The sequence below is a fragment of the Lampetra fluviatilis genome, chromosome 36, assembly GCF_964198595.1.
Source record: "Lampetra fluviatilis chromosome 36, kcLamFluv1.1, whole genome shotgun sequence".
NCBI classification, from domain to species: domain Eukaryota; kingdom Metazoa; phylum Chordata; class Hyperoartia; order Petromyzontiformes; family Petromyzontidae; genus Lampetra; species Lampetra fluviatilis.
Genome location: NC_136310.1, coordinates 11,005,882 through 11,077,970, shown reverse-complemented (window position 1 = coordinate 11,077,970; position 72,089 = coordinate 11,005,882). Strand labels below are relative to the sequence as shown.

The following is a 72,089-nucleotide window of genomic DNA, read 5'->3' as shown; positions in this document are numbered from 1 at the left end:
CACGGGCAATGTTTAGTCTATTGTTAATGTTAAGTCTGCAGGCAATGTTAAGTTTATGGCAATGGTAAGTCTGCAGGCAATGTTAAGTTTATGGCAATGGTAAGTCTACGGGCAATGTTAAGTCTCTGGGTGATGTTAAGAGCATGGGGCAATGTTTAACGTCCCTTCGCAGTCCTTAAAGAGCCGCACGCAGCTGCAGAGCCGCGTGTTGCCGATCCGTGCACTATACAAGGCCGACCTCTTGTGGATTGGGACGGTCAGGGGCAGAGGTCGCAACCAGGTACCCCCTGACTCAGGGTGTGTGCGTGGGCACATCGCTACTGCAGGGGAGCGGGAGTGCAGCAGTTAGCGCGCTGCGCTGCGATTCCGGCCATCTGAGTTCGATTCCTGCTCGCGGCTACCAACACCAGTGACGATTATCTGAACCGGTCCTGGGCCTCCCCTAGGTCGACTCAACTGCAAATGAGTGCGTGGTGCGGTGTGTAAGGAGCCGTCCATAAATTACGTCACGCACCTGGGGGGGGGGGGGGGTCAGACATTTGTGACGATGTGTGACGAGGGGGGGGGGGGATTTGATAAATGTGACGTCACATCAAAATGCGCAACTTTAAATAAATATAGACAACACGTTCTACTTAGTTAAATATACTTTTTAATACATGTTTTATCCTACAACATCAGAGTACAGCGCCACATTAAATACGCACCACAATGACAATAGTTTAAAGCGATTTGAAGCATGTTTAATTTGGAGGGGGGGCAGAGCTTTGTGACGTCATATTTGAGGGGGGGGTCTTTTTGTGACGCCGTGTGACGAAGGGGGAGGGGGGGTCAAAAATCGTCCAAAATCACGTGACGTCATTTATGGACGGCTCCTAAAGAGTCAGCTGCAGTTCGATCAACCCAACCATATGCCTAGCCCTAACCCACTAAATAACCCATAAACCTATCCCGAACCAGCTCATGTGCCGGTGCTAAGCTGATCATTACAATGTAAGGTAGCAACAGGTGGCAGCAACTTGGGGAGCCCTTCACCCAGCAGTGGATAGACCATGACTAATAATTTTGATTAGCCCAAAAACCACAAACCGTATATGAGGACCGGTGTGTTCCGCTACATCGATGGTACTTTTAAAGCCTACTGGCTATCAACAAAGATTCGTTCATGAAGCCATCCAAATATACAGACACAGAGACAATTTAAACCGAGAGGAAGGTTACAGACTCAGCAATCATTGGAAAGATGTCATCAACCACTTTGGGTCTTGTCAATCAACCTCCACTGTCAGCAGTGTGGTGTGTGGAGCGGGGTGCAGGGATTTCCTGGCGGACCTATGCTGCATTGGCATTGCTGCTGCATTGGCATTGCTGCTGCATTGGCATTGCTGCTGCATTGGCATTGCTGCTGCATCGGCATTGCTGCTGCATCACCATTCCTGCTGCATCACCGTTCCTGCTGCATTGGCATTGCTGTTGCATCGGCATTGCTGCTGCATCACCATTGCTGCTGCATCACCATTCCTGCTGCATCGGCATTGCTGCTGCATCGGCATTGCTGCTGCATCACCATTGCTGCTGCATCACCATTCCTGCTGCATTGGCATTGCTGCTGCATTGGCATTGCTGCTGCATTGGAATTGCTGCTGCATTGGCATTGCTGCTGCATTGGCATTGTGGGGGACGCGGGCCCCCGGCTCCTGATCTCGGGAGGGCTGTGGGCTCCGGACTCCTCGCTCGTGTGAGAGCCGCCGCTACTCGCGGGGGAAGGGCTGCCGCACTCCGGCTCCTCTCCTCGCGCCGCAGCCCCTCGAGTTCGCGAGTCCTGCTTGTGGGGCACAGCTCGGGGCTGGCACACGGCTGCCTGGAATCAACCTTCTCAGCCACTCAAACGCAACGTCTCCGCTCACACAACCCCGCGCACCAATCACACGTGCTGAACGGGGGGTCAGGAGTCAGAGGGCAATGACGTCCTTCGTAGACGCGTTGCCGCCGAGGGCGGGCAATGGAGGTTGTTTAAAGGGCTGTGGGGCGGGTATTCGGAGTTGGTTTTAGAGCGTCACACCAATCGCACGCACGGGACGGGGAGTCGGGGGTCAGAGGGCATGGACGTCACTCGTACACGCGTAGCCGTGTGGGGGATTGTATTGGAGATGATACTGGTAGGAACGAAGTGAACCAGCCTACAATAGATTATATTGTCCGTCCGTCCGTCCGATGTCCGATTAGGTGTAGCAACATCGCCCCCTACTGCAAACACTTGGCAGGACCCTACAAAAACCTTTAGACTCAGTGAGGCTTTCCTGGCTAAACAAGTGTAACATTCCCTTATAATTCCCTGAGATAGTTTTTTAATTCCCTGAGATAGTTTTAATTAAAACATTTAAATAAAAAATTAACTCATTCCCTGAGATACTTTTTTAATAAAAACATTTACATAAAAAATTAACTCACAGCGGCCTAAAGCCTACAGCTAGGCCTAAAGCCTAGAACTAGGCCTCAAACTCTCCCTTCGTATCGTACCCCCGCGTGTGTGAAAGGGAGTTAATGTTTAACAATGTTACATTCCCTGATGTTTTTAAATAGAAACATTTAAATTTAAAGCTTTTACATTAATAATTAAAACATTTAAATTAAAAATTAACTCAGCGGCCTAAAGCCTACAGCTAGGCATAAAGCCTAGAAGTAGGCCTCAAACTCTCCCTTCGTATCGTCCGATTAGGTGTAGCAACATCGCCTTCTACTGCAAACACTTGGCAGGACCCTACAAAAACCTTTACACTCAGTGAGGCTTTCCTGGCTAAACAAGTGTAATAATACATTATGTTTATATTCTTTGGTTATTCGTTCCTACCAGCCCACCCCGCAGAGACCTGTTTTAAAGGGCTGTGGGGGCGGATATTCAGGATTGGTGTTAGCACAAGTGTTGCTGTGTACTGGGGAATTAAAGGAATGTTTACACTATGAGATCTCTTTTACCAGTGGCAAAATATAGTAGTAGGTTTTTACTCTTTTAAACTGGTACAAAACTGACACCTTTATTCAAAGCATTATGTTTGCAATAACCACAACACAAGTAGTCAAAAAAGCAAACAAAAAGAAGCAACTCTGATCATGATAATAATATGCACTGTCCTTGAAGTTGATTGGTCCACACCCGAGACGGCTTTCTTTAGAGCCTAGTCCCCATTGGTGTTGGACCAGATGAGTCGTACGCCTTCTGGTGTTATTAATGAGTAGCATTTAGTTACAAACACGAATAAGACCACGATGGGCAGGACCTGGACCGGTTCTTTAAATGAAATGGTGAATTGTCACATGAGGCGATGAGTCTGTAGAACATTTCAGCTCATAAGGCTTCGTAGATCCGAAGATATTAAAGCATCAAAAGATTCCAAAGCATATAAACAAGACTACACGGCAAGTTCAACCCTTCACTCCAGGGGCGGTTTCTTCATTAGGGCGATTGGGCGACGCACCACCAAAGTGTGAAAGGGACTTTTTCAATCACATTCACAATCTCATTCAACCACAGAGTTACGCTAGCCGTCACTGTGCCTCTGGATATAGTCCAATCAGCGTCATGTCACGTTCTGTGGAGATTTCACTCTGGCTGAGAATCGCCCAGAGTGTTCCCATAGACTTACATTCAAAGATGTTTTTTTTCGAACTGCAGGCACTGCAATGCATTCTCTATGGGTTCCGGGAGGGCTCGCACTAACGTGCTTACGTCATCATACGTATCCTTAACTTGTGCAGCGATTGGTGGGAACAAACATCGCTGTCGGACGGAAGCCTTGTATGTCCAAACTGTTACTTTTCAGGAAACGAAAGAAAACCAGTTTTATCCCCCAAATAATTTCCAAGCTCTTTTAATGCTTTTCATTGGTTAAATATTTGTAAAACACATTGACAGATGTAAAGGGTGACCAATAGCATTAATTTTTGAAAAAATATGGAGATATAAAATATGGATTCTGCCTAATACATTGTTGCTGTCGGGATGGAAACCTTGTATCTCCATATTTATATTATAATAAATAATTTATTTTATAACTAAAATAAATGTATTTATTTTGTCAGGTCTGCGACACAATCTTGGTCCACACCAAAGAAAGGTTCTCCTTTACCGACCACCTTGTAAGTGCCACGCTGCTACAAGGAGAGATGTTTCAACAGCATGGACATACATTCCCTGTTGAGGCTCTGAACATCACTGTCAGGGCATACCCTATGTTAAATAAGGCGAAGCTGAAGACTGAACTGTCTCTCATTTATGAGAGTCCAGAATTCAAGGGCTGATGTGGTGCACTGGCGCTGTATCAGGTTTTGCTGAAGTACAACCTCCAGGATACTTTTTCAGAGACTGTTGCTCTGTTGAACATCCTCATAACCACTCCCATGACAACTGCTCAGGCTGAGAGGTGTTTCTCAACCTTAAAGAGAATCAAGACATTCCTGAGAAATGTAATGGGACAGGAACGTCTGAATGCACTGGCTATGCTTTCCATGGAGAGGGAACTAGTCAGGAACATGCCTGCTTTCAATTAGAGAGTAATTGATCACTTTGCTACTTTGAAAGAGAGAAGAGAAAAATTTCAGTATAAGTGTAATGCGGGCGTAAGCGACCTTCCGGATGTGACGTCACGGGGGGTGGAGCCATGTGACGTGGGTGGAAGGTTCGGGTTCTTAAGTGGGTAAACCGGAAGGGGAAGTCAGTCGGAGTGTGAGCGGAAAAGAGTGAGGCCACGCGGGCGAGTGAGAGGAGGGGGGGCACCGACGGCCATCGGGAGCCAACCCCGAAGACAAGAGGAAGCTGCGGGGTGGTGTGCAGCTGCGGAGGAGACAGCCAGAAGGGCTGCGTGTTAGAGGCAGCGGTGTGGCTGCCAGGTGGAGCTGCGGAGAGAGAGAGAGAGAGACAGCACGAGGCTGTCAGAGCTGCAGAGGGAGAGAGGGAGACAGCACGAGGCTGTCAGAGCTGCGGAGAGAGAGAGGAGTTGCAGCGAGTACAGCCAAGGGGGGCTGTGTGAGAGAAACAGCAGCGGGGCTGCTGTTGTGGATCTGGCCGACATTGGAGTCAGCACCGTGGAGAAGCTACAGAGTAAAGACAGCCGTGTGGGTGTACAGCACGAACCGAATAAAGGACACTGAGCCAGACATCGTGGTCCAGTCGTTTATTACACTGGTGTCGGAAGTGCAACGGCATGTCGAAACAAGTGAGGAAGAAAGTTAATCCGGCGCCTGCATCGGCTTCTTCGTCCGACGACGACGAACTCCCTCCAACCACGGATCCTGTTGGGGTGGTGGAGGAGAGCCCGGCTGAGGCGACCACGGGAACGGGAGTGGAGGATGTTGGCGCGGTGGCGGGTCCGTCGACATCATCAGACGCGGATCAACGATGGCAAGCGATGGCGGTACAACTGGAGGCACTTAAGGACGTCCTGGCGCATCTGTGCCATCTCGTCGCGCCAGGGACGATGGAGGACGCAGTTGGTGCTCCGCGGGCCGCCACGTTGCCTGTCCTGCCGCCGCCATTGCCCACGCGGCAAGAGGCCGCCATTTTGCGCGCTCCGTGGCGCCAAACCGCCATCTTGCCCACGCCGCGGGCCGACGCCATTTTGAATTTGCCACCACAACCACCACCATTGGAAGACGGCGGGAAGAGGAGTCGGAATCGCCACCTTACAACGGTTAAAGAATTTTCCGTCGGTGGGGACTGGAGCGCGTTCGCCTGCCGCTTTTTGGCGGCGGTACGCACAGCAAGATGGACCGATGCGGAGGCTTTGGAGGTGTTGCCGACTCTCCTGGACGACGAATCTGTCCGATTCTTCCGTTCCATAACGACCGATAAGAAGGCAACTTTACGTGGTGTTTTTCAAGAAATGGCCGATGCTTATGAGCCACCAGATGATGCGCATCGGCGATTCGCTCAACGACAACGAGCACCAGAGGAGTCGCCCGTGGCGTTCAGGGGTGCGGTGCTGGAGCTGGCCATGGCAGCTTATCCTGAGACGCCACAGGACCTGCTCGAGCCTCTCATATTAGGGAAAATGTTGGAGCTGTCTCGGGATCTAGGGATCCCCATGCCTGTGTGTGGGCATGAGAAGCTAACTTCCCGGACGGCTGCTAAGTGTCTTGATGCGCAATTCAACCTCCGTCGCTGGAAACAAGTGACGGCGTGGACGGGGGGGCCCGTCAAAGAAGGGGATGCGCTGGGGTGGAACCCTGCGCAGGCTGTCTATGTTCCGGATGACCGGGGCCCTCAACAGCTGACGGCCGCCTCCGCTCCATGGACGGGACGCGGCGGGCCGAGACCGCGCGCGGCGCTACCAGAACGGGGCCGTCAGGTGGCAAGGCCTGCGCTTCGGCGCAACGAGGCCGAATGTTTCCGCTGCGGGCGTAGGGGCCACTACGCCAGAGACTGCTGGGCCCGCTTCCCGGGTCCGCCGCAGCAGGAGGCCTCGGCACCGGACAAGTCGCCTAAAGATCCTCCGAAACAGGCATGTCGGCACGCACCAGACACTCGGCAAGGCTTTACACCTCACCCATCACCGTCGTTGCGCCATCCTAACGTTGTGGTTAAAGCATGCCCTTCGACGGGGCCTTGTCGCTCGGTCACGCAGTGGCGCAAGTTGGCACGGAGAGTCGTCGCGGCCGCTACGGGCACGTCCACTGTACCGGGGTCTATACAAGGGGTGGACGTACGCATTTTGGTCGACTCCGGCGCGTCTGCGACTATTATTTCGGATGTCATTTTCCATCTGTTGGGCATCCCGCCGGGGGCTGTGCGTCCGGTTTATGGGTCGTGCGTCGCTGCAAACGGGGGTAGCATGGGTATCGTGGGTCAGGTGGATGCTAAGATATCTATTGGGGATGTGTCGGCCTCGGGTGTTGTGTTGATATCGAGATCTTTGGCGGTTCCTTGTTTGTTAGGCACCGATTTTTTGGCTAAGATGCCCATTTTGATCAAAATCAATGAGAATTGTATTGAACTGCCGGGGGGCCGTCAAATCTCGTTTCTGCCGTCGCCCTGGGGGCGACCTGCTTCGGCCGTACAAGTGCAGGCGCTGTCCGTCGCATCTGTGGACATCCCACCTGGTACACAGATGCTTATACCCTTGCGGTATCGGAAGCCCCTGCCTGATCGGCTAGGAGCAGTAGGGGTCTTGTTGTCACCGTCCGCCACGATAACAACCGGGTTGGCGTTAGTGGGGGCACAGACCATCGTCCGGCCGGATCAATTACCGTTTTTACAGGTGCTTAATGCGGGGGGAGAAAACGTCCGTGTCCCGGCCGGTACGGTTGTGGCACATGCCACTACGGTGTTTGCGACCCATGATTGTCCGCATAGCCGGGGAGTTGTTGCTGGGGTTTCCGAGCCAAGGAGTTCGGATGATCGTTGGGTTGCTGATTTATGTGACGGAAATTCTTCCCTGTCCATGGAGCAACGTGGTGCGCTGCGTAAATTGTTGTTGACATATTCCGATGTGTTCAGCTCCGATGATTTGGATTTGGGCCGCACTTCGTTGCTTTACCATCACATTGAGACGGGCGATGCTGCCCCTATTCGATTAAATTCGCATCGGATGAGTCCTGCGGAGCGAGAACACGTACGGGGGGCAGTGGAAGACATGTTGGCTGCGGACATTATATCGCCATCTAACAGCCCATGGGGCGCTCCGGTCGTCTTGGTTAAGAAGAAGGATGGCAAATTGCGATTCTGTGTTGATTTCCGCAAATTGAATAAGATATCGGTGGCAGATGCGTACCCCCTGCCGCGTATGGATGACTCCCTCGACGCATTGTCGGGGGCTAAGTTCTTTTCCACACTGGACCTCTCTTCGGGATTTTGGCAGTTTCCCCTTGACGAGTCCTCACGGGAGAAAACCGCATTCCGTACGCCGCAGGGGTTATTTCAATTCAACTGTCTCCCGATGGGATTGAATGCGGCCCCTGCTACATTTCAAAGATTGATGGAGCTCGTTTTGACGGGGTTGCAGTGGGAGACGTGTCTTATATATTTGGACGATATTATTGTCTTCAGCCGCACATTTGATGAGCATTTGACGCGGCTGGAGACAGTGTTCACGAGGATGCGTTCTGCCAAATTGAAATTCAAACCAAAGAAATGTCACCTACTGCAACGGTCCGTCCGCTATTTGGGGCACATTGTGAGTGCTGAGGGAGTGTCCACGGATCCGGAAAAGACGGCGTGCGTCCGGGATTGGCCGACTCCGGCCACCGTGGGGGATGTTCGGCGGTTTTTGGGATTTGCCTCGTATTACCGAAGATTTGTGCCGGGTTTTGCGACGATTGCGAGGCCCTTGCATCTCCTTACGGGTAAAGGACGGAAGTTCGTTTGGGGACAGCCGGAGGAGGCGGCCTTTCGGAGTCTGCGTGATCTATTGGCCACGGCCCCAACATTGGATTATCCCGATTTCGATCACCCATTCATTCTTGATACGGACGCGAGTGACACAGGTATTCGGGCGGTATTATCACAGTCTAAAGGGGGTGTAGAGCGTGTCGTGGCGTATGGTAGCCGAGTCTTGTCTCCTGCGGAAACCCGCTACTGTGTCACTCGCAGAGAACTATTGGCGGTTGTTTTTTTCCTACGGCAATTTCGACCATACCTCTACGGTCGTTCTTTTATTGTGCGTACGGATCATGCGGCCTTGCAATATGCCCTTAAAATTGACCAGCCATCCGGACAGTTGGCACGTTGGTTGGACACGCTACAGGAATTTTCCTTCCAAATTCAACATCGGAAGGGAGTGCGCCATGCGAACGCTGACGCACTTTCCAGATTACCGCGGCGCGCCCCTTGTAAATGTGAGTCGGGGACGCATAGGTGTTCGCCGATTCCAAACCCCCCTCAGCCGCTTACGTTGGCCGTCGAGAAGTCGGACGCTCCGATGGAACCGGGACCGGCTGACGGGGTTTTGAACCTGCCGCGGTCTGTCTGGATCCGGGAACAGATGATGGATGAGTCGTTGGTGTCCTTGCGGAAGCGGTCTGCTAGGGACAATGGGAGTCCGAGTACGGCTATGGGGCCGCAAACCGCTCTCCGAGATGGTCTGCTTATGTGGCGGGAGGGGTTCCAGGAACGTTGGCGCCTGGTGGTACCAACGTCCTTGCGATTCGAGTTGATTAGAACCCTCCATTGTGACACTCTCTTACATTTAGGGGTGCAGAAGACCTTGTTGACGTTGCAACGTCATTATTTTTGGCACGGCATGGCGACAGATGTCGTAGGGCACGTGCGCGCGTGCCCTGCGTGTGCACGACGTAAGCCGCCGAAACATCCTTACGTGCCGCCTCTCCAGTCGATTCAGGTGTCTCGAGTCAATGAATTGGTGGCACTGGACATATTGGGACCTTTTCCACCATCGGCGAGGGGTAATAAATATTTGCTGGTAGGGGTTGAGTACCTCTCCCGTTGGCCGATGGCCTGGCCGTTGCCCGATCAGTCGGCCGCGGCCATTACCGACGCCTTTTTGTTTGGGTATATTATGGATAAGGGGGCGCCTGAGAGACTCCTCACGGACCAGGGCAGGAATTTCTCTTCTAAATTATTGGCGGAAGTGTGCGCGGGCCTTGGGACTAAGAAAGTACGGACATCCCCATACCATCCGCAGACGGATGGTATGGTTGAACGGCTGAACAGGACATTGTCTGCCATGCTTTGCCATACCGTGAGTGAACAACAATCAGATTGGGATCTGCACATCCCCGGGGTGCTTTCGGCGTACAGGATGACGCCTCATGCGGCTACAGGATATTCGCCGTTTTACCTTATGTATGGTCGGGAAAACGTGCCGCCGGTGGATGTGCAATTGGGAACTGGGGTGAAAGGACCTCGTAAACCACTTCCTGAATACATTCAGGACACGGTTCGCCGAGTCACGGAGGCGCGGGAGAATGCCCGCGTGGCTACGGCCAAAGCCCAGGCCCGGAACGAGCGATATGCGCGACGGTCCGAGGGGGAGTGCCCTTGGAAGGTTGGGGACCTAGCCTGGCTTCATTGTCCACAGGTACGTCCGGGGACCTCGCCGAAATTGCATAAACCCTGGCATGGTCCCGTACGCCTCATTGCGGTTCCCAACCCACAGTCAGTACGCGTCCAGATTGGGTCTCGTCGCTGGGTTGTGCATACGTCGCGCTTGAAACCATATGTTGCTCCCTTACATGATGCGTCATCCCCCAATGTTGCCTTGCCGGGGTCTGTTGCTGCTGACTCTCCCCTGCCTGCGTCCATTGATCTTGCTAGAGCGCCTGTCGTACCTGTTCCAGACAGGCCGGCCGTGACATTGCGGGGGACGAGGGGCCCTGCTCGGAGGACGCCTGCCAGGTCTGCGGGACCTTCGAGCCCTGCAGCCCTTCCGACCCAGCTGCGGGCACGGTCACAGGACAAGCCCAAGACTAACTCTTTAGGGACACGGGACGTCGGTGGACTTCCAGCTGCGACAGGGGGATTACCCCCTGTCATTCCTCGACTTTCATCGCGTTCCCGTTCTGCGAGTGGGCCGCCGACCGTCCGGGACGGGCCGGCGACCCGCACACGTTCCAAATCGCTTACGTTTCGTTGATTGTTGCTGTGTTGTTATTTTTTTTTCCTCTTACAGTTGTATTTATTGCATGCTTTTTGTACGTTCGTTGATGTTAATTGCGTTGTTGTTGTTGTTCTTGCTGTTACATTTTATGCTTAGTGTCCTTTAGGGGGGGAAGCTCGGTTCGCCGCATTACGATTTGCTATTGGTCAGCCGAGGTCGGCTGGGATTTTTCTACGGGGGAGGGTGGTGTAATGCGGGCGTAAGCGACCTTCCGGATGTGACGTCACGGGGGGTGGAGCCATGTGACGTGGGTGGTAGGTTCGGGTTCTTAAGTGGGTAAACCGGAAGGGGAAGTCAGTCGGAGTGTGAGCGGAAAAGAGTGAGGCCACGCGGGCGAGTGAGAGGAGGGGGGGCACCGACGGCCATCGGGAGCCAACCCCAAAGACAAGAGGAAGCTGCGGGGTGGTGTGCAGCTGCGGAGGAGACAGCCAGAAGGGCTGCGTGTTAGAGGCAGCGGTGTGGCTGCCAGGTGGAGCTGCGGAGAGAGAGAGAGAGACAGCACGAGGCTGTCAGAGCTGCAGAGGGAAAGAGGGAGACAGCACGAGGCTGTCAGAGCTGCGGAGAGAGAGAGGAGTTGCAGCGAGTACAGCCAAGGGGGGCTGTGTGAGAGAAACAGCAGCGGGGCTGCTGTTGTGGATCGGGCCGACATTGGAGTCAGCACCGTGGAGAAGCTACAGAGTAAAGACAGCCGTGTGGGTGTACAGCACGAACCGAATAAAGGACACTGAGCCAGACATCGTGGTCCAGTCGTTTATTACATAAGTAAGCAGTGTATTAAGCGAGTAATGTGATGTAAGCAGTGTAATAATAGTGAGTATAAAAACAAACAAGGAGATGTATTGTAAGAGTCACTTTATTTTTCATTAATATTAAAGTAGTGAAGTTGCCTTTACATGCTTAAGCTGTTAATTTGTCCATTGCATTGGTGGACCTTATCCTTATCAATCATCCAAACATTTGCCCCCCCTGAGAGATGTTGCAGGAGCCGCCACTGCTTCACTCCCTCTCCTCGTCGCGTCCACTGCTCCTCCCATCCAGCTCGTGCCAGATTTGGGGTCACCGCCAAGCCTCTCCCGCCCCCCCCCCCGGTTGATGGCGAATACATTAATAATTAACAATTCTAATTTATAATGCGCATTCCATTCTCGGATCCCAATGAGCAATGCACGAACAGCAGGAAACAATAACCCAGGGGCAAACGACCAAACGAGATAGGGAAGGCCACTTTAGATGGGTTCTCAAAGGAGACTTGAATCCACCGCGTCGCGCTGCTGGGATATTCCCCGCTCAGTTTGGCGGCGTGACTGTCGTGCCTCGCACCAAGAAGGGCCTGGGTTCGAGTCCCACGACTCGGACGCTGTTCTGTCAGGCCTCTTTTATGTGTAGTGGTGATACGCGCTGGCAGTAGGGATCGTGTGGCAGCGCGTGGTGATTGGCTGTGTATTGGTGATGCGCGCTGGCAGTGAGGGATCGTGTGGCAGCGCGTGGTGATTGGCTATGTGGTGGTGACACGCGCTGGCAAAAGGGATCGTGTGGCAGCGCGTGGTGATTGGTCAACTAGAGTGGGTGCTCACATCGCGGTCCACATAGGCTCCGCCCCCTCTGGAGCGGAGGACTATGAAAGGCGATGCGCGTGGGCGCTCGGGGAGTTGGTAACCAGTGAAGACGGAAGACGGAGGAGGAAGAGATAGGGCCCTGAGACCCCTAGCCCCGCTGTCCTTGTAAGGGCCGGGACCTTGTGTGGCTCAGAGGCGGGACCTTGGGACCCGCGGCCAGACGTCCTTGTGAGGGCCGGGCTGCGGGGCCCAGTGGTCGTGATCCATACCCCGGCTGGGGTGGGTCTGTGAGTTCCCCTGGTAGCTACGGGGCTGGAGAGCCCGTGTGTGTGTGTAGCCAGGTGGAACGTGTAGCGTGAGCTGTAATTGACCACACGTGTTATTGTGGCTACGAATAGTGTTAATAAAGTGTGCTACCCGTCAAGTGGTCTCCCGCCGTAATTTACAATATTTCAACTGGCGTCAGAAGTGAAACAGTCTTCCAGCCATGGATACCAGGAAGACTCATCGGACTCACGAGCGTGACCGGGAGGAAAACCACGACGACTCGGGCCAGCAGGCATCGGGGGGGAGAAGAGGAGGTGATGCCGGCGCCACAGGACCCCTCATGGGTGCCCAACGAGCCGCTGGAGTCCGATGCCAGACTCCGCGACGCGCACTCCCGCCTGGCAGAGCTGCTACTCGCCGCGGCGTCCATCCTAGCGGAGATCACCACGTCTGGAGGAGGGAGAATGTCAACGGACATCGAAAGGGGTCGCGTTGCAGATTCCCGCCAAAATGTGCTTCACACGAATGACTTTGAAAATCCCACCATTTCTACCGAGCGGCTGTCTATTGGCGGGAATCGCGAGCAACACGTGGCAGGGGTCCTCCAATCTCTACCGCTCACGTCATCAGCGTGCGCTACGGGCCGCCATCAGCCACCCGTCATAGGGGCCGCCATTTCTCCTATCGACGGTGCGGCGCGGGAAAATCACGAGGCAGAGGACGACATTATTTTCCAGCAGCGTCTTCCCGCGTTGACGGCTTTCAAGGCGGAAGGGGGTGACTGGGGCGCATTCCAGCGAAGATTTCTCGGCCATCAAGAGATGTCGGCCTGGTCCAACGCTACAGCGCTACGGGCACTGCCTGCGATGCTGGACGACAACGCGCTCGCGGCCTTCAGGTCCGCCCCGAGATCGGCCCACTCCACGCTCAAGGCCGCGCTGGGCCTCATGGCCAAGGTGTACGGACCACCTTCGGCCTGCCGCCACCAATTTTACGAGCGACGGAAGGCAGACACGGAGACCGCGCTCGCCTACCGCACGGCGTTGTTGGCTCTCGCGGACGCCGCATTCCCTCGTATGGATGAGGAGGGGCAGGACGCCATGGTTTTGGAACAACTGCTGAAGTTGGCTCAGGACCTGGGGGTCCCCATCAACACAGCCGACGAGGTGGACATATGTTCGTTGCGTGTTGCGACGAGCATCCAGGCGCACGAGGTCCTCAAGCGGAAACAGGTGGTCGTCTGCGCTTCTGCCGCGGTCTCAGCTCCGGCCCCGGTGGACACCGAGCCCCAAGTCATTCGCCCACGGGAGGAGGCGTTCGCTGCAGCACGACCAGGGGATTGGAGGTCGGGGGGTCGTTCGCCTCTGCGATCGACCCGCAAGCTGGAGCAACCGAGACATCCGACATCCCTCGTCACGTGCTACAACTGCGGCCTTCGGGGCCACGTGGCATCCGGGTGCCGCGCTCCACGTCAGCGCACCACGGGACCTCGGCTGGACGACGACCAAGGCCCCAAGTCGTCCCAACTACCCCCGGCAAGTCGCGGCACTTCACATGCTCGGTCTACATACACGACACACATGGGCCGCCGCTTTGCGGCGGAGGAGGTGCGATTGCGGGCCGGGGATTCGGTTCGGAAAGGGGGGTTCGTACGGGGCCCGGGGGAAATTAAATGGTCCGAGTTGGGCCACAGAATAGTGGCTGCGTCGGCCGGCTCGTCTGTCGTTACGGGATTCATAGACGGTATCGAGGCCAGGGTGTTGGTGGACACGGGAGCGTCGGCGACTATCATTTCCGATCTCATTTATAACATTCTCCCCGTCCATTGTCGGCCTCTGCTCCCGGTGGACGTGCCATGTTACGCGACAAATGGGGGCTCGTTGGGCAATGTCGGTCAGATTCGGGCGAGCATTTGCATAGGGGATATTAAATTGGCGGGACCTGTTTTGGTCTCCTCTTCCCTAGCGGTTCCTTGTCTGTTGGGTACAGACTTTTTGGCTAAGATGCCCATTAAGATTCTAGTTGATCAAGGTTGTATTGAGCTGCCATCGGGTCGCCGTATTTCCTTTTTGTCTAACCCTACTGAACTGCGGACGGCTTGTGCGACGATCCAAGCGCTAGCGACCCGTACGGTGCACGTGCTCCCGGGTTCGCAGATGTTGGTACCCCTCCGGTTGCGGAAGCCATTGGGTGGGGAGACTGTGGGACAAGGCGTGCTTTTGGGTCCGTCGAATAGAGCTGTCGGGGGTCTGGATTTGGCGGTGGCTTAAACGTTGGTTCAGGCTGACGGGGACCCGTTCGTTATGGATTTGAACGCGGGTTCGCGGCCGGCCGTTATTCCGCAGGGCACCGTGCTTGCTCACGCGGCACGGGTCCCTGCGGAAGAGCGGCTTATTGCGCATGTTGATCCCGTCCCGGCGCAGAAAATTCAATCAGGAGCGGACCTGGAATGGTTGGACTCGCTGTGTGCGGGCTCCAGTGATTTGTCGAGGATGCAATTGGGTGCGCTGCGCGCTCTGCTGATCGAATTCTCCGATGTGTTCAGCAAGCACAAATATGATATTGGGTGCACGGACCTGTTGCGCCACCACATTTAAACAGGTGATGCGGCACCAGTCCGGCAGAATCCCTTCCGGCTGAGTCCTGCCGAGAAGGAACACGTTCAATCGGCCGTCAATGACATGCTGACTGCCGACATCATTTCGCCCTCATCCAGTCCATGGGGAGCACCTATCGTTCTGGTTAAGAAACAAGACGAGTCCTTGCGTTTTTGTGTAGATTTCCGTCGCCTTAATAAGATCTCCGTGGCTGACGCGTATCCGCTCCCCAGAATGGATGAGTCTCTGGATGCATTATCCGGGGCGCGGTATTTTTCTACACTTGACTTACTGTCGGGATTCTGGCAATTACCACTCGACGATGAGTCAAAACCTAAGACCGCATTCCGAACCCCAGGGGGCCTGTTCCAGTTTAATCGCTTGCCCATGGGACTCCATTCCGCTCCCGCGATGTTTCAGCGCCTTATGGAATTGGTTTTGTCGGGTCTGCAATGGGATACTTGCTTGATTTACCTTGACGATGTCATTGTTTTCAGTAGAACTTTCGAGGAACACCTCCAGCAATTAAGGGGGGTGTTCTTGCGGATGCGATCGGCTAAGTTGAAGTTTAAACCGGCTAAATGCCACCTGCTTCGGAAATCCGTAAGGTACTTGGGCCACGTTGTCGACTCTTCGGGGATCTCCACCGATCCCGCGAAGACGAACTGTGTTAGTTCATGGCCGACGCCCACGTCGGTTTCTGAGGTCCGCAGTTTCATTGGATTTGCTTCCTACTACCGCCGATTCGTTGAGCATTTCGCCACCATTGCCAAACCCTTGCATGCTCTGACAGCCAAAGGGGTCAGGTTTCGATGGGGGCCAGAGGAGGAGGCCGCGTTCTGCTCCCTTCGGGACGCCTTGGTGGGTGCCCCGCCCTTATGTTACCCTGATTTTACGAGACCCTTCTTGCTGGATACTGATGCTAGTAACACGGGCATTGGGGGGGTGCTCTCACAGGTCGTTGGGGGAATCGAACGGGTGGTCGCCTATGGTAGCAGGGTTTTATCGCCAGCGGAGCAGCGCTACTGTGTGACCCGTCGCAAGTTGCTGGCTATTGTTTTTTTTGTACAGCAATTTAGACCTTATCTCTATGGCCGTCATTTTACGGTCCGTACGGACTACGCGGCGCTTCAGTATGCATTGAGGGTCGCCCAACCCTCGGGCCAATTATCACGGTGGTTGGAGGTCCTCCAGGACTATCAATTTACGACCACTTACCGTAAGGGGTTGCCTAGGGGTAACACCAACGCGGATGCCCTGTCGCGGTTGCCGCCTCGTCCCGAATGTGCGTGCTTGATGGGGTCGGCGCGCTGTAAACCGCATGTTGCTGTACCCGAGGGTGAGTTGGTCGCGGCCGCGAATTCACCGTTGGTTGACATTCCCGCTACTCCTGCGGGCGGGGACTCGCTACTCTTACTGTCTCTCGTTGAGTGGGGCCGACTCCAGATGGCTGACAGCTCGCTGCTTGCGTTGCGTCGCAGGGCGGGGGGTCCCGAGGAAGGTCAGAAGCGAGCTGGAGCCTGGTTGCTTAAGCAGGGCCTGCTAATGAGATGGGACAATATGTCCCGGCGGCACGCACTCATCGTGCCTTCCGCTATGCGGGGCAAAGTTGTTCTGGCCGCACACGAATGCCTCTTGCATCTGGGAGTAAACAAAACGCTCGCTCTGCTCCAGCGTGACTATTATTGGCCGGGGATGGGGAGCGATGTGGTCAATATACTGAAGGGGTGTGTGGATTGCGCGAAACGGAAACCACCGCCCGTTGCGCCAAATCCACCGCTGCAGTCCATTCAGGTCTCGCGCACTAACGAGCTCGTTGCGCTGGATATCTTGGGGCCTTTTCCTGTCACGCCTAGGGGTAACAAGTACCTGCTGGTTGGTGTGGAATACTTTACTCGATGGCCTATGGCGTGGCCACTCGCCAACCAGTCGGCGGCGGCCGTGGCGGACGCCTTTGTCCAGGGCTACGTCTTGGACAAGGGGGCTCCCGAACGCTTGCTGACCGACCAGGGGAAGAATTTTTCGAGCAAATTGCTGCATGAGGTGTGCGACCTTTTGGGTACAAAAAAGGTGCGTACCTCCCCATACCACCCACAGACTGACGGGATGGTGGAGCGACTCCACAGAACTTTAACTTCCATGTTGTGCCAGCAGGTGTGCGAGGCACAGGTTGACTGGGACTTGCAGGTCCCAGGGGTCCTCGCCGCGTACAGGATGGCCCCCCATGCAGCTACGGGATTTTCCCCATTTTATCTGATGTACGGTCGGGAGGCCGATCCGCCCATGGAGACTCAGCTGGGGCTTTCCGTGCCACGGCCTAATTCCAAGTTGGCCGACCATATTAAATTTAACATTGCAAAACTGGCCGAGGCACGGGAGGCCGCACGGCTAAATTCAAGGTCTCGCCAAATCGCCAACGAGCGCTTGCGTGCACGGAAGATGTCCGTGCACGATTGGAAACCGGGCGATAGGGCCTGGCTGCACTGCCCTCATGCACCATTGGCTACGTCGCCTAAGTTATCGAGGCCATGGCGGGGACCCGTGGAGGTCGTGCGGGTTGCACGACCCCAGTGTGTTCAGATAAAATGGGGAAAGCGCCGTTGGTACGTTCACCCCTCCCGGCTGAAACCGTTCTCGCCACCATATGGCCTTCCTTTATGTCGTGAGGACCGAGCATGTGATGTGACCGACGACCCGGGGAGGGAAATGTCTCCGCCTGATCCTCACATGTTTTCGCCTGATCCGCTCCCAGGTGTCTCGGAACTGACGGCTGCCGACCACCGGAGACCGGATCCCCGCGGCACGGGCGGTTCTTCCAGGCCCGCTCCGTGCCTTCCGGGGCTGCCGGAGCCACCGGACGGTCGACAGCGTCCCGTCCCGTACGACGGACCGGCCAGGCGGACTCGTGCTAGATCGCGCCACTTTTCCTGACCCAATAAATGAGGTGGAGGTGCGGGACGAGTCGGCCGGATCGTCTCGTCACAGCGTTCCCCGTCCGTTCGACGACTCTATCGTTCCATTCAAGGGGCGAGCGGGAGGGGGATCGGGAGTCGAGGAGACACTGGACTCGTCGGTCTTTTCAAAATAACTTTTATTGTGTTACTCGTCGGTTTGTACATAGTTCGTTGTTGTTACTGGTTAACGTTCGGTGTTGTGTTGTGTTGTTGTGTTGTGTTGTTGTGTTGCATTGTGGTTAATGTTACGGGGCACACTTGGAGAGTGGGGTTTTTTTTGCAGCCGGGCCGGCTGCGAGCTATGTGGGAGGGGGTGATGTAGTGGTGATACGCGCTGGCAGTAGGGATCGTGTGGCAGCGCGTGGTGATTGGCTGTGTATTGGTGATGCGCGCTGGCAGTGAGGGATCGTGTGGCAGCGCGTGGTGATTGGCTATGTGGTGGTGACACGCGCTGGCAAAAGAGATCGTGTGGCAGCGCGTGGTGATTGGTCAACTAGAGTGGGTGCTCACATCGAGGTCCGCATAGGCTCCGCGGAGGACTATGAAAGGCGATGCGCGCGGGCGCTCGGGGAGTTGGTAACCAGTGAAGACGGAAGACGGAGGAGGAAGAGATAGGGCCCTGAGACCCCTAGCCCCGCTGTCCTTGTAAGGGCCGGGACCCTGTGTGGCTCAGAGGCGGGACCTCGGAACCCGCGGCCGGACGTCCTTGTGAGGGCCGGGCTGCGGGGCCCAATGGTCGTGATCCATACCCCGGCTGGGGTGGGTCTGTGAGTTCCCCTGGAAGCTACGGGGCTGGAGAGCCTGTGTGTGTGTAGCCAGGTGGAACGTGTAGCGTGAGCTGTAATTGACCACACGTGTTATTGTGGCTACGAAAAGTGTTAATAAAGTGTGCTACCCGTCAAGTGGTCTCCCGCCGTAATTTACAATATTACATATGTGCTATGAGGAAGGGCCATTGCTCAAAAAGTTGTCGAAATATATTTGTTTCCATTTAAGGCCACAAGTGTTCGTGACGAAAAAAAATGTCATCCTGTGATTGTGCACTACTCTCTAGGCAGCATCACCAGATGATTCGTTTTAAACTCGGTTCCCAATGTAGCCCTGTGTTTTATTGTGAGCACGCCACCCGGTTCCTCGCTGTGAACGACTGCCCTCTCGTTATCACCACTGCGTGATCTATGCCCATACAAAACCCATAATGATCATTTACAATCATCCACGCGTAATATTAACACTGGCACGGAATAACATGACATAGCAGACGAGGCTTTATTTGACTTTAATCCAAAGGGGAGTAGTAGGAGAGCTGAAAGGTTGATTCGTGAGTGTGTGTGTGGTATGCACAAGGTTTCACTCAGTGGTAAATGATTGTCTTCGAGTCCAGCGCGTGGGTGCCGTACGTGCGCATAACCTGTACAAGATGTGGGAAGGCAGTAATTAATTGCAGACTCTTAATCCATTACCGCTCTGAGACATTGCTGTTATGTTTCTGGCAAGGCTGAGCCAGAGCCCCAGGCATGGGCGGAGTTTGGGGGGGGGGGGCACGGGGGAGGGCAACACCCCCCCCCCAAACTGGACACCTGTATTAATTTATTTTAAGCATTTTACAATTAAGATTACAAATAAATTATATGCACCCGCCATTCCTAATGTGTGGGACAAAGTGTATAAACATGTGTAAACTCTAATGTATTAAACACTAGCTTTACTACCCGGCTTCGCCCGAGACTTGAATTTTTGTCTTGGATTAATACACGGCCTACGCGGAGGGTTGGGGGGGGGATGCGTGACGTCAGCGGGTGACGTCACAGATGTGACGTCACCGCTCACTTGCCGTGCAAAATATATCCATTATTGCCCCCCCCCCCCCCCCAAAAATCTAAAAGTCTATTTTTATACTTTTCGCATTGTGTACAGTCTGGAAGCTACCCACATGCCAAATTTCAAGTTTGTTGCATGTCGTGACGTATGCTAAACATTTCGAACACATTCACAAATTTCCCTTTTTTATATATATAGATGTATCAGTTGCATGTGTAGTGGCATAGCGCTGGCTGCTGGCGAAAAAGGGTAACTGCGGTGTATGGCAGTACCCACGTCAGCAGGCCACGATAGACACGAGAGGGGACATCAAGGGGAAAGGTCACAGAGGGGGGCCCATCTGTAAGCTTCGGGAACCCGCTAGTAGGTTCCAGAGAGGGGGCGTGGCCTGGGCGGAGCGAGGCCACGCTGAGATTGTAAGAGGGGCCCCTGTGGGGGACCTCGTGGCTCTTGCTGGAAGTGGGATCCCCGTCGTGCTGTTCAAGATCGTCGTCGTTTCCATCTCGTCATCGCCATCGTCGCTGTGGTCTTCACTCGATATTGCGCTGCTAGATGGTTGTTGGCTGTCTCGGTTCAGCGCCGTCAGTGTTAAGACGGTTAGTGGTTTGTATAGGCTAGCAACAGTAATAGTGTGTACCCGCGTCGGGTGTGTATTATTCCGATGGTGCTCGTTAAATAAAAGTGCCTCCAACACATTTAATATACATAGAGGACCGCAGAGCTTGGATGGGGCAAGTTGGTGGCGGCTCACCATCTGGCTGCTGCCTTCCAAATCTGCCAAATTAGAAAACGCCCTGCAAACGTCTCGATTAGAATTCACACAGCAGCAGCAATCATCGCCCCCTACGGGCAGAGTTAATGCCCCAGGCCACTCTTGTATGCGAGATTCATCGTGGTCACTTTAGTTCTCACCTGGGTAAACTACATACAGTAATCATGAAACGTGCAAAAATGCCTGCTTGTCTCCATGCGTGTGTGGCTCCTCGCACCTCTGGGTCGTTCTCTCTCTCGCGCTTCGGAGCGAGCGATTGTGCGGCAATCGACGTCTTACAAAGCTGACATTTAAATTATTCCCATCATCCAGCGTGGCACACCCCAATGCGCGAGCCATCTTACACGACCTTGGACTTGCGACACGATAACGACTCCAATAACTTGCCTCCGGCACACTTGTGCCCACAATTTCACTCCCCGCATTTTGCTTTTGACTCACGATCCATTTTCTCCCACTACGTGAACAATCACACTACAACCGGAGTTACGACAAACCTTAAGAGTGACTGCTGTGGTGGGATAGGGGAATGGGTGGGGGCGTGAGGGGGGGGGGGATGCCCAGGCACAGGCCCTCCTAGTACTCTCCCGTTGCACTCACGTCGGCGATCCAGTCGTTGAACGCCGACACTCGGGTGAACACGGTGGGCTTGCTGATGTAGTTGCAGCCAAAGCCCGACACGAAGCTGGTGATGCCGTGCACCTCCCACTGGCCCTCAGCGTTCATGCAGTTCAGAGGCCCCCCAGAGTCGCCCTGCTCGAGGGTTCAGGGGAACGGGGTCGCGACGGAGTCGGTGATTATCCGGCCGGGTGGCTCGGCCGCAGTGCGAGCGGCTCGCTCGTTGGAAGGTCGCGAGTTCAACTCCGGTCTGGCAGTCGATTTGGTTAATCAGCAAAACCGAAACGTTGAAATGACCAAGCAAAAATGTGGCAAATTTGCCCACACACGTGCGAAAGAACATAACTTTTGTTCACACGTGGGTGACGCTAGTTGTGGTGCCACAGTGGCTAGATATTAACGACCTCGCTTGGTATACAGGAGGTCGTGGGTTTGATCCCGACCCTGATGCCTGTATATTTGGAATTTGCATGTTCTCCCCGTGGTAGCGTGGATTTTCCTACACATCCTCCGGTTTTTTCCCTCCACATTTAAAAACATGCATTTGGAGTACAGGGGGTGCCCGATAAACGTTGTCTCGATATGCGTTGTTTCGCACTCACATCGCCGACTTTTTGAGGAACACAACGTCAAATTCCCCCGTATATAAAAGTCGCTTTTGACTCAGTTCAGCCAAGCCGAGTCGAAGACATTGCTCGTGGGTGCGTAGCGCGGTTAGCGCACTGCGCTATGAGCCCGGCGACCCGACTTGGATTCCCGCTCAAGGCCAACACCAGTGACGAATATCGTTTTCGATTATAATTTTCAACTCGGCTCAGCTGGACTCTGCTCTGGGGGTGTATAGAGGTAATGTAAAACTCAAGCATGTTCCACCATCTTATCAGTCCCATCGTATTCTCTCGCGTGCGTAGCTACAAGTGCTCATTGTCATCGGCGCGTACTTTGTCTTGAAATATTGTCGCAACCCTTCAACCCAACACATCCACTCCTCAAGGTAAGATCATAAAAATGATAGGTTGAGGTAAAATCTTTTTAAAATGCTGTTTAAGATTCCGTGCTTTTTTATACTAAAATGGTTTTCTGTTTGAGTCACCGTTTAAAAATGTCACAAATACGTTTTCTATTAAAAAAGAAAACTTTTAAAGTGTACTGCTTCGAAATGCTCATGAAAATGGTTTTCAATGAAGTGTTCGTTAAGTATTAATGCTGTTTAAAGGCTTTTGAACTAAAAATTGGTTATATGTGTACATTGTGTTGTACAGTATAGCACAAGTACAGTACATGTACTGTACTATTTTGTTTGCTAGGTATGAAACAACATTTCCCTAAGTCACGGTCCCTATTCTGACCTTATTCCATTCTTTTGGGAGAAATTGCCCCACTTTGCGTCGCAGAGGCAATGTTTACGCACTTACGGACCCTATCCCCCACCATTAACATGTATTCCTATGGGGGGAAATTCCCCGTTATACATTGTTTCGTTATAAGTCGCAACCTTCTGGTCCCTAGCCCTGACATATATATCGGAGATCCCCCTCTGTTTTGGCTGCTATAAGTGTCCACATGATAAGCCACTTCGTTGGGCTATCATGTGATAGGCAGGTCGCTTCTAAAAAAAGCTAAATAGGTCAGTGGGGCCTTACCTGGTACAATTACAAATGAGTTTAAGAACTAAAATAGTTGAGTTTAGTAATCCCCTGCGAAAGCGTCAGTAACAATATTTGACGCTGATAAACCAAATCGATTGGGGCAGGTTTAGCCTACGACGTGACAGCTTCATTTGATTGGCTCTGTCATTGGGTGCTAGAAACGGTTATACAGTAGTCACAACAATTGGCATCCTGTCTACGCGACGATCTGACCAAAAAAAAAAATTATGAATGGGTCTGAACGTTTGTCATTGTGCACTGTTATCCAGTCTATCGTGGACAACAACAACAACAATATCGTTGACAAATCCGATCTCCAACATCTCCCGCTGGTCAAACGGTTCCGGCTCTTCGGACCGGTGACCCCTTCCAGTGAAACCACGCTGGCGTATTCGCCTGCATGAGGTTTGTGCACTGGCAGCAGCGGCAGCGTCTCCATCGATGTTGTTTTGCGGGGTTCCGTCGTGAACCGCGTCGATCGCTCGGCGGGAGGGGACGCAGCGTGCTAACGATGCAGACCCTTCGGGAGACGAGAAGGCGCGGTGTATACGGTGTATAACATCGGCGGTGGCATCATCATCGCATTGGGCCGCAGAAGCCTACGTACGGCCTGTTCTCCTGTAACACCGCGCAGTTTTCATGACGCGAAATGAATGTGAATGTATTAGGGAACACATTATTTTGATCACGCGGTGTGCGAATTGGATGTAACGCGATTGAGTGAACGGAAGGAATAAGCGGTTGTGCGGCTGCCTCGGCGTAGCATCACACAGGACGGGATGCTGCTGGATGCTTACAGATGCTACCCACGCGTACGCATCTCACGTGTTATCGCGGACTGTGCTTTACCTCTATATTTTGTATATTATTATTTTTAATTCCATAACGTGGTGTTCTTCTGGAACACAACTCCCACAGCATTGCAGGAGACCAGAATCCATATGACAGCACGTCTATTGTGTGGGGAGGGCGGGAGGGGTGCTGATTGTCTTTGCGCCGTGCGTCTCCGTACGTTGCAGCCAGAGTCGTAGCCATCCCCGCCGGCGCAGACCATCGTTTCGCGGATGTTGAACCACCACCACTCGGGCTTGCTGCAGGTCTCGTAGTCCACCACGGGCAGGTTCGCCTGCTGCAGCGCGTCCGGGAGGTCCCCCCCGGCTACGGCGGACGCAGCAAAAGGGAGACAGAGAGAGAGGAGCGGGGAGAAGGGTGGACACAGGTGAGATGATGATGAGGATGGTGGTAGTGTGGCAGAGATAGGGAGACAGAGATAGGTAATGTGAAAGTGTAGTTGTGTTGGGGAAGTCAGCGGGTAAGTGAATGGTTAAGTGAGTGATTTGGTGGGTGAGTGAGTGGTTGGGAGATTGTGTAAGTGGGTTGGTGGCTGTTTTGATTGGGTGAACGATTTGGTGAGTGATCTGTCGGGTGAGTGATTATGTGTGTAAGCGGTTGGGTGAGCGAGCGTGTCTCCTCACTGACGAGACGGCCCCAGCCCGTGATGTAGCAGGGGTAGTCGTGGGGCAGCAGCAGCCCAGCAGGGGGCAGGCAGGACGGCTGGATTTTGTCGCTCGGGGTCACAGGCTGCGCCAGGCGAATCAGCGCGATGTCATTGCTGGCCACGAGATCATGAACAAAGGTCACAGACAAAGGTTACGGCCAGAAGTCACTGTCAAAGGTCAGAATGTCGGTTTGTGTTAATGTGTGCGCACACGAGTAGGTGACGAGTTCTCATGACTGGTAGGGTTTGTTGTTTTATTTTGTTCATGCCTCGGTTTATGAGATCCCGGATAGCTGCGTCAATGTACGGAGTCAAATTGGTGACTCTCCACGTGTTTAGTGAGTGAGCCAACATGTTGCTGTGTGAGTGAGTAAGCAAGTGATTGAGATTATAAGTGAATGTGTGTATAAGTGCGTGTTTATTATTTGTGAGCGACTAGGTGAGTAGTTAGGTGGGTGTTTCATAGAGTGGTTACATGAGTGGGTGAGTGAGCGAGTGATCATTATGAATGAGTGGGTGAGTGTGTGAGTGAGCGTGCAAGCGTATGAGTGAGCGTGTGGGCATGTGAGTGAGTGAGTGAGTGGGAGTGAGTGAGTGAGTGAGCGTGCGAGTGAGTGAGTGAGTGAGCGAGCGAGTGAGTGAGCGAGTGACTGAGCGTGTGAGTGAGTGTGCAAACGGGCGAGCCAGGCCGACTCACCCTCCGGCCACGTTGTTTCCGTTCCAACCGCTGTGGACGAGGATCGTGGACACGTCAGAGAAGAGAGATCCTTCGTCCTGCACGCTCAGCAGGTGCTTGCCCAGCCCGACGCGGTACGTGCGCGAGCTGTCACATCGGAGTCATACAGATACACACATCGGAGTCACACAGATACACACATCGGAGTCACACAGATACACACATCGGAGTCACACAGATACACACGAAGATAAATATATCTCTCCCCCAATAGCCATAACAGACTGTAGGGGCAAGTGTTGTCAGCGAGCACCAATGAAGGCCGGCACAGCACACGAGGGGGTGATTGGCGAGCACCACGCCCTTTGTCTCCCCAGCGGCGATGATTACACACCGCACCGGGTACGCATTTGAGGCTCAGTCGACCGAGGGGAGGCTCAGGACCGGTTCAGATAATCGTCACTGGTGTTGGCCGTGAGCGGGAATTGAACACAGGTCGCCGGGTTCATAGCGCAACGTAGCGCTAACCGCTACACTACCGCTCCCCACAGACACGCACACACACGAAGAGAGTCGTACACGGAGTCACGCGAGAGATACACACAGCAGAAAGAGACGTACACAGACACACTCGGAGGGATGTTGATGCTGGTGATGATGACGAGGTGGTGATGATGAAGTCGAACTCACGAGATGCAGTGGGCCGCCGTGAGCACCCACTGGGGGTCGATCAGGGTCCCGCCGCACGTGTGGTACCAGGACCCGCTAGACAGGTACTGCAGGGAGATCTACAGCAGCCACAACAGCCACAACCACCACATCAACCATAGCAACCACAACAACCACATCAACCACCACAACTATAATCTCATCAAAGTGTAATAAGTGGCTCCGACACGGTAAGAACTTTACGTTGTTTACTCTTTGGTTCTTTCGGTAAAGTCACGTAGGTATTTTATACCTACGTATGGATCCCTGCAGTCACGAAAACTTCAAATCTAGATTTTACATTGTTTATTAGCTTCGTTGTCTCTCTCTCTCACTACGGATGTTACGCCGCCCAGGCGGCTTCGCCGCCCCGTGCCACGTGGCGCTCACCCGCTCACTAACACGCCGCTGGCTGACGACGCGCTAGGGAGCGGTTGAGCGGCTGGAGGTCGAGCCGCCACGTGGCCGATGGAGATGGCGGGCCAGCAGCGACGGGGAGCTCCTCTTGATCTGCAACAACGACCCCGCACCGTGCTCCGGCCCCCGCTTATATTCGCTCCCCGGCGGCTAAGCCCCGCCTCTGGCCACGCCCCTCCTGGAACTTTCGGGAACGGTCCGGAGGCTTCCCGGGTGGATCCCCCCCCCCCACCACATTTGCTCCAGATATAAACCAAAACTGCATAACAAGTAACGCCCCATATAATACAGGAGATGGCGCTCTCATTACAAAAGTAAACCAACAAAACACAACCACAACCACATCAACCACCACAACAACCACCACCACAACAACCACATCAACCACATCAACCACATCAAACACCACAACAACCACCACAACCACATCAACCACCACAACCACATCAACCACCACAACAACCACATTCACATCAACCACAACATCCATATTCACATCACTCACTACCACATAAACCACAACAACCACATCAACCACAACAACCACAGCAACCACTTTCACATCACTCACGACCACATCAACCACAACCACTTTCACATCACTACCACAACTAGCACAACAACCACAACAACCACGTTCACATAAACCACAACCACACCAACAAAAGCACAGGCACATCAACAACGGTGGCCACAAAGCAACATGTACTACACACAAACACACATCCACTTGGACATATAAAACTCCACATGCACATGTACAGGGCGTGCTGGATGAAGACCACTCACTTGGACACAAAGACAAAGACCCCCCGTATAGCCTTTAACAGACTGGAACGGTACACGAGGGGGTGGGTGCATGGTCAGCACCACGGCCGGTCGCCTTTGTCTCCCCCAGTGGCGATGCTTACCGCAGCAGGTACACATTTGAGGCTGAGTCGACTTAGGGGAGGCCCAGGATCGGTGTTGGTGGCCGTGAGCGGGAGTCAAACTCTGTTTGCCGGGTTCGTAGCGCAGCGCGCCAACTGCTACACCACCGCTCCCCACATGTAAACACTAACAAACACACCCATCAACACGTTGTACTATGTCTAGTGACATCGAGGATGTCACTGTATGGTGCTGGCCTGGGAGAGCCGTGGCGTGCGATGCACCGTCATTGCGTACACCCCGTAGGTGAGTGTAGTACCAGCCCTAGCGGGGCTTGGTGAGCGCTGGCAAAGCATGGATACCACGCATGGCGTGCAGTGCGGGCTCCCACGAGGGGGAGCGTGAGAGTGTCAACCCAGAGACAGGGTTGCCCCGGGCCATGGCACTCTGGTTGACCCGGTAGGCACGTGATCCGAAGTGTCCACAAGAGGGCCCCAGGTGGGGGGGCTAGGGGGTGATCACGTGTCCGGGGAGAGCTCTCGAGAGGGATGGAGAGGGAGCTAGAACGCTCGAGAAGGCGGGCGGGGCCAAGGGCGAGCGGCCCCGACCCGGGAGGGTACAGGGTGGGTCCCTGAGAGGCACCGGGGTCGCTTCGTTCTACAAGCTGGAAGCTCTACGCCTACGTCCTACGTCTGAAGAGGCACCAACACGTGGCTGGGGACCCGAGTGAGGGTCCGACCCATCATAGCCGTAACTCCCGTGTATATTGTAGCTGGGTGGTCACCACCCCAGGCTGTGTCTGGTAAAGGGGCAGTTACCCCTTTGTATATACGTGTTGCGAATAAATGTGTTGCCTCTGAAGAATAACGTCTGCGACTCAGTTGGACTCACTACATATGTATGTATAGTGACAGGGTGGCATCTGTTGACCATGGGCGCTAACTACAGTTATGGGTGCGCTATACAACGGCCAATAATAAGGGGGTGTAACTGGGCAAAGGGTCAAGGCGGGGATCACTCGGGAAGTTCCTGGAACCAGCAGGAGAGTTCCAGACGTGGGGCGTGGCCAGCGGCGGGGCATGGCCACGCTGGGGGATAGAAAGGGAGAGGCAACGGGGGGTTCGGGGCTGTCGTGGGGGTTCGGGTCCTGGCTTCCGTCACTGTCTTCGCTGACATCTCTTAATCGTCGTTGCCGCTGCACAGCTGATCCGCTGTATGGTCCTCATCGTTGTCGTCGCTATATCGTCAGACAGCTATATAGTTGTACGTCGCCGATGTGGATGTATGGGTGGATCAGCTATACGTAGCCCAGTGTGTATGTTACTCAGTGACCCTGTCCGTAAAGTATCGAGAAATAAACAAGGAACCTTCTGTAAGTTGTGTCTCGGAAGTCGCCTCATTACATATTTAACTCACGGTGAATACGTCACCACATGTAAACATGCATGGCTCATGGAGCCAGGCCGAGGCACGCACCTGCCAGGGCCAGCTGTTGGGTCTCGCGTCCACCCCATTGACCACGCGGCTCTCGATGGGAGGATAACTGGGCACTCCGCAGCCCCGGGCGGTCGCTGTGCAGAGACACGAGGACGCCAGGGAGACACGGGGGAGACGTGAGGGGGGCAGAGGGAAGACAAGGGGAGACACAGGTGCAATGTAGGGGAGATGTGAGGACACGGGGAGAGACATGGAAACATGAGGAGACAAGGGGAGAGACTGGTGGACCATGGGGAGACACGGGGAGACACGAGGAGACACGGGGAGACAGGGGGAGACACGGGGAGACAGGGGGAGACACGGGGAGACAGGGGGAGACACGGGGAGACACGGAGAGACACGGGGAGACAGGGGGAGACACGGAGAGACAAGGAGAGACACGGGGAGACAGGGGAAGACACGGGGGAGACACGGGGAGACACGAGGAGACACGGGGAGACAGGGGGAGACAGGGGAGACACGGGGAGACACGGGGAGAGACACGGGGAGACACGGGGAGACAGGGGAGACAGAGAGACACGGGAGACACGGGGGAGACACGGGGGAGACAGTGGGAGACACGGAGAGACAGCGGGAGACACGGGGAGACAGGGGGAGACACGGGGAGACACGGGGAGAGACACGGGGAGACAGGGGGAGACAGGGGGAGACACGGGGGAGACACGGGGAGACAGGGAGAGACACGGGAAGACAAGGGGAGACACGAGGAGACAGGGGGAGACACGGGGAGACAGGGGGAGACACGGGGAGACACGGGGAGAGACAGGGGAGACACGGAGAGACACGGGGGAGACACGGGGAGACAGGGGGAGACACGGAGAGACAGGGGGAGACAGGGGGAGACACGGAGAGACACGGGGAGAGACACGGGGAGACAGGGGGAGACACGGGGAGACAGGGGGAGACATGGGGAGACACGGGGAGACAGGGGGAGACACGAGGAGACAGGGGGAGACACGGGGAGACACGGGGAGAGACACGCGGAGACACGGGGAGACAGGAGAGACACGGGGAGAGACACGGGGGAGACAGGGGGAGACAGGGGGAGACACGGGGGAGACACGGGAAGACAGGGGGAAACACGGGGAGACACGGGCAGACAGGGAGAGACACGGGAAGACAAGGGGAGACACGAGGAGACAGGGGGAGACACGGGGAGACAGGGGGAGACACGGGGAGACACGGGGAGACAGGGGGAGACACGGGGAGACAGGGGGAAACACGGGGAGACACGGGCAGACAGGGAGAGACACGGGAAGACAAGGGGAGACACGAGGAGACAGGGGGAGACACGGGGAGACAGGGGGAGACACGGGGAGACACGGGGAGAGACAGGGGAGACACGGAGAGACACGGGGGAGACACGGGGAGACAGGGGGAGACACGGAGAGACAGGGGGAGACAGGGGAGACACGGGGAGACACGGGGAGAGACACGGGGAGACAGGGGGAGACACGGGGAGACAGGGGGAGACATGGGGAGACACGGGGAGACAGGGGGAGACACGAGGAGACAGGGGGAGACACGGGGAGACAGGGGGAGACACGGGGAGACACGGGGAGAGACAGGGGAGACACGGAGAGACACGGGGGAGACACGGGGAGACAGGGGGAGACACGGAGAGACAGGGGGAGACAGGGGGAGACACGGGGAGACACGGGGAGAGACACGGGGAGACAGGGGGAGACACGGGGAGACAGGGGGAGACATGGGGAGACACGGGGAGACAGGGGGAGACACGAGGAGACACGGGGAGAGACACGCGGAGACACGGGGAGACAGGAGAGACACGGGGAGAGACACGGGGGAGACAGGGGGAGACAGGGGGAGACACGGGGGAGACACGGGGAGACAGGGGGAAACACGGGGAGACACGGGCAGACAGGGAGAGACACGGGAAGACAAGGGGAGACACGAGGAGACAGGGGGAGACACGGGGAGACAGGGGGAGACACGGGGAGACACGGGGAGAGACAGGGGGAGACAGGGGGAGACACGGGGAGACAGGGGGAAACACGGGGAGACACGGGCAGACAGGGAGAGACACGGGAAGACAAGGGGAGACACGAAGAGACAGGGGGAGACACGGGGAGACAGGGGGAGACACGGGGAGACACGGGGAGAGACAGGGGAGACACGGAGAGACACGGGGAGACACGGGGGAGACACGGGGAGACAGGGGGAAACACGGGGAGACACGGGCAGACAGGGAGAGACACGGGAAGACAAGGGGAGACACGAGGAGACAGGGGGAGACACGGGGAGACAGGGGGAGACACGGGGAGACACGGGGAGAGACAGGGGGAGACAGGGGGAGACACGGGGAGACAGGGGGAAACACGGGGAGACACGGGCAGACAGGGAGAGACACGGGAAGACAAGGGGAGACACGAAGAGACAGGGGAGACACGGGGAGACAGGGGGAGACACGGGGAGACACGGGGGAGACACGGGGAGACAGGGGGAGACACGGGGAGACGGTGGGAGACACGAGGGAGACAGGGGAGACAGGGGGAGACACGGGGAGACAGGAGGAGACACGGGGAGACACGGGGGAGACAGGGGGAGACACGGGGAGACAGGGGGAGACACGGGGAGACAGGGGGAGACACGGGGAGACACGGGGAGACGGGCGAGATAGGGGGGAGACACGGGGAGACAGGCGGAGACAGGGGGAGACACGAGGAGACACGGGGGAGACATGGGGAGACACGGGGAGACACGGGGGAGACAGGGGGAGACACTGGGAGACAGGGGGAAGACACGGGGAGACAGGGGGAGACAGGGGGAGACACGAGGAGACACGGGGGAGACAGGGAAAGACACGGGGAGGCACGGGGGAGACAGGGGGAGACACGGCGGAGACACGGTGAGACAGGGGGAGACACGGGGAGACAGGGAGAGACACGGGGAGACAGGGGGAGACACTGGGAGGGACAGGGAGACACGGGGAGACACCCTGTGAGACTGAGAGTTATGGAGGAATCATGGTAAAGGGTTGCTTGCTATTGATTATATATAATTATAACACGCCTTGCTATGATGATGATTGTGGTGGTGATGATGATACTACTGTCACTGATGATATTGTTAATGCTGCTGATAATCACGGTGATAATATTCCCGTTTCAGATGACGATGGCCCAAAATGTTTGTGATTATAATTATGACTCAATGATTCTAGATTTGAAGTTTTCGTGACTGCAAGAATCCATACTCTTTGGTTCTTTCGGTAAAGTCACGTAGATGAAAAATAAAAATAAATAAAAAGATGAAAATAACTCAATTAAATCACGACCTTTCGGAGGCAACACAAGCTTCCGTCATCAGGTGGAATAGCCACCAGTAATTTTGCTGTGGCTGTTCCACCTGATGACGGGAGCTTGTGTTGCCTCCGAAACGTGATTTAATTTAGTTATTTTCATTTTTTTTCATCTACGTGACTTTACCGAAAGAACCAAAGAGTTTGACTCAATGATGGCGGAGAATGAGCTTCCACAGGGGGTAATGATGATGGAGTTGTCCAGACATCCCAATATAGGACTACAGAACTTGGGCAATCGTTGATAGCACCGGTTTTGTCTGTGGTCTCCTGCACATCCTGATGAAATTATCACGTGGGTTAACAAAAATTAGACGTGTTAAAAATGATAACGTCGTGATTTTGTTTTATTTTTTTTATCTTTTTTTTTACCTACGTAACTTTACCGAAAGAACCAAGAGTATGGATCCTTGCAGTCACGAAAACTTCAAATCTAGAATGATAACTCATTATTATTGATGATGATGACGATGATGATGACACCCACCCTGCACGAGGAGGAACACGGAGGCGATCAGGGCGAGCATCTTGTCCGAGTCTCGTCCCAAGTCGGTGAGTTCCTCCCCCTTTATAGACCCTGCGAGTAAGAGGGTGGAGGAGAGAAGAGGTGGGGGTGACTCAACACCAGCCATCACCACCCCCCACCTCTCACCACCCCCACCCCTCGCCACCCCCACCCCTCACCACCGCTCACCCCTCACCACCCTCACGACCTCCAGCGATAAAGTGCTTAACTCACTTTTTCACGAACGTGATGGTGCCGATGGTGGTCTTGACGGTGGTGATGACGGTGGTGATGATGACGGTGTTGATGATGACGGTGTTGATGGCAATGATGGCGATGTTCAACGTCTCGTACGACTCCAGCTGCTGCGTTTCCCTGGAACTTGGGTCAACGTCAGGAGCTACAAACACGGATGGGAAGATAAGCCTCTGGCACACAACAGTTATTGCCCTGTAAAGGATGCAGTGTTGAGTTAGCGCTTGCAATGTGACCAATGTTGGCGCATCGCTCAACTTTCACTGGGTAAATCGCTCGCCGTCAGCTCTCAACGCATCGACAGACACACGTGCTCCACGAGTCGTGTTATCTCACGACCTTGATAAGCATCGTAATTATTACCGCAGAGTCATCAAGTACGGGCGCCACAGGAGGCTCCCAGCGTTGGGATGTGTTGGCCAACACCGCTTGTACGTTGCGCGTGAGGAAGCGGGCGAACGCGGAGACAGCCGAAGCAGAACAGGGGGAGATAATACAAACCGCACACTCAGGGCCGTATTATCCAAGAGGCACAGTAGGGCTTTACTTTTGTAATAAACGACTCTGTCAGGCTCTCTTGGTCTCCGTTGTCGTTTATTTAGGTTCTTCGTATCGCACCCCGCGGGTCCTCGGCCGGACCCGCGCCGCCTCCGCCGCGCGCCCCGCGCACGCTCCGTGTGGGCCGCACTCGCTGATGGCCGCTCCGCTCTCTCCGTGTGCCCCGCACACTCCGCTAGTCACTCACTAGCCACGTGTGCCCCGCACACTCTGTCTACCCCACGCACACTGCTGGCCAACGGTGTGCGTATGTCTCCAACCACGTGGCAGATGGCGCCGCTCCTCCCGCACTGCCCAGCGTGGCTTCCCCTATTCTCGCTCCGTTCCAACTCCCCGATCTCTTCCGGCTCTCTCCCTATATCCTTCCCATCACGTGACCCTGACTCCTCCTTCCCGTACTGCCCCCGTCTCCGCCCCTCGTTCACCTCGTCTCCCATTGGAGCCGTGGAGAGCAGTGGCTCCTCCCACACGCTCCGTGTGATTGGCGCAGGGGCCAGTAACCACCCCGTTTATGCTCGCATTACATGACCCCCCCCCCTGATGAAAAAGCCAGCCGTCCCCGGCTGCAGCAGAACAATAATAATGCGAGCAACAACATGACAATCAGGAAACACGACATAACGGAGATTAGAACAACAACAATTAGCGAAAGGGGAGGGACTTAGAACGAGTACAAGTCGCCGGCCCGTCCTGCACGGGGGACGGCCCCCGCACAGACCGTGATCTTGACAGGGTTTTAGGAGCGGCGGGACTGGAACCGCCCGCCGCTGGTGGAGGCCTGTCAATCCCAGCGTCTCGTTCCCCAGAGAGGCCCATCGTCGGGGCCTCCTGCAACCGCACCCACGGCGGGGTTGGAGGGGCAGCGGGGCCAAGTGTCCCCGTCACCGTGGTAGGCCCACCCGGTGCAGGAATCCCTGTGTCCGGCAGGATCACAGCCGGTCCGTCTACAGGAGGCACGACAGGCGCGCTTGCAGGTTGAACAGGTAAGGTCAGTGGCACGTCGGCCGCGACAGACACCGGCAAGGCAACATGCTTCCACCCGCGGGGCCACGTAGGGTTTCAATCGAGACGTATGAACGTACCAGCGCCGCGATCTGAACCGAACACGCGCGGACTGCGGACTAGGAACCTCAATAAGCACAACCGGCCCCTGCCACGGTTTGTGCAACTTAGGGGAGGTCCCCACCGGTACCTGTGGGCAGTGCAGCCAGGCCATGTCCCCCACTCGCCATGGGGACTCACCATGCGAGCGCCGTGCACAACGTTCGTTCCGGGCCTGGGTCTTGGCCGTAGCCAATCGGGCCACCTCGCGATGAACGGTGTCCCAAATATACTCAGGGAGAGGCTTAACAGGACCCTTCGCCCCCATGCCCAGTTGCACTTCCACCGGCGGCACATTCTCGCGGCCGTATATCAAAAAGAAAGGTGAGTACCCCGTCGACGCATGTGGCGTCATCCGGTATGCGGAGAGCACCCCAGGGATATGCAAATCCCAATCAGCCTGCTTTTCGCTAGCTGTATTACAGAGCATGGCCGACAGTGTCCGATTCAGCCGTTCCACCATCCCATCCATTTGCGGATGGTAGGGAGACGTCCGAACCGTCTTGGTCCCCAGTGCAGCGCACACCTCGCTCAACAGTTTGGAAGCCCTTGGTCCGTGAGCAACATCTCCGGTGCCCCTTTGTCCATTACGTATCCGAACAGGAACGCCTCCGTGATAGATGCCGCTGACTGGTCGGCCAAGGGCCAGGCCATCGGCCAGCGGGAAAGATATTCCACCCTGACCAACAAAAATTTATTCCCCGGGGCGGACGGTGGAAAGGGCCCCAAAATATCCAAGGCCACCAACTCGTTAATCCGTGACACCTGTATGGACTGCACTGGTGGAAGATATGGGTGTTTAGGCGGCTTCCGCTGGGCACAGTCAGAACATGCCCGAATGTGCCCAACAACATCAGTCGTCATGCCGTGCCAAAAATAATCCCGCTGTAACGTCAACAAAGTTTTCTGCACCCCGAGATGTAACAACTTCTCAGAGTGCAGAGTCCAAATCAACTCATATCGCAACGACGACGGTACAACAAGACGCCAGCGATCGTGCAAGCCTTCCCTCCACATCAACAGGCCATCACGGAGAGCAGCTCCCGGCGTCCCATTGGACAGCGGCCCTCCTCTCTCCTTCGCAGCCCGACCCCGCAAGGCCCCCAGTGACTCATCGAGCAATTGCTCGTGAACCCATACAGAACGCGGCAATTTCAAAACCCCATCAAGAGGTTCCGGACATGCGGGAGCCTCAGGCACCTCCACAGCAGACATAACAGGCCGCGGGGGCTGAACCCGCGTGCACCTATTCGTGCCCGAAGCACAGGTGCAAGGGGGACCCTGCGGCAATCTGGAGAGCGCGTCCGCATTTGCGTGACGCGATCCTTTACGATACTGAATCTCAAACGAAAACTCCTGCAAAGTTTCCAACCATCGAGCCAATTGGCCAGACGTTTGGTCAACCCTCAGGGAATATTGCAAAGCCGCATGGTCCGTGCGCACGATAAACTTATGGCCTTATAAATACGGGCGATATTGACGAAGAAAATGCACTATAGCCAAGAGTTCCCGACGAGTAACGCAATAACGGGTCTCTGCCGGAGATAGCACGTGGCTACCGTAAGCCACCACGCGTTCGACACCGCCCTTAGACTGGGACAGAACGGCCCCAATCCCGGTGTCACTAGCATCAGTATCGAGAATAAAAGGCTGAGTAATATCAGGATAGTCCAGCGTCGGTGCCGACGCCAAACGATCGCTTATGCCCTGAAACGCCGCCTCCTCCGTCGGCCCCCAGCTGAACCTCCGGCCCTTTGCCGTAAGGAGGTGCAACGGCCCAGCGATCGTGGCGAAGTTTGGAACGAACCTGCAGTAATAGGAAGCGAACCCAATGAACCGACGCACGTCCCCCACTGTGGACGGAGTCGGCCAGTTTCGGACGCACGCCGTCTTCTCCGGGTCCGTGGCCACCCCGTCCCAACTGACTATGTGGCCCAAATAGCGCATGGATCATTGCAACAGGTGACACTTTTTGGGCTTAAATTTCAAATTGGCGGAACGCATCCTAGCAAATACCGCGTCCAATTTCCGAAGATGTCCGTCAAACGTGTGGCTGAAGACGATAACATCATCCAAATATATCAAACACGTGTCCCACTGCAGACCTGTCAACACGAGCTCCATCAACCGCTGGAACGTCGCGGGGGCGGCGTTCAAGCCCATGGGAAGACAATTACACTGAAACAAGCCCTGCGGCGTACGGAAAGCCATCTTTTCCCTCGAGGACTCGTCCAGGGGAAGCTGCCAGAATCCCGACGAGAGATCAAGAGTAGAAACAAATTGCGCTCCAGACAAGGCATCAAGGGAATCATCCATACGCGGCAGGGGGTACGCGTCCGCAACCGACACCTTATTTAACCTGCAGAAATCGACACAAAATCGGAATTTCCCATCCTTTTTCTTCACAAGGACCACTGGAGTGCCCCACGGACTGTTTGACGGGGAAATAATGTTAGGGGCCAGCATATCCTCCACTGCGCCGCGTACATGATCCCGCTCCGCCGGACTCAACCGGTGTGGGTTCATCCGAATCAGAGCGGCATCCCCCGTATCAATATGGTGGGAGAGCAACGACGTGCATCCCAGATCGAAATCGTCCGAACTAAAGACTTCCGAATACTTCCCCAACAGCGCGCGAAGCGCGGACCGTTGGTCCGCAGTCAAGGACGCATTTTCCTGGCACAACTCGGCAATCCATCGATTATCCTGTGCCGTCGAGGTCGAGACCCCCCCTATGAGGTCCCGGTGGCCCCAATCGTCATGGGCCATGAAGGCAGTCATAGCATGTGCCAAAACCGTCCCGGCCGGCACAATGACATTTTCCCCGTTCCCATTCAACACTTGCAAAAAGGGAGGCTGACCCGGACGAACAATCATCTGTGCTGTGACCAGCGTCAAGCCACCCATAAACGCTTTGGACGGTGACAGCAACACGCCCGCTGCGCCCTCGATTCCCGGCACCGGCTTCCGATACCGCAGCGGAATAAGCATCTGCGAGCCAGGTGGAATGTCAACCGAAACCTCGGACAGCGCCTGCACCTGGCGGTCAGGAGCGGACTGGCCCCACGGTGACCGCAAGAGGGAAATTTTCTGGCTCCCCGGTAATTCAATACAATTCTGATCCACCCTTATCTGAATGGGCATTTCCGCCAGAAAATCGGTCCCCAATAAGCATGGCACCACGAGGGACCTGGAGATCAACACTGTCCCTGAAGCCGAAACACCCCCAACCGATATATTCGCGTCCACCTGACCCACTATGCCCATACTCCCTCCGTTCGCCGCTATGCACGAGTCGTAAACCGGTTGTACCCGCCCCGGTGGAAAGGACAGGAGATGGAATATCACGTCGGAGATAATGGTCGCGGACACACCCGAGTCCACCAAAATGCGCACATCGACCCGTTGGATCGAGCCCGGCACAGTCGACGACCCAGTAGCGGCCGCAACCACCCTCTGCGCCAATTTCCGCCACTGCGTCAGCGAGCAACGCGGATCTCTCAGCGCCCCCCTGTTAGGAATGTCTCCCGGACCCCATAGTGACGGTGATGCATGAGATGACAGGCCTTGCCGGGTGTCTGATGCGTACCGACTTGCAAATGTCCCCGACGGCCGCAGCGAAAGCACAACGAGTCGGCTCGTCGTCCGGCTCCCCCTCTGTCTCGCCGATCCCGCAGCGGTGGGCCCGAGCGCAACTCCGCTCCCTTTCGAGTAGCCCACTGTGCCAAAGCTACCGCCAGCTCCTCAGGCCCCCTCTCGTCCCATACGTAGACGGCTTTGGACGGATCCCACCCGGCGGTACCACCTTCGATGTTGGGGCTCCCCGTCCAGGCCGTGACCTGCTTCCACCGGCGTAGGTTGAATTGCGCGTCCAGGCACTTGGCTGCCATCCGGGAGGTCAGCTGGTCATGGCTGCACACCGGCATGGGGATGCCCAAATCCCTGGACAGCTCCAACATCTTGCCCAATATTAAAGGCAAGTCGGGCTCCGTGTCCGGATATGCGGCCATAGCCAGCTCTAACACAGCGCCCCGGAAAGCCACTGGCGATTCTTCTGGTGCCCATTGGCGCTGCACGAATCTGCGATGTGCATCGTCTGGGGGCTCGTAAGTCTCCGCCATTTCCTCGACCACTCCTTTCAGCGTCGTCTTCCTCGCAGCCTTGATGGAGCGGAAGAATCTCACAGACTCGTCGTCCAGGAGCGTCGGCAGGACCTCCAAGGCTTCCGCATCCGTCCACTTGGCGGATCAGACCACCACCTCAAAACGGCAGGCAAATGCACTCCAAACGCCGCCAATTGAGAACTCCTTAACCGTCGTCAGACGATGGCTGCGGGACTCCGAGTCGCCGTCTTCCGCCGCAGGTGTTCTACGCGGTGGCGACAAGATGGCGTCTCCATGCGGCGGGGGCAAGATGGCGGCTTCCCGCGGTGGAGGCGACAAGATGTCGGCTTCCCGCCGTTCGTCCCCGACCACACCCAAGATGGCGGCGTCTTGCCGCGTGTCGGAGAGGGCGGGAAGCGTCGCACAGGCCCCAATGGCGGACGTCTCGGCCTCACTCGAAGGCTCCCCACTTGGGCTATCCGGCATCATTGCTGGCGCCACCAGGGTGAGTAATTGCAGCAGAACGACCCGCAGCGAATCAAGCTGGACTGCCACGTGTCGCCAGCCGTCTGGCCGACCCGACGACATCTTGTACTCCTGGCGTGTCGCTCGCCGCCACTTCGCCCACGCCTTCCATGGTCGGGACTGCTACCGCCGGAGGAAGATCCTCTTCGTCTTCTGAAGATGGTGCTGGTATATTCTTTTTCTTGAGATGTTTAGACATCACGTTCCACTTCTGACACCAATGTAATAAACGACTCTGTCAGGCTCTCTTAGTCTCCATTGTCGTTTATTTAGGTTCTTCGTATCGCACCCCGCGGGTCCTCGACCGGACCCGCGCCGCCTCCGCCGCGCACCCCGCGCACGCTCCGTGTGGGCCGCACTCGCTGGTGGCCGCTCCGCTCTCTCCGTGTGCCCCACACACGCCGCCAGCCACACCGCTCGCTCCGTGTGTCCCGCACACTCCGCTAGTCACTCACTAGCCACGTGTGCCCTGCACACTCTGCTAGCCCCTCACACACACACCGCTAGCTCCATCTACCCCACGCACACCGCTGGCCAACGGTGTGCGTAGGTCTCCGACCACGTGGCAGATGGCGCCGCTCCTCCCGCACTGCCCAGTGTGGCTTCCCCTATTCTCGCTCCGTTCCAACTCCCCGATCTCTTCCGGCTCTCTCCCTATATCCTTCCCATCACGTGACCCTGACTCCTCCTTCCTGTACTGCCCCCATCTCCGCCCCTCGTTCACCTCGTCTCCCATTGGAGCCGAGGTGAGCAGTGGCTCCTCCCACACGCTCCGTATGATTGGCGCAGGGGCCAGTAACCACCCCGTTTATGCTCGCATTACACTTTTATTAGGCCCTAGACACAGTAGGCACGAAAGCCATGGGTGGCAAGGCGAGGTTTAAAACAATTAGGTTTGATAAGGTTTACATTTTTAAAACCTCAAAATCCCGAAGGGCCAGTTAGGGTGAGGTTTTGCAGGAAGACTGCGGAAGGCCGGTGACCGGAAATCAAACATATTGGCATTACCTCAGTTACTAGTGTCATCAAAGAACCCAATTTGCACCACGAGCAGGATCATGGATCAGGACCTGAATGAGGATTTACTCGATTGCGAAGAATGTAATAGTGATGTCGTAATTGTGATGGAGAATGATGGAGTGGCCGATGCGGAGAAGGATGAAGTGGCCGACGAGGCGTCGGCAAATGCAGGGAAGGCCAGAGGACACTCGATGGGCCAGTTTTGGCACTACTTCGCCGAAGATCCGGAATCGCACAAGTTGAAGAGTGCCGTCTGCAAACATTGTCGCACCAGATTCAACCATCACAAGACGAGTGAGCAGGCGATGAGGCACCTGAATGCATGTGCCGCTTTTCGGAGGGCAATGAATGGCACCGAGAGAGATGATCGTCCTGAGTGGTATGCGTCGAACAAGAAGCGGGCGAAGCCATCGAAGGCAAGCGGCAGCTCAATTCCATCTACATCGAATGCTTCGTTGATGAAGCAAGGATCGATCAAAGATCACCTAATACCCAAGCTCGATGAAGGAGAAGTTCGAGCAGGCCATAGCAATGCATTACTTTGTCTCGGGCACGTCGTTCCAGCGGGTCGAGGAGGAGAACCTGGTAATCGCTGTGGAGGCCCTTTGCCCAGATGCACTGCTGCCGAACAGGAAGAGGCTGGCCGGACAATTGCTCGACAGGGTGTACAACGACATGAATAAGAAGGTTGACACCGTCCGGGACAATGAGACCATTGCCTGACATCTGATGTGTGGTCAAACATCAAGAATGATCCGAATGTGAACTAAATGGTCACATTGCCGTCCACGACGTTGTTTCTCGAGTCGGTATCCACTAGAGAGAAGGGTCACAACGCTGACTGGATCGCCTCGGATCTTCAACGTGTGATGGCGTCCCATCCGAAGACTACATTCGCTGGCGCGGTCACCGACAACACATCAACCAACAAGAATGCGTGGGTACAGCTCGTCGCATGGTCTACATTTGCTTGTCAAGGACATATTCTCTGCCACGAAAACGAGGAAAGCCGGCCAATCAGAACACACATACCCGATCGACTATCAATTTGAGTACCTGCTTGAGTTCATCGTGGGGTGCAAGGACACGGTCAAATTATTTCACAACAGTTATGTTCTCGAGGCACACCTGCAGGCTGAACATAAGATCCTTGGCTTTTGAGCATTGGTCTGGCCGGCTCCTACACGTTCGTAATGATCAAAGGCTGTTGCGAGATGCTGTTGTCATTGGAGAGGATTCTGCATTCCATTGTCACAGCTCGCGACTTCATCAAGGGGACGGCAGCTCAGAAATCCGAGCGCATGCGAATCAAGACCATTATTACGAGCGACGACTTCGTCTCTCTGTTGCAGAAGTCCTTTGCCATTCTCACGCCCATCGACCCATTGTCAAATATCAATCCGATTCCATACTAGTCTCTGAAGTCTTGCCGAAAGTTCACGCCCTCCCTGCTGAGTTTGCCAAGCTGCACAAAAACGGCCATGAGAGCACTGAAGAGATCAACTACCTGATCAAGTTGTCAGCAAGTCGCTTTCAGTTCATGTATGGAAAGGCCCATGGACTGGTGTATCTGTTATATCCCCGCTTCATTGGAGAGGGCTTGAGCCCGACGATGAGATGGCGATTGATGACGAGAGGCGAGAGGCGCTCTTTATGCAGCTCATCGAGTACGTCATTTCGGCGCCGCAGGAGAAGGATGCCGGCGGGTTTAGATTCATTGTGCTGCTCAAGGGATGTAAGACACCTTTGCAGTATTGGCAGTCTGACGGCGTGGCCTCGCCCGATCTTCAGAAGATCGACGTCAAGCTGTTCACAATGGCGACATCCTCTGCAGCCTCGGAGTGCAACTTCTCAACTATGGGCTTCATACACAGCAAGCTCAGGAACAGCTTGGCGCCCAGTTCGGTGGAGAAGTTGGTCTACCTCAAGAGCAACTACGCGGCATTCGCCAAATGCAGTTATATGTCCGTTTTCTCCACCTCTGACGAAAACTAAAGGGCCAATGAAAACTTTATTACCACGTTTTGTTTGTTTGATAAAAAAATGTAACCAAGATATCTTCTTGAATAAATATATTTATATGGCTGCTCATTGAATGTATTTGCTGTGGTAACAGGTCGTTGACTGGTAAGTGAGGCATATTACACTCTAAAATAACAGTCAAACAAATCGTTGAGCTTAAACAAAAGTAAAACAATATGGCGGTTGCCACGAGGTCGTCTTGCCAGAACATTGAATTTGTTATCGATGAAAATAATTAGCATCCTTTTAAAGCTGCGTCATCCGATACAAATGTAGAGGAGTAATATGGGGACGTGATGTCATGCGTGCTGTGCGGTGCGATGACGTCACGTGACGTGACGTCACGCGCGCTGGGCAGTGCGATGGCGTCATGTCTCCTCGTAGTACTTAAGGGGGACCCCGTGACGAAAGCGGGGTCGTTGTGGGAGCCCAGGATGGAGAGAGGTTAAAGAGACAGCCAGGGGTAGAGTTCACGGAGCCTGGAGAGAAGCCGGCTGGAGTTGTGGAAGGTGCTGCTCTCCCCGGTCAGTCGGTGTTGGTTGATCCCCCGATCCGACTTGAGGGAGAGAGCCCAAGAGCTAGCCGAGCTAGGGACAGACACAGCCGAGGGTCAGTGAAGGACCCAGTGTAGGGCACCTTCCTCTGGTGAAGTTGTCTCAATCCTTTTTAATAAACCAGCGCAAGCCCTTACATGAAGACCTGCCTCCGCGTCGTCATTTGCACCTTAACACAATAATTATCAGAGTACATAATAGTTGAAGAAAATTTCACTTATCATATTTTTAGACTTACCTTGTTGTTTCTTGAATAATTTTAAATTAAATTTGCTTATTTGCGGCACACAGCACGCTCCCGTCGAATGAGGGCATGGACTAAATAATTAATGTATCGGTAACGACGTCTGTCCAGCGGCTGAACAAAGTACAGCGCAGCGGCGGTAGTGACATGGGGCAGTAGCAGTACCAAATCTAAAAAGTTATCATTGAAGGCCTACGAAATAGAAGTGCCTAGGGCCTACAAGAACCGTCATCCGGCCCTGCACAGTTACACTGCAGAACAAGAGGAAATCATACATTATGATGTCTTATTACACACAAAGTGCTTGCCACAAATGAACCACAATACCTTGCTGATTTCGTCAAGGAGCATAAACCATCACGCAAACTCCAGTCATCCTCACAGCAGCGCCTTTTGGCTAACCATGAAACAAAGATGATCACTCACATTGCGCACTTTCAGATGCGCTTCTGCGGCCGTCTGGAACGCTCTTCTTACCCGATACTAGGAAGCCACTCGAGCTATGCACTCTTAAATCATCTAGATTGACAAACTCATTTCTTTAGAACTGCTTTTTTCGTTTAGTTTATTGTCCTTACCCCGCACCTCCCATAAACATGGTTGGCTACATCTGGTACGAAATAAGTTCAACATACGTACATTTGGTGTTTGAACATCTTAACACATCCTATATTCTTGATACTGCCAAAAAAGAGTCCTATAGGTATCACTCACACTAACTCTGCAGAATAGGGAGAGAACATACAAAAATCCACTCACTCATACACTCATTCTTCCAACAAATACGAAGATCCCCCGTATAGCCTTAACATACTGTTGGGGCAAGTGCTGTCAGCGAGCACCACAGCCTGACTGCCTTCGTCTCCCGAGTGGCGATGTTTACACACCGCACCAGGTAGTCATTTGAGTCTCAGTCGACTTCGGAGAGGCCCAGCACTCTTTCAGATAAACGTTACTGGTGTTGGCCGTGAGCGGGAATCAAACTTGTGCCACCGAGTTTGTAGCGTAGCGCGCTTATCCACTGCGTCACTGGCTCCCCATGAGCGGTGGCGGTGTACTCTCACTCTCACACAATTCGGACATCACCGTACCACCCCCAAACGGATGGTATGGTTGAGCATCTGAACCGGACGCTCACAGCTATGCTCAGCCACCAGGTCAGTGAATCTCAGCAGGACTGGGACTTACGCATTCCGGGCTTCTTAGCTGCGTACCGTATGGCCCTTCACGCGTCCACAGGCTATTCGCCTTTCTTACTCATGTATGGCAGGGACCACGACCCCCCTATCGACGTTAAGCCGCGTCCAAAATTTCCGACTCCGTCCGCTTTAATATTCAAAAGCTGACCGAGGCACGGGAAGCTTTGAGGGTGAACTCTGATTCGCGCCAATTGGCCAATGAACGTCTGCAGGGCCTGCGTACTTCGCAACATGTGTGGAGGGCCGGAGACAAGGCATGGCTCCACTGCCCACAGGTTCTGGTGGGGACGTCACACAAATTGTTCAAGCCCTGGAGAGGGCCGGTCGTTGTGGTCCGCATTGTCCATCCGCAGTGCGTTCAGATTCGCTGGGGTCGCCGCTGCTGGTTCGTGCACCCGTCGCGCCTCAAGCCATTCGATGCCCCGCACGACCCTGTCTCGCCTCCACAAATCCAGGGCCGAGTGTGTGATGTGTCTGACGAGCCGGGTTATGTGCCTGCTGATGATAATCTTCAGCAGAAGCCTATGCCTTCTCCAGACGCCGCACAACTGATGCCGCGCCTAACGCCGCCGGCCTCTGCTCCCCCGGCTCTGGCCACAGGGAGCTCCTCTGCTCTGCCGGATGCTCCATATGCGGAACCTGCTGCTCCACCACACTTGCCTACCCCCCCCGCCTCCACCGGGGGTCCGGCGACAAGGACTCGGTCCAAAGCCCCTCGATTCCGGATTCTCTTGACCCCCCCCCCCGCCAACCACATACACTCGCCGCACACCGCTCATTGAGTACCGCACACTGTTGGCCATTTCCTTTTTGCCTTTATTAAATTGTTCGTTATGGTACACAATGCGGGGGGGGGGGTGATGGGCTTCGCGCATTGCTTGTTTTGTGTTATTATGTATTTTGTGTAAATTTGTACAGGTGGGCTGGTGTATTTATGTCGGGCACTTACTTTTTGTTGCGTTTATTGTTGTTCTTGTTAGGGAGGCACACACATAGGTATAGGGTGGTGCCTACACCACCCTATACCTATAGTAATACAGTATATAATTTAATGTTGGGTTTGTCTATGGCAGTATATAGTACGGTGTAGACCCGTGTGATGTAAGAGAATAAAGTTTAGCTGGAAGCATATTATATTTTTTGCGACATAGAATTGTAATGTATTACTTACTGTTAGTAGCTCAGCTTATTGGAGAGTATATTTAGTATACTGATGATACTATGTAGTTTATACTTTAGTTGTTTACGTGGTGATTTAGTTACTGCAGCTACAGACTATTAACATTCCTTCCCTTTATTAATGCTTCCCCCTATCCCCTCCCTTTGATGCTGATAATCCTGCATAATGCACAGGCAAAACATAACTTTAAACCCCTCGCCAAACCTACGCATTTCACAAGTAGTACTAATCGCATATCTGCATTTCCCATAAATATGCTGAAATTCCTCTTGATATGCAAATTATTTTGTCAATGCGCTCTTCCTCCTCCCAGCTTAAATAGACGGTCCAAGCCTGGGGTGTGTCATTCAGACTCTGTCGTCTCGACAGACCTGTTCTTCACCTGAGGACGGCTGCTTGCGTTGTGGCCGAAACGTCGTGAGAATTATTTTATTATGTTTTATTTTATTATTTCCATTCTACGTGACTTTACCGAAAGAACCAAGAAGATGAATCCCTGCAGTCACGACAACTTTAAATCGAAAAAGACCCTATAGACATTAGTCCCGAATGTATAGGGCACGCCAGTGAGGAGGATATACCTCCCTAGTGTAGTGGGTGGAAGGGGCCGTACCCCTCTGTGTTCTGTATCGCTATTGGGAAATAAACGTGTTGCCTCCAAGAGAGAAGTCTCGCTCTAGTTTGTACCCACTACACAGGAAAACCAATTATCTGTGAGTGTATCTCGCCGGTTTGCGGATTAACCACGCTTGTGTGGCACCCTCGGAAGACACATGTACCATGTGACCGGAAGCACGTGGCCTGTCAAAGACAAGGATCAACCCCGCCCCCTATTTAGCCTCAACAGACAGTCGGGGCAAGTGCTGTTAGCGAATAGCACCTGTGAAGCCCGGCACAGCACACGAGGTCAAGTACAGTACACGAGGTGGGTAACTTTCTGACCCTGTGCCCATACTGGATACCAGTGAAAAAGAGCTTCATAGCTAGTCGGGTTTCTCTGGTCTAAGTAAACATTCTGGGTGAGTTTTTGCCTTTGTCTCCAGTAATAATGATACATCATCACGCTTAAGAACCGCAACCACAAATACATGTTCGTTTAGTTATTTAGCTGCTCCTCACTCGTCGAGGGTGGGGGGGCAGTGATGCTTCTCGTTATAGCCTCTCGCTGCCAGATGTGTGTACAGCCACCATCTCGTGGTCCCCCCTGTTCATCACCGAGTCTATACATGCGACCGAACGTCCGGCGGAATAACTGGTCAGTGAGCAGATGCCTGCCCCATAGCTGCAGTGTGCTGGTCCCACCGGCGTGTGGACATGTCCCGAAGCTCAGCAACAGCTCCCTTGGCTCTGAGGTTAAAGTAGCAGCTGGGTAGCCGGCTCAAGGGTACCGAACATCGAGTCTCCCAGCTACATACCCAGGCCTGCCGGCAAGAGACCAGGGGAACATAACTGGCAAGAATTCCCCATGAGTAACACTACCAAGTACGTCGTTATACCGCATCACTCGTCGCGCAGGTTAACATGCAGCTCGCAGCCTGGCTTTCACTGGCCAGCTGTGACAAGTGTGCTATGGTGGACATGACCAAAAACCTCAAACTATGCAAACGATTTCACATCAGCACCTGGATCATCATCACCCTCGGGCAGCCAGGTGCAATTCATAAACTCGTTACAAGAACTTGAGAGAGTACGAATCAGTATCATGGGCCTCTATGCGTGGTGCTGGTGAAACCACTGGAGGAAACTACACCATCCTGTGGTCGGAGCCTCCTGGTGGCTCTCCGAAGCACTCGACAACATCAAAGGCCACTTCTATCAGTCTCTGGAACAGTCACTAAACCTCACAAAACGAAGGGACCTCATTATATGCCTCGGAGATTTGAATGCAATCTTTGGCACTTTTAGAGAAGGCCTCCAAACTGTGATCGGCCCACATGGCAGCGGCACCCCTAATGACAACTTTAAAAGGCTACTACATATTTGCACGGGAAATGGGCTTAGAATTTGTGGCTCCTGGTTCCAGCGCTATGCCATTTACAGACCTACCTGGTTTTCAAACGACGACCACACAGAAAAAGATATTGACTCATTAACTCCAGATGGAAAGCTCTGCAAAATTGTAGAGTTTACCGGAGTTTAGAGTCGACACAGATCATCGCCAGTTATCGCAACCATCTGTATCAGACTCAAACGATTCCCCAGCAAAAAATCTCCCCAATACAAGAAAAACTCTCAGACCTGGCGTTCGAACAGCAATTCACGGTCGATATTAACAACCGATTTTCCCCCTTATCCAACGAAAAGCTGACAGATTGGAACCATTTTCAAGAGTCTGTCAACGACGTGGCCAATACCTGCCTTGGAACTCATAACAATATAAAAAAAAGAGTGGATCAGTGACGAGACACGGAGCCTAATTGACAAGAAACAACAAAGCACGATTAACAGGGTCTGCCCAAGACTACAAGGACCTGAGAAGGTAATGCAAGAACCAGACTCAGGGTGACCATCAGAGGTGGGCAGAGGAGAAAGCTGCAGCAGCGGAGCAAGAACTTGCTAAGGGTCAGCTCAAGGATGCCTTTGCAAACTTTAGGCAGCTCCGGGAAACTCATTTCGCAGTTTCCTGCCAGATCATGGACTGCAGCGGCCTCTTGGTCAGTGATAGGAGGCAGAAACTATCACACTGGAAATAATTCTACTCTCAGCTGCTGAATCACCCAGAGCTTCCCCCTCGGAAGAACTTTTGCAGGCCACTGCAGCAACAGCAACGAAGATCACAAAATCTGAGCCATCTTAGGAAGAAGAAGTGATGGCTACTCTCAGAAAAATGAAAAATAGCAGGGCACCTGGAATTTGCAACCTCTCGGCAGAAATGTTGAAGTCCGGAGGCCCAGTTGTCATCAAATGGCCAATAAGGATCTTCCAGCACTCATCGAGGACATGCTCGGGACCAGCAGAATGGAAGAAAGGCATCATCCTGCCTTTTTACAAGGGTACACTGAGTAGACGTTAGTGGAAGAACTATCGTGCCATCACTCGACTCTCCTGCCCTGCCACAATTTTCCCAACAAGAATAAAAAATAAACTTTTATAAGTGCCTATGTAGACCTCAAGGCTGCTTTCGACTCAATCGATCGCAAAGCTTTTTGGCATTGGGTTACCACAGAAGATCGTGAATCTGATGAAGAAGCTCTACACAGATATAATTAGTTGCATTCGCGTAGACGAAGAGTTGTCCGAGTGGTTCAGCACCCAAAGTGGAGGAAGGCAAGGCAAACATTGCCCCGAACCTTCTACTTGTCCCACTGCACGGTCCACAAAGGCCTGCTGGGAGTAACCCTCGGCAATTAGGTGTTCACCGACCTGGACTATGCAGACGACGTTGCCTTGCTAACTGAAATACTTGAAGTTTTACTCCGAGCCCTAGAGATCATGCATAGTGAAGCCTTCCCATTTGGCCTGGAAATAAATTGGGCTAAAACAAAAATACAGACCACTGATGAGCAGCGGCTGCACTATGCAACACACTGGAAGCAGCGATGTATAAATTAAAAGCGAATCTCAATGGCACACGAGATGCATGAAATAGCTCGACAGACACATCTGGTGCTCCAGTATTACAACAGCAACAAAGATTCGCCTATACTACTGTTAGCTGGATGCCTCCGACCAGTGGTGCCGATGACGGCTACTCCGCATCCACTTCAGTGAACACATGGTCAATGCCGTGGTGCGCCTTAGCACGGGATGCCCGGCAACGCATGAAACAGAGCCAGAAGACTTGAGGCTTTTAGGACGCGTTGCCCGGGCAGACGCATCGACAGATCACGCCGGAGCCCTGCGCGCGATCGTCGAGGGACCACCGCGGTATCGAAGACCACGGCTGACATGGACACGCACGATCGAGGCCGATCTTCGACACCACGGCCTTGGCTTGCACTCAGCGTGGCGGCAAGCGCAAGATACGATTGCCTGGTGGTAGCCAGTGGGGACTGGTACGCCCCGAGGGGCACGCACATGATGATGATCACTCGTCGAGGGTCGGCGACTCTGAGCCACCATGACCGCAGACCCGTCGGCATTGAAACCGAGTACATCACTGTACTGGTTTTTTTCCCCATTCTACACAGGTAACTAGCACATGGCGTACACGTTCATAGTATAATTTATATTTGATGAGCTCAGATAATCGAGTTTTAAATGGTAAATAAAAGACGCGATCCACAGGAGTGCGATTGTGGCCATGCAACCCGAGAACCACTGGTCTATGGGCAATGTTAGTCTATGGGCAGTGTTAGTCTATGGGCAATGTTAGTCTATGGGCAATGTCAGTCTATGCGCAATGTTAGTCTATGTGCAATGTTAGTCTATGTGCAATGTTAGTCTATGGTGCAATGTTAGTCTATGGGCAATGTTAGTCTATGGGCAATGTTAGTCTATGGGCAATGTTAGTCTATGTGCAATGTTAGTGTATGGATAATGTTAGTCTATGGGCAATGTGAGTCTATGGTGCAATGTTAGTCTATGGGCAATGTTAGTCTATGGGCAATGTTAGTCTATGGGCAATGTTAGTCTATGGTGTAATGTTAGTCTATGGGCAATGTTAGTCTATGGGCAATGTTAGTCTATGGTGCAATGTTAGTCTATGGGCAATGTTAGTCTATGGGCAATGTTAGTCTATGGGCAATGTTAGTCTATGGGCAATGTTAGTTTATGGTGCAATGTTAGTATATAGGCAATGTTAGTCTATAGTGCAATGTTAGTCTATGGGCAATGTGAGTCTATGGTGCAATGTTAGTCTATGGGCAATGTTAGTCTATGGGCAATGTTAGTCTATGGGCAATGTTAGTCTATGGTGCAATGTTAGTCTATGGGCAATGTTAGTCTATGGGCAATGTTAGTCTACGTGCAATGTTAGTCTATGTGCATTGTTAGTCTACGTGCAATGTTAGTCTATGTGCAATGTTAGTCTATGTGCAATGTTAGTCTATGGATAATGTTAGTCTATGGGCAATGTGAGTCTATGTGCAATGTTAGTCTATGGATAATGTTAGTCTATGTGCAATGTTAGTCTATAGATAATGTTAGTCTATGGGCAATGTGAGTCTATGTGCAATGTGAATCTATGGGCAATGTGAGTCTATGGGCAATATGAGTCTATGGATAATGTTAGTCTATGGGTAATGTGAGTCTATGGGTAATGTGAGTCTATGGGTAATGTAAGTCTATGGGCAATGTTAGTCTTTAGGCAATGTAAGTCTATGGGCAATTTTAGGCGACATCCAGAGTTGTGGAGAAATCCTCCCTCCTGTTTCAGTCTTAAATAGACTGGGGGTAAATGTGAGCCCGGTGGGGGGGGGGGGGTTAATGTATTCATCTAAATTAAAATTGATATAGATTTGCGGTTGGGTTATTCACAGTTAAGCAACATGTATGTACATTATGGATATACATTATTCATGTATGTACAGTACGTTATGTATGCACATGATACGTGTACATTCTGTTGGGTTTTTATGGCTTTTGAGTTCACTGTTTTTGGTTCCACAGGAGAAAATGGATTGCGTTTCGCCCACCTACGATTGGCACAGCTGGCTGCTGTACGGCACATGCATCACACTTTAACGAAAACGAAAGCCAGCAAGGACACACACAGAGAGGGGCAAAGCGCGACTCCGCTTTCTTGGCTCAACTTTTAATCGATCCGCTACCGACGCGACGTTGTCACGACGTTCGCTCACGAGCAACCCTGGCTAGAATTTCTCAGCTCCTTGACGGCAGCCGACTCCCCCGGACACCTCCTGGTGTCGGATCGACGGCAGCAGGCAGGAGGGACGGAGGAAATGATGAGCGAGTTGCTTCGGAATCGTCGTCATGAACATTGGCCGCGATAACCTCCTGACCCCCCCGCGATGCCTCAGTGGAACATGATCACCTGCGAGTCGTCGGCACGCACCGTGTACGTGTCCATCACCTGGGAGGGTGCGGCGGTGAAGGGGGGTGGGGGGGGGCACGGTAATAATTATTAATCACAGTTACGTGCGTAATTACTGAGTGCGCGAGGCGTCGACGCGGTGGCTCTTAACAGCGGCGCGTGGGGCGAAGGAAGGCGCCGATGTGTTTCACACCAGGCACGCTGCCTGCAGTGGTTTTGCAGGAGGGGAGGGGAGCGATGTTGCTGCTGCTGCGCATGATCCCAATCAAGTAATCTGCAATGTTTAAAATTTCAAATTTAGATCGAGGCACCGAGCAGAGGACGGGACTTGTTACGTACGACGTCGCGGGATCTTCAGTGACGTCCATTGCTGTAAGTGGAGCAGTCGGTGCGGAATCGTGTTTGTAATCACAAGGGCGGTCTGCCAGATTTGTACGTATGTACGTACGATCTTCTTTCCCACCGTACGTAGCCAACCATAGCTAATCAAATGGGCGATTTGAACCACTCTACCGAATGAGATGCTACTGCACACGTTTTCTCGGTTGTCATCACCCAGTGGCGTGATTTGCCACTTGAGGTTCCCGGTTCGAATCCTGGAAGCTGCCCCGGATAATGCTGGGTATTATCTCAAAATAATTAATCGTCTTTTTTATCATTAAATATCCACTGACCACAATTCAAAACGACCAACGTCACAGCGCAAATTTGGCGAAATTGGAAAATGGCATCGTAGTTCACTCAATTGGGATTAGACAAAGAAAAAAATATCCCCCGTATGATCTTAATAGACTGTACTCATTTGAGGCTGAGTCCACCTAGGGGAGGCCCAGGACGGATTCGGATAATCGTCACTGATGTTGGCCGTGAGCATATGCACAACAACAACAACCCATTATCGCTGTTACGCTGCGATTAAGTTCAGCTATGCAGAGAATGTGATCGGATAGAACTGATGGGGGAGGGGGGGGCGCCGGTGGGCAGGTGGGGGAGAGAAGCAGGAGGATCGCTCACGTCGGCGATCCAGTCGACGAAGGCGGACACGCGGGTGAACACGGTGGGCTTGTAGATGGAGTTGCAGCCCAGGCCCGAGCCAAAGCTCACGATGCCATGGACGGCCCACGAGCCGTCTTCACTCACGCAGTTCAGGGGGCCCCCAGAGTCGCCCTGCGGTGGGTCGGGGGGTGGGGAGCAGTGGGGAGAATGGGGGAGGGGTGGGTGGGTGGGTGTGGTGCAGAGTCAAAGTGTAAATGCGGTTTTCTCCGGGTGCTCTTTAACAAAAAAACTTGCTAACATCTTTGACATTGAGAGAGGACTGCAGAGCTCGGGCACTTGCTGGTAGCACCGCTTCACCGCCTGCCTTTTCCAGCTCGTTTGTGGTTCTTCGGCGATTGCGACACACGAGGGGGTGGATGGGCCAACACCAAACCCGGCCGCTTTTGTCTCCCCAGTGGCGATGTTTTACACACCGCACCAGGTACCCATTTGAGGCTGAGTCGATCTAGGGGAGGCCCAGTATAGGTTCAGACAATCGTCACCGTTGTTGGCCGTGAGCGGGAATCTAACCCGGGTCGCCGGGTTCGTAGCGCAGTGTGGTGACCGCTGCGCCACCGCTCCCCACAAATACACACACACACGCACACACACGCACGCACGCACACACGCGCACACACACGCGCACACACACACAGGCACACTCGCACACACGCACACACACGCGCACACACACGCACACACACGCACACACGCACACACGCACACACACGCGCGCACACACAGGCACACACACGCGAGCGCACACACGCACACGCGCGCACACACAGGCACACGCACACACACGCACACACGCGCACACACGCGCACACACGCACACACACGCGAGCGCACACACGCACACACGCACACACACACGCACATACACACGCACACACACGCGCACACACACACACGCGCACACGCACACACGCACACGCGCGCGCACACACGCACGCACACGCGCGCACACGCACGCACACGCACACACACGCACCCACGCACACACACACACGCACACACACACACGCACACACACACGCGTGCACACGCACACACATACACACACACACGCGCACACGCGTTCAAGTGACAGCGCCGTGCGTCCCCGTACGTTGCAGCCAGAGTCGTAGCCATCCCCACCGGCGCAGATCATCGTTTCGCGGATGTTGAACCACCACCACGAGGGCTTGCTGCAGGTCTCGTAGTCCACCACGGGCAGGTTCGCCTGCTGCAGCGCGTCCGGGAGGTCCCCCCCGGCTACAGCGGACGCAGCGAGAGGGAGACAGAGAGAGGAGCGGGGAGAAGGGTGGACACAGGTGAGATGATGATGGTGGTGATGGTGTGGCAGAGCTAGGGAGACGGAGACGGTGTTAAAGTGTGGCTGTGTTGGGGAAGTGGGTGGGTGGGCGAGTGAATGGCTAAGTGAGTGATTTGGTGAGTGAACGTGTGGCTGGGTGAGTGAATGGCTAACTGAGTGATTCGGTGGGTATGTGGCTGGTTGAGTGAATGGTTAAGCGCGAGATTTGGTGGGTGAGTGTGTGAGCGAGTTAAGTGAGTGACCCCGTGGGTGAGTGAGTGGTTGGGTGATTGTGTGAGTGGGTGGCTGCTTTGATTTAGTGAACGATTTGGCGAGCGATCGGTTGGGTGAGCGAGCGCGTCTCCTCACTGACGAGACGTCCCCAGCCCGTGATGTAGCAGGGGTAGTCGTGGGGCAGCACCAGGCCCGCGGGGGGCAGGCAGGCCGCCTGGATCTTGTCACTCAGGGCCACGGGCTGTGCCAGACGGATCAGCGCGATGTCATTCCTGCGTGCGAGACGCAGTCGTCGACCATGCTCAATTCACTGCTGGACGAAGGCCTCCCCCAAGACATCGCCCCCTCCCACAGCCTGCGCACGAGGTCATGTTGCGCCTTCCCAAGGTTGCGTTCTCGGACCGTCTGACACGAGGCTGAATGTTCGATGAATTTATATGATAATTATGCATCCACTTGATCAGCCAGGAAAGCGTCACCTAAGCCCCGACGAGACTCCTTTACAGGCGTCAGGGAGTGAGCGAGTGAGAAGAAGAACAAATGAATAAGTAAACGAGCGAGAGAGTGCGTGAGCGATCGAGTGAGTGAGCGAGTGAGTGAGACAGCGAGTCAGTGCGTGAGCGATCGAGTTAGTGAGCGAGCGAGTTAGTGAGCGAGTTAGCGAGCGAGTTAGTGAGCGATCGATTTAGTGAGCGAGTTAGTGAGCGAGTGAGACAGCGAGTCAGTGCGTGAGCGATCGAGTTAGTGAGCGATCGAGTTAGTGAGCGAGCGAGTTAGTGAGCGAGCGAGTGAGACAGCGAGTCAGTGCGTGAGCGATCGAGTTAGTGAGCGATCGAGTTAGTGAGCGAGTTAGTGAGCGATCGAGTTCGTGAGCGAGCGAGTTAGTGAGCGAGCGAGTTAGTGAGCGATCGAGTTAGTGAGCGAGTGAGTGAGCGATCGAGTTAGTGAGCGAGTTAGCGAGCGAGTTAGTGAGCGATCGAGTTAGTGAGCGAGTGAGTGAGACAGCGAGTCAGTTAAATGAGCGAGCGTGTTAGTGAGCGATCGAGTTAGTGAGCGAGCGAGTTAGTGAGCGAGCGAGTTAGGGAGCGAGTTAGTGAGCGAGCGAGTGAGACAGCGAGTCAGTGCGTGAGCGATCGAGTTAGTGAGCGATCGAGTTAGTGAGCGAGCGAGATAGTGAGCGATAGAGTTCGTGAGCGAGCGAGTTAGTGAGCGAGCGAGTTAGTGAGCGAGCGAGTTAGCGAGCGAGCGAGTTCGTGAGCGATCGAGTTAGTGAGCGAGTGAGTGAGACAGCGTGTCAGTGAGTGAGCGAGTGTGTTAGTGAGCGATCGAGTTAGTGAGCGATCGAGTTAGTGAGCGAGCGATATAGTGAGCGATCGAGTTCGTGAGCGAGTGAGTGAGACAGCGAGTCAGTGAGCGATCGAGTTAGTGAGCGAACGAGTGAGTGAGACAGCGAGTCAGTGAGTGAGCGAGCGAGTTAGTGAGCGATCGAGTTAGTGAGCGAGCGAGTTAGTGAGCGATCGAGTTCGCAAGCGAGCGAGTTAGTGAGCGATCGAGTTCGTGAGCGAGTGAGTGAGACAGCGAGTCAGTGAGCGATCGAGTTAGTGAGCGAACGAGTGAGTGAGACAGCGAGTCAGTGAGTGAGCGAGCGAGTTAGTGAGTGAGCGAGTTAGTGAGCGATCGAGTTCGCAAGCGAGCGAGTTAGTGAGCGATCGAGTTCGTGAGCGAGTGAGTGAGACAGCGAGTCAGTGAGTGAGCGAGCGAGTTAGTGAGCGATCGAGTGAGTGAGCTAGCGAGTTAGTGAGCGATCGAGTGAGTGAGCGATCGAGTGAGTGAGCGAGTGAAATAGCGAGTGAGCGAGCAAGCGAGTCTGGCGACTCACCCGCCCTGCACGTTGTTCCCGTTCCAGCCGCTGTGCACGAGGATGGCCGCCACCTCCACCTGCACCTCGCCGCCCTCGGCCACGCTCAGCAGGTGCTTGCCCAGCGCCACGCGGTACGTGCGCGAGCTGCCGTACACGCGACACACAGACAAAGGTCACCCGGGTAGCCTTAGGGGCCGTCCATAAATGACGTCACGCGATTTTGGACGATTTTTTTACCCCCCCCCCCTCGTCACACGACGTCACAAAAAGTCAGACCCCCCCTCAAATATGACGTCACAAAGCTCTGCCCCCCCCCCCCAAAATAAAACATGCTTCAAATCGCTTTAAACTATTGCCATTGTAGTGCGTATTTAATGTGGCGCTGTACTCTGATGTTGTAGGAAAAAACATTGATTTAAAAAGTATATTTAATTAAGTAGAATGTGTTTATATTTATTTAAAGTTGCACATTTTGATGTGACATCACATTTCTCAACCCCCCCCCCCTCCTCGTCACACATCGTCACAAATGTCTGACCCCCCCCCCCAAGGTGAGTGACGTCATTTATGGACGACCACTTAACGGACTGTCGGGACGAGTACTCGCTAACAGCGCTTATGAGGAGGTGGCCAGCACCGCGCCCGACCGCCTTTGTCTTTCCGGCGGCGATGTTTACTCATTTGAGGTCGAGTCGACCTAGGGGAGGCCCGGGACAGGTTCAGTTCGTCACCGGTGTTGGCCGTGAGCGGGAATCGAACTCTGGCGGCCGGGTTCGTAGCGCGGCGCGCTAACCACCACTAAGTAGCGGTGACGTCATCACGGCGCTTGTGCCAGGCTAGGTGCACGTTAAGGCCACGCTGGACGACCGCTGTCACACGCATACGCAGAGGCAAAGACCACCCGGGTAGCCTTCAACAGATACGTTGGGGCAAGTGCTGTCAGCGAGTGGCACCTCCAATGCAGACCGTGGCACGGCACACCGATGACGAGGGGGTAGGGTGGCCAGTGCCACGCCTGCCCGGCCGCCTTTGTCTCCCCGGTGGCGATGATTACACCCCGCACCAGCTACTCATTTTGAAGACTGCATCAACGCAGACGCTGCTCTTGTTGGTGAGATAATGGTCACCCTGATGTTGATGAGCTGAGATGTAAATGATGCTGCTGATGTTGATGAGCTGAGATGTAAATGATGCTGCTGATGTTGATGAGATAAGATGTAAATGCTGCTGCTCATGATGATGAGATGCTGCTGCTGCTAGAGATGTTGGTGGTGGTGATGAGGATGATGATGATGAGGTGGTGATGATTATGATGAGGTGGTGATGATGATGATGATGAGGTGGTGGTGGTGATGATGATGTGGTGATGATGATGATGATGTGGTGATGATGATGATGTGGTGGTGGTGATGATGATGATGTGGTGGTGATGATGATGATGTGGTGGTGGTGATGATGAGGTGGTGGTGATGATGAAGATGTGGTGGTGGTGATCATGATGATGATGTGGTGGTGATGATGATGATGAGGTGGTGGTGGTGGTGATGATGAGGTGGTGGTGATGATGATGTGGTGGTGATGATGATGATGAGGTGGTGGTGGTGGTGATGATGATGTGGTGATGATGATGATGAGGTGGTGGTGGTGGTGATGATGATGATGAGGTGGTGGTGGTGATGATGATGAGGTGGTGATGATGAGGTTGTGATGAGGTACAACTCACGAGATGCAGTGGGCCGCCGTGAGCACCCACTGGGGGTCGATCAGGGTCCCGCCGCACGTGTGGTACCAGGACCCGCTAGACAGGTACTGCAGGGAGATCTACAGCAGCCACAGCAGCCACAACCACCACAACCACATCAATCACAACAACCACATCAACCACAACCACCACAACCACATCAACCACCACAACCAAAACAACTACATCAACCACGTCCACATCAACCACAACAACCGTAATCTCATCAAAGTACACCAACAAAACACAACCACCACAACCACCACAACCACCACAACCACGTCCACATCAACCACTATAACCGTAATCTCATCAACCACAACAACAACGACCACAGCCACCAACACAAGCGCCACCTCAACACGAAAATGGCGGCGGTTACTCTCGGCACGATTCTCGCGACGCAGTCTTCCTGCCCCTGAGCGGCTGGGGCCGCTGTCTCTGCTGGGGCCGCTGTCTCTGCTGGGGCCGCCGTCTCTGCTGGGGCCGCCGTCTCTGCTGGGGCCGCCGTCTCTGCTGGGGCCGCTCCCTCGGCCCGCACGGCCTGGCGGTGACCGTGGTCGCCGCTTGCTGTTGTGGAGGTTCACGGTTCGAATTCCAAGCGGCCGCCCCGGTTAATACCCCCATGTCTTTGTGTGAACTGCGGTACGACTACTACTTAGTATGCGCCGTCTGCATTGCTCGCGGTCGACATTAAAGATGCAGTGACTCCCATCACGTAGCGTGCCGGCGTCACGGTCCCAAATTTGCCAAATGTAAGAAAAATTACCCTCGGCAAATCATTAAAATTGGAATCTACACAAGCAGCAGCAACAGCAGCCGCAGCCGCGGCAAGTTCTGCTTAGCAGGACCCTCCTGAAGATGAGTATTGAGACTCGCTGAGGCTTTGCCGGGTTAACAAGCGAAACCACCATCATAATAACACACAGGTGTCAACTCTCTGTTACAGTTGAACACATCGTAGTAGTAGCAGTCGGGCTTTCGCCACCAATATCCAGGTGACAACCCTAAATTGTAGAGAAATCCTCCCTCCCTATTGCTTCACTCCATTAGGGGCCGTCCATAAATGACGTCACGCGATTTTGGACGATTTTTGACCCCCCCCCCCCCCTTCGTTACACGGCGTCACAAAAAGTCAGACCCCCCTCAAATATGACGTCACAAAACTTTGCCCCCCCCCCCCCCCCCCCCAAAATATATAAAACGTGCTTCAAATCGCTTTAAACTATTGTCATTGTAGTGCGTATTTAATGTGCCTCTGCACTCTAATGTTGTAGGAGAAAACATTTATTAAAAAGTCTATTTAATTAAGTAGAACGTGTTGTCTATATTTATTTAAAGTTGCGCATTTTGATGTGACGTCACATTTCTCAACCCCCCCCCCCCCCTCGTCACACATCGTCACAATTGTCTGACCCCCCTCCCCTAGGTGCGTGACGTCATTTATGGACGGCCCCTTACCCCCCCACCCCCCCGATCTCATGGAGAAGGGCGAACGAGGGGTTTCACGGTGCCTGGACGGTGCTCGGATCGGCGAGCGCCACCGCTTGCGCCGACGCGACGGGCCACCAACCCAGGACGCCACGGGGCAGAGCGACCGCTCGCCGGCGTGCGGGCGGAGCGAGTCGCGGGCGGAGCAAGTCGTTGCCAAAGGCGGTTCCAGCGGTAACTTGGAGAGTGATCTGGTTTTCCGCAACCGGGATTGCTCGGGGGGGGGGGGTAGCGTAGATCGGGGCCCTGGGATTGAGCGCAAAATCCCCGCGAGGGTAAAACCCGGGGCTGTTCGCGAGGGGAGCCAGGAGTGAGGCACGCACCTGCCAGGGCCAACTGTTGGGTGTCGCCTCCACCCCATTGACCACGCGGCTCTCGATGGGCGGGTAACTGGGCACCCCGCAGCCCTGGGCGGTCGCTGTGCAGAGACACGCGGGGGAGGCGGTTAGACATGGAGAGACGCATGGGGAGACACGAGGAGTCGTGGGGCAACATGGGGGAGACACCGGGAGGTGGTTAGACATGGAGAGACGCATGGGGAGACACGAGGAGACACGGGGAAGACTTGTGTATGTTGAGCTACTTTCTTTCCGTATGTAGCCAACCGCGCGAATTGGAGGTGCGGGGGAAGGACAACAAACTAAACAAAAAGCAGTTCTCTAGAGAAATGAGTTTGTCAATCTAGACGATGTAGTAAAAGTGCATAGCTCCAGTGGCTTGCTAATATCGGAAGGAAGAGCAGGGCGTTCCAGACGGCCACGGAAGTGCATCTGAAAGCGCCGCGCGATGCGGTGACCGCCGTCTTTTGTGGACATAGGAAGACACGAGGAGGAGACATGGGGAGGAGAGACGAGGGGACAGAGTGGGGCGGACACGGAGAAAGAGACACGTGGAGACATGGGGAGGCTCGATGATTATGGCATCCTCGTGGTGATTATGACAACGGTCGTATTGGAGTGCCTAGGTAGGCGTCAGTGTTCTTGTGTCTCTCTCAGCACAATCCCAAACTGAGTAATTCGCGGGTAACTTTTCAGCACCGGGATGTTTTGGCCAATAAAGTGCCAGTTACGTTTTATGCGGGGGGGGGGGGGGGGTGGCTATTGGAGGAAAACTGGAGAACCCGAAGGAAATCCATAAAGAGCAGGGGGAGAACACACAGAACACACAACAGACACACAGAACACACAACACACACACAGATCTCACACACACACAGAACACACAACACACACACAGAACACACAACAGACATAGAACACACAGAACACACAACACACACATAACACACAAAGAACACACACAACACACACAGAACACACAACACACACAGAACACACAACACACACAGAACACAACACACACACAGAGAACACACAACACACACAGAACATACAACACACACAGAACACACAACACACACAACACACACACATATAACACACAACACACACACAGAACACACAACGCACACAACACACACACAGAGAACACACAACACACACACAGAACACACAACACACACAACACACACACAGAACACACACACACAGAACACACACACACACAGAACACACAACACACACATATCTCACACACACGCAGAACACACAACACACACAGAACACACAGAACACACAGAACACAACACACACAGAACACACACACACAGAACACACACAGAACACACAGAACACACACAGAACACACAACACACACAGAACACACAACACACACAGAACACAACACACACACAGAGAACACACAACACACACAGAACATACAACACACACAGAACACACAACACACACAACACACACACATATAACACACAACACACACACAGAACACACAACGCACACAACACACACACAGAGAACACACAACACACACACAGAACACACAACACACACAACACACACACAGAACACACACACACAGAACACACACACACACAGAACACACAACACACACATATCTCACACACACGCAGAACACACAACACACACAGAACACACAGAACACACAGAACACAACACACACAGAACACACACACACAGAACACACACAGAACACACAGAACACACGACACACACAGAGCACACGACACACACACAGAACACACACACACACACAACACACACAGAGCACACGACACACACAGAGATCTCACACAGAACACACACACACAGATCTCACACAACACACACAGATCTCACACACAACATACACACAGAACACACACAACACACACATATCTCACACGCACACAGATCTCACACAACAGACACAGAGCACACGACACACAGAACACACACACACACAACACAGATGTCACACAGAAAGGCTGGGCAAGTCGGGGAAACGAACCCAGGCACAGGAGCTGTACCACCGTGAATCGGATGATGACGACGGTGATTATGATGATGATAATGACAACGACGATGACAACTGTGATAATTACGATGGTGATGATGACGATGATGGTGACACCCACCCTGCACCAGGAGGAACACGGAGGCGATGAGGGCGAGCATCTTGTCCGAGTCTCGTCTCAAGTCGGCGAGTTCCACCTCATCCAGGGCCTTCTTATAGAACCCCGGGAGACGAGGAGGAGAGAGCAGGTGGTTGTGACTCCACCCCTCGCCTCGCCCACCACCCCCATCGGTGAAGCCCTTATCTGTCAACCATCCCTCAATAACTTGGCTTCACAACACCACCCAGGGGCCGTGACTGCTGTTGGTGACGCCGATGGTGATGGAGGTCGTGATACCGACGGTGATGGAAGCTGGAGGGGGTGACATTGATGCTGCAGATGCTACTGCCGGCGATGAAAATGATGCTGCTGATGATGACAACAACTGTGCTTTGACGTTATTTGCCAAAGCAGTTCACTCCGCGAGACAGCTGCGACATCTCCCGGTGGTGAGAGGAGGAGTCCATGAACACGTGTTACACATGTGTAACACGTGTGTTACACATGTGTAAACGCCAAATAGTGTAAACGCCAAATAGTCTATTTCAAGGCACCAAGTCTGCATTGACCACACATACTCGTGGGAAAAGCATGCAAACGAGCATACTCTGCTCCTAATAGCTGCATTGTCTTTGAAAGACGATTGACTTTACACCAGAGACAGACTTCTATAGGGCCTTGTCTCACTCACCAGTGGTGTCAGACCAGAGAACAACGCCACCAAAAGACGAACAGTACAAGGACAATGCCAGTGTCACAACACGTCTGGCTCGGGTCGGGCAGTTATATCTGTGGGACCTTTTTTGGCAGTATAAAAAAAATGACGAAATAACAGAGAAAACACAAATATAGCGGGTTCTTATTGGAGCGTGTTTCTGGGTGGAGTGGGGTCCAGAGTAGAGTGGGATTTAACTGGTGGTTACATTTCGCCATTATGTAGATGGGGTTGAATAATTTGCCACTTTCCTCATCTTTATCTGCACTCATCAGCAGCTGAAGTGTCGCTCTAACGGGGGGGGGGGGTCAGCAACCAAAATAACAAGGCGACCCTTTTTTTTCTCTCCAAAATTCGGTAAAAACTCAACATTTCAAGAGCCACCTTAATAACGGCCACGAAGCAGCTCCTTCAAGAGCCACCGCGTTCTACCTCATAGCCGCATTCATCAGCAGCATCAATCTTCTGCCGTGGATTGATGATGATGCTGACGACGACGATTATCACCGCTCTAGACAACGTTATTTGGCCTACTCTTGCATACCGGCCGGACGTCTTGGGGATAGACGAGAGTAGCCACACTTCACCCCGCCACAGGGCGTCATGCCCATGGACTCGGTCGGACCCTTCTCCACTGCTGGCTGAGCAGAGGCAGAGCTGGAGGTGGCTTTAGGAAAACGTTGCCATCATTGTTTCCACTGCCGCACCGGGAGATCGAATTTCATCATTATAACAATACAAAATCTTGCTCACAATTCGAAGCATGTATCGCGACTGTAAAGATCTTATTCAAATAGTTGATCATTACATAACTAGTTAGATGAGGCAATGGAACTCCAGCTACTCATATTGCGGGGGGAGGGGGGAGGGGGGATTCGTATATTCAGGCGCTGCGGTGGCTAGGAGATGTTAAATACCTCGCCTGGTGTGCAGGTCGTGGGTTAGATACCGACCCTGACGCCTGCTGCTGTGTATTTGGAGTTTGTGGCGTCTCTCTCTCTCGCCGTGGTTGCGTGAATTTTTTTCCTCCGGTTTTTCGCCTTCACATTTAGAATCGACATCACCATGCGTTCAGAGTATTTGTCCGCTGTACATTTCCACACGATGATGATAAACCACTTCGGGTCGTTGTCCATTAGTGGCCAGGTCACTTCTGAAAAGGAGCTCTAAAGGTCGGCGGGCTCTTATCTGGTCAAATAAAAATGGTTAATATCCCGAGTTCCTTGCTCCATTCATCCCACGCCAACTCGCCGAGGTGGCACGCAACACACAGCACCCACCGGAGGTCAAGGCTCGCTCCGTCAGACGACATGTGCTGCTGTTCCCAAGCGCACGTGGCACCAAATGCGGTGCGTACCAATGACTCGTCCTTAACGCGTGTGGCCCCCCTCTAGATCAGCTTGGTACAGATGGGTGCTGGTGCGATGATGTGTCAAGAATACTTTTTCTATTTCGTTTGTTATCCTGCCACGCGGTGGTAGTTGCTTTCCTGAAGAACGCCGCTTTATGGGGAAACCGCGTGAGAATAAATAATACAATGGGGTAAGGCACAGTCCGCGGAAAACACGTGCGGTGCGTACGCAGGCCAGACAAAGACCGAGGCGCGTGGGTAGCATCCAGAAGCATCCAGCAGCATCCCGCCTTACGCTGTGGGATGCCGAGGCAGCCTTACGACCGCTTATTCAAACGTAGTTCTGTTCACTCAATCGCGTTTTATCCTATTCGCATTTGCGGTATAAAAATGTAATAATGCTCGTTGAGACGACTTCTGGAATCCGTCTTTTATTCAACTTATGTTACAGTTAATTCACGCTGCTGATAGGCAGCGTGAGAGGGACAGATAGACAGAGAGAGACACACTGCCACGTGGCAACTCGGCCCCCTTCCTCTGTTTGTTCCCGTTCTGACCACGTGTCGTTCGTCTCCACCCCTATTTAATACCCGGGTCACGTGGTACGTTTCCGCCAATCCTCGTTAGCCTGCATCGAATCTTCCAGGCTCCCTCGTCAGCTCCCGGGACCACGCCCCTGACTCATCTCCCCATTGGCTGAGGCCAAAGCCAGCTGAACCAATCCTTATAGCTGTCACCTTTCCATCACGTCTGGGCCATGCCCCCAGGCTTCCCCCCATTGGCTGTAAACCAGGACCGGCAGAGCCAATCACCATGACAAGTTGTGATACATCAGTGAGCCGGATATATCCTCATATTACAATAAGAATGCGCCCCCTAATACATTCATCGCGTTCTTTCATATTCTCGTTATGAAAACAACACACGGCGTTGTAGGAGGGTAGATTGTATGTTGAACTTCTGTTGATGCCGAGAGACAGATAATGTGAATTGACATTTTGTCTGCTTATCTGCGGTTATAAATTGCTTTTTATTTTGCCTGCAACAACGCCTAATGATTGTTTGTGTTCTGTATTATGTGGTTTTGTGCTGTGTATTATGCAGTATTGTGTTGTGTATTGTGCAGTATTGTGTTGTGTATTATGCAGTGTTGTGCTGTGTATTATGCGGTGTTATGTATTATGCAGTGCTGTGCTGTGTTGTGTATTATGTGGTTTTGTGTTTTGTATTATGTGGTGGTGTGTATTATGTTGTGTTGTGTACTATGCGGTGTTGTGTATTATTCAGTGTTGTGTAGTATGCGGTGTTGTGTTGTGTATTATGCGAGTTTGTGTCAAACTCTGACCCCTTGCCTATGAACGTCTGGGCCGATCACCAGCATCAGTTGAGGCGAGCCTGACTGCTGCTGCTGATGATACACTGAATTTCGAAACCGGTCCCAGAGTTTTGCTTGTGCTGAAGCAATACTGCTGACATTATTTACTGTACAGGGTGGTCCAGATGTATTGTTACCCACCATTGAATTCTCTAAAAGCTAATATTTGTTTAAAGTAAGATTAATTTAAAACAGAAAGTAATACGCAAAGGTACAACAATGTCAGGGATTAATTAATCAGGGGGTCACAAGACATCTCATCAGGCCGTTGGGCTGATGAGATGTGTTTAGAACGCTTCTATATGTAGTGGGTAATAAACTGGAGGGAACTTTCACTTAGAGGCCACACGTTTATTATAACATTTAACAACTCAACAAGCTACAATACAAAGGGGTAATGGCCCCATCCACCCGATGCTCTACGTAGCCGGCTAGCTCGCCTCTTCTGGCTATCGCCGCTCCTACACTGCCGGGGCTTGAGTCTTCTCTTGAATCTTCCCTGGTTAAAAGCTCGGAGCTTCACTGGTACAGCTCAAGCCTCACCCTAGACAGGGGTTCGGCTTTGCCTACAAGGCTCTTCTCCCTTCAGGGCTCCAGGTCGGTCTTCAGTCTTCAGCCTCGAGCCGTTCAGGGTCCTAGCTTATATACAGGGTCCCGGCTCACTCCGCCCCTGACCATGCCTCCCTTCCAGAACCTTCTCGAAGGCCCTGGAGAATGACCTCATCCCCCAGCCCCCTTCCGGGGGCCTGGGGTCCCAACCGTTGGTCCCGATGCTCGCCCCTAGGGATTACCTAGGGCCAACTGCCCATCATTACCGTATTTTCCCGCATATAACCCACGGGGTATATCACTTTTTACAAACAAAACAAGACCCTGCGGGGTATATGGAGGTGTGGGCTATCCCAAAACATTTTTAAACGTGTGACATGTCATAACGCGTTAAATTTTTTCATGGTAGGACTATCCACTATGCAACACTTACCTTTGACTAAAGCCTGCGGAATAAACCACTCACACTAAAATTGCACATGTTATCACGTTTTATATTATTCCACTTGTTTGTACAATGAAACGACAATGTTTGAAGTGGGCGCACTTTGTTTACCGTAATACTTTCAGTGGCTGTGGGGGATGCGAAAGTTTCAGCTGAGGCTATGGATTGCACAATTCGAAGGGCCTTAACAAGCGTCTACCAGACGCGGAATCAATTGCTGAGTAACTTAGGCCGCTGCTATTGGCTGAGCACTATACAGTCGAGACCATGAACTTTGTTTCAAACTTCCAATGGCTCTGTTGCCAGGAGGCAATGGCGTTACCGTAGTGCCGCTATTGTCTGCGCAGCGCGCAATCTACCAGTGCTAAAACTGTACAGGGGTAACTACCGGTCCAGTAGCTGTAATATGATGACGTCGAATGCTGGAAAGCCAAACAGTACGCTTACTTACTTATCTACCAGATGTGTGTTACTTATTTATTGGATATTGACGTTTGTTACTTATTTACTCTTTTATGTTCACTTGTTTCCGGTTAGTTTGTTTTCTTTGTGCGCGTTATGATTTTAATGTTAACAATTGATAGTTGAATGTATTAATATGATGGAATTAAGCTGCGGTAACGACGTTAAAGCTGTGAATGCATGCGGGGTATATGGAGGTGCGGGCTATCTGAAATTAGTTTTACACAAAACGCTATTTTTGCGGGGTATATGCGTCTACTGGGTATATGCGTCTGCGGGCTATATGCGGGAAAATACGGTACTGTTGAGCAGGTCCGGCCTCCCTTCTGCTCTCTACTGGCCTCAGCTAGTACTGCCGGTTACGAGTCGTGGCGATCGTGGCCAACCCTAGCACTACATATATATGTTGCTAGATCATAAAGCCTGTCTTCGCCATGCACACGTCTTCAATAAATATAATGATTCACCTGATACGATTTTGTACAGTTTTCATCCACGATCAGACACTAATTACTCGAAAAAAATAATTGTTGACGACTTGATTAAATTTAACATGTAGGCTTTCGCGACCAATATATCATCCATAATAGAGGTTTTTTGGGTTAGATCGCGTAAATATATGAATGTGTCGTTAAAATCCGCCACCAACCGACACAGCCAACTAGTAAGGGTTGTCACGTAAACAGAACATGCCAATTCGTCACTAGTACAGCACACCGGTGTGTTGCAGAGCCAAGCCACAATATTTACAATCTGAGTACGACGTTTCGCCAGTAATTACAATTAGCTTCATCAGGCGACAAAAATACATTGTTTAAATGCATGCCTATAAAGGGCACCTGACTTCAGTAGGGATTACCGTTGGTACGGCTATTTTAATACACAATGGACAGGAAGGACAAGGCCAAAGGGCTCGCATAATGCGATTGCATAATGTACGTTGCCTCAGTAATCCCCCCCACTTTGCGCAAGAGCGCAAAAGCGTGGTCACCACATCTACGCCTCTATATAAGAAACGAAACAGATGGACTTCTCCACAAATCTGGTTGTCGCCTGATGAAGCTAGTTGTAATTATTGGCGAAACGTCGTACTCAGATTGTAAATGTTGTGGCATGGCTCTCCAACACACCGGTGTGCTGTACTAGTGACGAATTGGCATGTTCTGTTCACGTGACAACCCTTACTAGTTGTATTCTTAGGTTTTTTCGGTAAAGTCACGTAGGTAAAAACATAAAAAAGTAAAATAAAATAATGTCAGCCAAATGCAAAGCTAACCTGATTTCTAAATTCAACCTCCTATCTAAGAAGAAACCAGAGCCACACATCGCAAAGCTGGATGTTAACAAGACCGTGATTAATCAGAGTAACATCCCAATTTCTGACAATCTAAAAACGGTACTGGCCAAAGGACTAAATTTCGCCGTCACCCCTAAATATATACCAGTAGAGGATATGATTTCTCAGATTGATGTAGCCCTCAGAGGCATAGGACACATCCATGCGGATGTAGCAAGAGCTGAAATAGCTACTATTCTTAAGAATGCTAAGAAACCCACTAGTAACATCAGCAAAAACGAACGCTCTGAACTCGCGGACCTAAAAAAGAGAGATGATATAGTCATCCTCTCGGCAGACAAGGGCAATGCCACGGTCATCATGGAAACAGATTAATACAACAACAAAATCCTGGACCTTCTTAATGATGGGAGTTACTCCAAAATTAAAAACGATCCCACTAAAAACCTAACGACAAAAACCAACAGTATCATCACGAGTTCGACTTCCCTAATCGAACCAAGCAAACGTCCCTCTCTAAAACCATCGGCGGCTAGACCTCCCAGACTCTATGGTCTTCCCAAAATCCATAAAGAAGGCACCCCGCTACGACTCATCGTGTCGACGATAAACTCTCCTACGTACAAACTAGCCCGTTTTCTATCAGATACTCTGCTCCCCTTCACAGGCAAGACCTCTTCGGCAGTACTCAACTCAACCCAATTAGTCTCTATGGTTAAGGACATGGTACTATCTCCTGATGACATCCTCGTCAGCTTTGATGTAGTATCTTTGTTCACCAAAGTCCCAGTACCGGACACCCTAACAATAATTGAGGACTTAGTCCAACATGGATTGAATTCTGATGTACCTGCGCTGGTTAGGCATTGCCTCACCAACACTTATTTTACCTGGAATAGCACCTTCTACAAACAGAATGAGGGTACCCCTATTGGCTCCCCCTTGTCACCAGTTATAGCCAACATGTTCATGGAAAAGTTTGAATCAGACGCCATCCAGACATCCACCCTGCGTCCTTCCTTGTGGAAGAGGTATGTGGACGACACTTTCGTCATCTGGCCACATGGCCTCCCAGCATTGAACCACTTCTTGGACCACATCAATTCTAGACACCCATCCATCAGATTCACCATGGAAGTGGAGAAATACGGTAAACTACCATTCTTGGATATTCTGTTTGAGAGGAGGCCTGACGGATCCTTGGGACATTCTGTCTACAGGAAAGCCACCCACACAGATTCCTACTTGAAACCGGATTTCCACCACCACCCATCTCAAAAGAATCATCTTATCAAAACGCTATACCACAGCGCCCATGGCATTTCTGACCAACACCACCTGGCCGGTGAATTAAGACATGTACATCGGGCCCTAAGGATGAACGGATACTCTGACCGCACTATCCGCCAAGCTGTTTCTCCCACCATACAGAAACAGCCACATGAAACTCCGACCAAAACTATCACGTTGCCATACATAGCAGGCATGACCAAAAAGATCTCCAAAATTCTAAACAAACATAAGATCCAAGTCCGATTCAGTACAATGCATAAAATCCGTGATTTGATTCCATCTGTGAAGGATGTCGTTCCTGACTTACAGTATCCTGGAGTCTACAAATTGAGTTGCATTTGTGGTGATTGCTACATTGGAGAAACGAAACGTCATGTTTCTGATCGTGTCCGCGAGCACAAGTCAGATCTGAAACACGGCAGAACTGATTATTCGACCGTTGCCGATCATTGCTACAACTCGGTGGGCTCTCGTGAAATTGTATTTTCCGAGACCAAGGTTCTCTGCAAACCTCCTGGCTACCATCAAAGGTTTGTACACGAAGCCATACAAATATACAAACACTGACATAATTTCAACCGTGATGACGGTTACAAACTGAGTAATCATTGGAAAGATGTGATTAACCATGCAAAAAAGATTTAACTACACTTATTTGCCAATCTTATTTGACAGACAACCATTACAGTTTTACCATGTTTAGTGGTGGTCTCCCTGTCACAGGTTGAGTCACAAACCGCACCTCTCCATAACAAAGGCTCAGCCTTTGTTATGCAGTCTATTCTTAGTCTTAAGCCTCACCTTACCATATTAATAATAAGTATGCGGCCCTTGCCCCACCACCTTCTCCAACCATTATATAAACGGAGTGGTAGCTCCTGCAATCTCTCATTTACTTGATACAGCTGTCGTGGCTGTGACGGTACCACCTGAAGACGGAAGCTTGTGTTGCCTCCGAAACGTCGTGATTTTTATTTTATTTTACTTTTTAATGTTTTTACCTACGTGACTTTACCGAAAAAAACCTAAGAATATGAATCATTGCAGTCATGAAAGCTTCAAATCTAGAATCCTTACTAGTTGGTTGTGTCGGGTGGTGGCGGGTTTTAACAAAACATTTATATATTTACGCGATATAACCCAAAAAAACTCTGTAATGTTTGATTCAACTTTTTATATTGAAAGACAAACCCATCAGAAACTGCTCAATGTAATGATTCAGCTGAAAAAGTTTTTATCAGAAAGAACCAACATAATAAACGTAGTACTCTATGAGGGGAAGCTCTCCTATATTTTGCCGTTTTATAATTAGTCAGATTTGAACAGCATAAAATACGGATTTTTTTTTCGTTCATAACCGCTTGAATCCGAAATATCTCAAAAACAATAAAAGATAGAGCAATGGTTCTCGTTTAAATTTGATTTGCTGTTTAACACTCTATGAAACAACTAAAACCCGCCATCTAATATTTTGAACGGTTTCTGAATGATACTAGGCACACACATTTATAGGGTACTTAAACATCGAGATTTTGGGGCCTTGAACTGAAAAATGTCTGATTTTCAGATTTGTCCTGTTGTGTCCTCAAAGCTACTTGTGTCGCAAATTTCAACTTTCTACCTTGTCGGGAAGTATCTTAGAGGTTTTTGAGACGTACATCATACAGATGAATGTCTTCATATTTACATAGATTGTTTTGTTTACGTGAAAAAGCAGATGTAATAAGGGGATGTTATTGCCTGCTTGTCTATATTTGTTGTTATATTTGCACGGCCCGTGGCCACAGGAAGAGGGCCTCCAAACACAAACTCAGCAGCCACTGTAGCAAGTAGGAGTAGTAGTGGGGGGGCGCTCGCGACCAATGTTATCCATAATACATCTTTATTTTGGGTTAGATCGCGTCAATGTGTGTCTTTAAACCCGCCACCACCCCGACACAGCCAATCGATTCGGATCGTTAGGGTAAACAAAACGTGTCAATTAAGTTACTACTTCATCACACCGCAACCTTTCGCTGGGTGATTACAACCAGCTTCATCAGGCGATTAGCCAGCAGCCAGTGTAGCTGCTGCGACTGTCCAGACACACCCCAGTAATATTTTACAACGATGATGATAATGGTCATCATCATGACACAATGATAATGAACATCATAATGATGCAGTGATAATGATCATCATCATGATACAATGATAATGATCATCATTGATACAACAATAATAATGATCATCATACAATTGTAGTGGCATAGCGCTGGCTGCTGGCGGAAAAGGGTAACTGCGGTGTATGGCAGTACCCACGTCAGCAGGCCACGATAGACACGAAAGGGGACATCGAGGGGAAAGGTCACAGAGGGGGGCCCATCCAGAGAGGGGGCGTGTCTAGGGGGCGTGGCCTGGGCGGGGCGAGGCCACGCGGAGAGTGTAAGAGGGGCCCCTGTGGGGGACCTCGTGGCTCTTGCTGGAAGTGGGATCCCTGTCGTGCTTTTCAAGATCGTCGTCGATACCATCTCGTCGTCACTGTCGGTGCCGTCTTCACTCGATCATTGCGCTGCTAGATGGCTGTTGGCGGTCTCTGTTCAGTGCCGTCAGTGTTAGACGGTTCGTGTTTTGTATAGGCGAGCGACTGTAATAGTGTGTACCCACGTAGGGGGTGTATTATCCCGATGGTGTTCGCTAAATTAAATAAGTGCCCCCAAGTATTACTGCCTCCGAGTAAGTCACGACACAATGATAATGAGCATCATAATCCAATTATGATACTCATCGTCATACAGTGTTAATTATCGTCATGATACAATGATAATGATGATCATCACGATACAATTATAATGATCATCATGATACAATGATAATGATGATCATGATACAATTATAATGCTTATGATACAATGATAATGATCATCATTATACAATTATAATGCTCATCATGATACAATGATAATGATGATCATCATGATCATCATGATTATAATGTCTTCTTGGTTCTTTTGGTAAAGTCACGTAGAATGGAAATAATAAAATAATAAAAATAAAACTATAAAATAATTCTCACGACGTTTCGGCCACAACGCAAGCAGCCGTCCTCAGGTGAAGAACAGGTCTGTCAGAAAGACAGCGTCTGAATGGACACCACCAGGCTTGGCAGCGTATATTTAAGCTGGGTTGGAGGGGGAAGAGCGCCTTGACATTCATCATGATACAATGATAATGATCATAATGATAATACGTTGGAGATGGCCACACGATTTCTGGACACAGACAAGGTGAGGCAGAATCGGAATCTTGATATATCTTGTAGAAATCTGAAAATGCACTTCTTCATAGTTATTTACATCAACAATTGAAGATGTTTACCCCCCCCGGCCCCTACGACTGGTCTGGAGGAAACAGAGATACAGTATAAAGGGAGAAAGATAACTTTTTTTGGATGTGTG

At 52.7% G+C, this 72,089-nt stretch overlaps 2 protein-coding genes across 2 annotated transcripts; both read right to left on the bottom strand.

The window, feature by feature from the left end:
- Positions 1-19,338: 19,338 nt before the first annotated feature.
- Positions 19,339-32,359, bottom strand: LOC144945177 (chymotrypsin-like elastase family member 2A). Its single transcript, XM_078873471.1, has 8 exons — positions 32,320-32,359; positions 28,490-28,584; positions 25,709-25,806; positions 25,040-25,165; positions 24,320-24,456; positions 23,857-24,002; positions 21,178-21,330; positions 19,339-19,395 (listed from the first exon to the last, which is right to left on the bottom strand). The coding sequence occupies exons 1-8, from the start codon at positions 32,357-32,359 to the stop codon at positions 19,339-19,341; spliced, it is 852 nt and encodes a 283-aa protein (XP_078729597.1).
- Positions 32,360-50,997: 18,638 nt separating this feature from the next.
- Positions 50,998-61,226, bottom strand: LOC144945176 (chymotrypsin-like elastase family member 2A). Its single transcript, XM_078873470.1, has 8 exons — positions 61,187-61,226; positions 59,016-59,110; positions 57,184-57,281; positions 55,479-55,604; positions 53,735-53,871; positions 53,180-53,325; positions 52,048-52,200; positions 50,998-51,072 (listed from the first exon to the last, which is right to left on the bottom strand). The coding sequence occupies exons 1-8, from the start codon at positions 61,224-61,226 to the stop codon at positions 51,016-51,018; spliced, it is 852 nt and encodes a 283-aa protein (XP_078729596.1). The 3' UTR covers positions 50,998-51,015.
- Between the last annotated feature and the right edge of the window lie 10,863 nt (positions 61,227-72,089).

Coding starts and splice junctions, on each gene's coding strand:
- LOC144945177 (XM_078873471.1), bottom strand. CDS start 32,359: ATGCTCGCCCTGATCGCCTCCGTGTTCCTCCTCGTGCAGG. Junction 24,003..24,319: donor GGGCTGGGGCCGTCTCGTCA/GTGAGGAGACAC, acceptor CGTCCGCCGTAG/CCGGGGGGGACCTCCCGGAC. Junction 21,331..23,856: donor GCTACGACTCTGGCTGCAAC/GTACGGAGACGC, acceptor ACCCTCGAGCAG/GGCGACTCTGGGGGGCCTCT.
- LOC144945176 (XM_078873470.1), bottom strand. CDS start 61,226: ATGCTCGCCCTCATCGCCTCCGTGTTCCTCCTGGTGCAGG. Junction 57,282..59,015: donor CCAACAGTTGGCCCTGGCAG/GTGCGTGCCTCA, acceptor TGGCTGCTGTAG/ATCTCCCTGCAGTACCTGTC. Junction 51,073..52,047: donor TCGTCGACTGGATCGCCGAC/GTGAGCGATCCT, acceptor GCACCCTCCCAG/GTGATGGACACGTACACGGT.